This window comes from Capsicum annuum, chromosome 6 (assembly GCF_002878395.1).
Source record: "Capsicum annuum cultivar UCD-10X-F1 chromosome 6, UCD10Xv1.1, whole genome shotgun sequence".
NCBI lineage: Eukaryota > Viridiplantae > Streptophyta > Magnoliopsida > Solanales > Solanaceae > Capsicum > Capsicum annuum.
Window position 1 is genome coordinate 23,907,061 of NC_061116.1, and position 72,089 is coordinate 23,979,149.

The window sequence follows — 72,089 nt, forward strand, 5'->3', positions numbered from 1 at the left end:
AAATAGGAAAGCAGATATGTCATAGAGATAGAATGCTTATAACTTCTTATTACTATTAAATACATTAGTCATTTTTATCTTTTTGTCATTCATATCTATAATTAAAATCAGATATATAAGGAGAATAAGTTTAAGTAAGAATCTAATGATGAAGAAGAGAAAAATAACTATATTGTAATAACACAACATTCTGCCGAAAATTGAGAGCAAATTTTATGTATATATATACAATAAAAATAAAAACAGGAACTAATTATATAGCACAATAACGACAAGAGAAAAAATTAGAGACACAATAAGCAAAAAAATTAATAAGTGAAGATGGACAATATGATTTGGTATTCACTCATTAGTATTGGTAATTATAGAAGATTTAATGTTGATTAACGAGAATATGAAAAGATGTAGGAGGTGAAAAAATTGTAACTCACATGAAATCATAATGTTAATTGAATGTGTGAATTAAAGAAATGATTTTGTAAAATAAATTAATTGAAAAAAATGAGAAAAAATATCCAAAAAAAAAGGAGAAAAAAATGTAAAAGAAGACCATAGAGAGATGTCAGTGCCACATAGGCATATCTCTAATCCTCCTTTGTGTATATATATATATATTGATTACCTTAATATTGATATGTAACTGACCATATTTTTTATTGTCATCTGAAGAGCTGTAACATTGGATCCCTAAGGAAGCAAATCAGTTGATGTTTAGATCGCATAGAGTTTATAAGGATTGAATAATATGTAATTGATTTGAATATGAATGGTTAGTACTTAGTAATATGATTTATGTAGACACAATTTTACTTTATTTAGATCAACAATTTCCTTGATCATGGTTTTATTACTTGAATGAATATTTTATTTAGATGATTATAGCGGGGTGAATAATTATTAAGACAAATTGACATGAATACTTTGTTGTGATATTCATTTTTGTAAAAAGAAGACATTCAACTTATAGGCTCAAAATTGAAAACATAAAATAACTAAATTTATTAATTGAAATCAAACTCAAGAAAGTCGATTCAATTCAAACTTATTTGAATTGAATTTTGATTTTAATTCTTAAATTCGAAAACCGACTAATATCTAGTCTGAACTTCTCTACCACCCACCCCTAGATTTATCTGTAGTTATCTAGTAATGACTTGATTGTGTAAATATATATCTCAATTGTTTTATGGTCTATGCAGTATATATAAAAATATATTTTATAATCATATCACTTGTCTAGGTAATTATAAGTAAATTTCTAAGATAATTATTAATGTCATAATACATAAATGTGTATTTTTTTTTAACTTAGACTCAACTAATATTTATGCGACGCTTAAATATGTATAAAGTTGAATAAATAGGAATGAGCATCCGACACAACATAATACAAATAAGTTCGAGTGTATTTTAATTGCAAATTATTATGCTTTTTTTTTAATCAGTTGTGAGAAAATCTCTCTCTAAATAAGATTCTTTAAAAACTATATTGTGGATTCTATTATGTTATGGTATGAGAAGGAGATTTTCTATTTATAGAATTTCAAAACCTTTCCTCTAAGAAAGAGCTTTTCCAAATATAAAAAAAGTTTTATGTTTTCTTTTTAGAAAAAGTAAAAGTAATTAAGGTATTACTTTTATTTTCCTTCTAAGAAAAATAAACTTAAATTTGGTAAGAAAATCAGAGCAAAAATCCTAACAAATCTTCCATTTTTGGCTTGATTTTCTTGACTTAACCGTCTTCTTCATGTCATATGCATAACTTTGGCTCTTTGCATAATCTTCGTATATCACTGGTGCTTACCATGATTAAAAATTGATATGAGTTGAAAATTAGAGCCCTATGCATTGAAAATAAAAGCATGTGTTAATATTATTGGAGCCTTGTGCATTGAAAGTGAGCACATGTTAAGAGTGGAGCTCATACGTTAAAAGTAAATGCACGAGTTGAAAGGAGGTCAAGTGTTAAAGCAAATATGGGTTGAAAATTGGAGCCCATAAACATGGGTTGAAAATTAATTTTTGGTTTTAAGGATGGATTAACAACAGGATTGTTGAAAATTTGTTTGAAATTTCTTTTCTACATGTAGTTGGACAAAAAAGTCTTCATTATCGCCAAACTGTTGCAGCATGATTTTGAAACCGCTTTGAACTTGTTTAATCTCGTCTCACCACACCATTTGACCATTGAATTTGAACCATACACTACAAGAAAATGTCTATTTAAGACCAACATTTAGGGACGAGCCAATAATTTGGTCGCTAAAAGTATACTTATTAGGACGAGATTAAATTTCGGTCCTTACTATTATACTTTATTGCGAAGGTACAAAATCCGATCCCTAATATTTTTTTTAATTGGTCCCTAATTCTTTGAGCGGGAAAAATAACACCAAAATAAAATATTAAAATTTTAATAATTTATTCTACGGAAAAGGATCAGAAATACCCTTCAAGTATTGAAATTGGGTCAAAAATACCCTTCGTTAACCTATTGGGCCAAAAATAACCTTCAAGTATTGAAAATGGTTCAAAAATACCCCTTCATCCACCTTTATGGCTCAAAAATACCCTTGCAACTAACGGTTTTTAAAAATCATAATTAAAAATTCAAAAAGGGTCAGAAATACCCTTTAAGTATTGAAATTGGTTCAAAAATACCATAAAATCCACCTTTATGACTCAAAAATACCCTTGCAACGAACGATTTTCTAAAATCATAAATAATTTTTTTAAAAAAAATACGTGGCACCTTTCACTTGGTTGAAACTAAATTAATTAAAATATTATATCCAATCCAACCCCAACTCAAACTACCCATTTCAAATCGTATAAAGGTTGCCCCAACGTCAATAATGCTAGGCTTTAATATAGTAGCAAAACGAGACAATATAAATTTTGTGAAAGCATTTTTTAATCCGTGCTTGTGGAGAATATCTATAGTAAATAAAATACCAGTACTTTCAGTAACTTTATTCTTTCATGCAAACGTCAAATCTTGTAACTATTATCCATTCCTTTGTTTCTTTGTTTATCAAAGTATAATGATCAAGCTAATTAATATTTGATGTGAATTTGAATATAAATTTTTTATAATAAAAACTATATATTAAAAATTATGTTCATAAAATAATTGCACTATTAAAAGATTTAATATAATTAATAATTTAAAATATTTTATGTAAATAGTAATTAAAATAAATAAATTAAAACGGAGGATATTTAACATTACTGTTCTATAAATGGTCAAAACCTAACCTTAAAGATGCACATTACTTTTTCTGGGATAGGGAATATAACTATGGAGTACATTCTCTTCCTTTTATAAAGAATCATCGCAATCTACTAGTATAATATTTCAGGTAAGAGTTAAAATAATAGAAAATTGTATAACGAAGAATATAATATATACCAATTCCATACGAGTTAAATGATAATTAATTATTTAAGGCCATTTGTAGAAAAAAAATAGGTAAGAGATTTTGATGTAAAACTTTGATTAATTATGAATCTTGGAGTGTTCTCTTATGCCGACGCTAGAACTATCAAAAAAAGCATCACCTCACCATTACAAGCTTTTAAGGGTGGGTTCGATGCGAACGAAAATGTTCGTTTGACTAAAAGTTTTGAAAAATACTTTTTCTAAAAAACATATTTATTCTAAATTTCAAACTAAGAAAAATAACTTCACTAATCAAAGTAGGGAAAATAACTTACAAAGCTTATACCATTCAAGATCACCCACCCCACCCCAAAGCTTGAGTTGAGGCCGGATTGAATATAATAATTAAATTAATTTAGTTTCAACTAAGTGAAATCTGCCGCGTATGTTAAAAAAATTATTTATGATTTAAGAAAATCGTTAGTTGCAGGGGTATTTTTTAGTCATAAAGGTGGATGGATAGTATTTAAGAAAATCGTTAGTTGGAGGGATATTTTTGAATAGTTTTTTAATAGTTGAAGGATATTTCTGACCCAATAGATTAACGAAGCATATTTTTGACTCGATTTCAATACGTAACCTTTTCCGTTTATTCTATTTCACTAAGGCGCTAATTTCTTCTACTTAGCTTTTAATTAATTAGCATTTGAAAATTAAACTAAGGTAACAAATTAATTATAATTGCTCATCGTTGAATCCTCTCTATAGCAGCCATACGCAACCAACATCGATCGTCGACGACGCCGGCTGGACCAACCAATTGCTGAGGTAAACCTGAATTGGGCTTCTTGTTTCTTACTTTTGGTTCGCACCCTTTTCAAAATACTCAATTTTTCACTGTGGAGTTGCACTATAAAGCTCTTCTTGATTATGTTTAATGGTGGAATTTCAGTATATTACGTTATAGGGTTCTTACTTTTTTTTATTTTTTTATTTTCCCTTATCTTTATTTGTTTCTTGTTATGTTAACCCTTTAGATAATGAGTTTGAACTTGGATTTTGTTATGATTTTGATGGTTGGGTGGGTGACCATTAGGGTTCTTTCGGATATGGGCGTTTCTGATTTTCTTGATTTTTGTTGTTGTTTGATGGGATTGGTCAACCAAACACATGGGTTTACGGAGTTAAAGGGCTTTTTTTTTCCTACTATACTTTTGTGTACTGTTAGTTTTGGGTTCTGTGTTGTTTCATCAAATAACTTGATTGTGTCTAAGATGTGGGGGCAAAGGTAGAGGGAGTGTTGTCTGTGTATATCTGATTCTTTCCGGACCCCATGTATGGGATTACATCGAGTATGTTGTTGTAGACATGTGGTTTAGGTATAACTAAGAGGAAGGATTGCCTAAGTCCATATGAGCAGATCACCAAGTCCATTTCCCAAGCTATGGGACAGGGAATCGAAATCAAAATGAGCGATGTAAAGATATTCCAGTTGAGCCTACTTCAATCCCAAAAGTTAAGTTTGTGACGGAGGGATTGTACAAGTATAATTAAGCAGACCACCAGTCCTTCCCTAACTAATGTGGAACCCGAACCCACTCTATCGGTTATTGTTGTTGTCTAAGATTTGGGTGTGGATAAACTGTCAGAGTTTTAGCACATTATGATCTTGATCCTGTTAACTGTTCCTGTTGTTCGAGCAGGAATGCGCATTTTGCTATAGTGGTTTATGTGTATGAGCAGAATTCCCCGGGGAGAATCTTTTTAAGCAGCTGAAGTGAAAGGGGATCCAACTATGTTCTTAGTATTATTTATATGAGAAGGAATCGGAGACCATCAACCATTTATTTTTGCCTTGTGTAGTGACTTATCAGCTGTGGTAACTATTTTTAACATGAAAGATATCAGAAGAATCATCTTATCAGCTGTGATAACTATTTTTAACATGAAAGATATCAGAAGAATCATGCCAAAGCTTCCTGGAGAATTGGTTGCTTCCTGAAACAACATTGGCAGAAATGTGAGACAGAAGAAATGGTGGAAGACAATTCCCAAATGTATTTGGTGGTCTATATAGAATGAAGGGAATGCAAGATATTTTGGAGAGAAAAGTAGCTCTATTCAGAAAATTAAGATGAGCTGTGTATTTTTATTCAACTTTTGATGTAAAGAAATTTAATAAGAAGCAGACTCACATTATAGTCCTTGTTAGAAAGGATTCACTTTTGTTTTGTTTTTTGAAATGTCATATGGATCCCAGCACATTCTGCTGAGAATATGTAATGTTGTTTCCTTTCTTAAAAAACAAAAAAGGAGTTTCTAGTGAAGTAATTCTTTTAAGAACACTTGCTGATCTTATGTGAATCTTATCCCAGTTTATGGATGCTCCTACACGCACCTGTTGGTATGCTCTTGCAGGGGCTATTCACTCTACAACCTTCTTGTCCGCTTTTGTTGGAATCTTTCAGGTAGTTTATGTTTTTGATGCCTTATACATATGGGAGTCCCTAGGCTCTTTTTTTTATGCTGCTTGTTGACTTGCTTAGCTTTACTGATTAATTTCTCTATCTCAATAAAAGGCTGCCGTATGTGCCCACCAGAAGGTGGAATCAAAGGACCATAAGCTTGTATATTGGGTAGCTGGGGCTCTCTCAGGCCTCTCTGTGTTGCTGGAGAAGAAAGCTAGACGTAGAGAACTTGCGTTGTATGTTCTTCCTTGAGCTGCAGATTCTTTGTGGTATATACTAGTGAACCGTCATTTGCTTCCGGATATCAAGAATGCCGAGGTATATTGTCTCACCTTTCATGCAATTTGGTGCGTTTGCACTGTCGACCACTTATAAAATTTTATCTTACAGTTTATGACTACTAATTGTCTACTTATATAATTAAAGCAAATCGTGGATAAACATTGAAAAAATTAAACTATTTACGGGAAGTTTGTTCCAAACCAAGCATATGACAAGGTAAGATATGGAGTGTTTAACATCCTGAAAGTATATGTTGCATGAAGTCTTCAAAATTGTCGACGGTGGCGTGTCGGATCCCTCCAAAAGTAGTGCATTTTTGAAGGATTTGACATCTATGTGATATCACTTTTGGAGAGTTCGAGCAACACAGCTGAAAGTAATGCTTCATACAGAAAGCCTGATGGGATGATGAAAAGGAGAGAATGTTGGCTGCTTAGGACAATTTTCTTCTTGCAACCTTTGTCTAAATACTTCTCTTTTCAGCCGTGGGTCTATCAGAAACTACCTAAAACTACCTCTCTAGGGTAAGGTCTGCGCACATCTTATCCTCCCGAGACCCCAGTTGTGGGATTACGTTAGGTATGTTGTTGCACTTGAAGATGCATCCCTTTTCGAGTGCAATGACATGCTAGAGCACATTATTATCTTTCTGTTTGACTATTACTTGGTTTCTCTCTTGGGAGAGTAAAAACACCAAGCAGGGTGCAACATGACTAGTATTAACATGGATAAAGTTCTCTGAACATCCATATATGCATTTTATTCATCAAAGAGTTGCTCAGCCTGTTACTCAATGTGGTTCAGTTAACTATTGTTCCTACTTGTTGATTTGGATTGAAGGTTACAGCTCTTTGGCCTTTGGGTAGGAATTGTGTTCGTTTAGTGACCATTCTAATCATTCAGATACATATGTTCGTAATGGACTTTACAAGTAGAGGCAGAGCCTGGATCGAAAAAATTGGTAAAAAGCTGGAAAGTCTGTGTTCCGAAGTTGATGCTAGATCTCAGGTATCATTAGCTGCAGGGGCGGATCCAGGATTTTCAGTGTGTGTGAGGGGGTTCAGTAGTACATATACGGACTAGTCGAAGGGGGTTCAGCCTCTATTATTTATACATAAAAAAAATTTTTACCATGTAAAAATAGTATAATTTTCCGACGAAGGGGGTTCGAACCCCCTAGAATACATGTACATCTGCCACTGATTAGCTGGCCTTCCATATATTTCAAGTGCCATTTTCTTTCTTTGGCTGTTAGCTTGTTACTTCTTTTAGCTTTCCTTTTTCTCGACTTTGTTTTATTTTCTTTGCTTGTTATCAAATTGGAATATTCAGATCGTTTCATGTTGTGGGACATTGCAATTGGTGCTCTCATGCAAATATACACACAGAATAAACTGGCATAAATTTCATCCAAATGACCACCTCTTTGATGTCCCTATTAGTTTTTTTGTTCCTGCTACAATAATGGATCTATGGAAAAGGGTAGACTACAACTATTAATTGTGGTATCATGTAAAAACAGTGAACCTCTAGTTTTTGTTTGAGTTCTGGATATTAAAATTAAGTTTCTGCCAGCTTCGGTGTTCCTTGATATTCTTTTGATTAGTTTGTTAATTGTGTGTTGGAAGGAACACTTTGGTTTTGTCGAAAGCCAATTGCTGATGACGGGTGCAAATCTGAAACAATTTTGTTCAGAGTTTATTCAAGAAATACTCCCTGCATTTTTGTCATATGCCGAGGTGGAGACCAGTAATTTATCTTTAGAATAAAATACAGAAGAACAACATCCAGCTTCTGAGTTGTTGAACATCAGTGTGCAAGAAGATAATAAGGATGAACTTTCCCGTCCAAACTCGTCCTGTCTCGAGCTAGCTGTGGAAAATATGGAAGGAACACATGTTGATTCATCACTTCCGCCACAAGTAGATAAGCCGATGAAGATGTCTGTTGAAGGTAATTTGGAAAAGACACTCTTTTTCTGGTAAAAGTTCAGCAGTAGTTGCTTCTACTGAGGAAACTTTAAAAATGACATTACCATGCCGAATCTTCATCAAGTGCATCATCAGTTGAATCCCTAGAATTTGACCCTTCTATGCAAGAGGGAAAAACTATAGATTTCATGGATCTTGGTTTTAACACTTCGAATGTCCCATCATTAACTTGTTCAACTTACTCTATTGAGTCAAAAGAAGGTGCTATTCCTGGTTTTGACGAAATAAATTCTAATGCAGCACTTCCAGCAGTATCAAATGGTATGTCTTCCCTACTTCCAGCAGTATCAAATGGTATGTTTTCCCTAGTATTTAGACTGGTATATCTTCTTGTTGGTTGTTTTATGATGCTAATTTCCCCTTTACGGTATATTTTTTTCTCCCTCAATTAGCACAGTGTTTCCTCTTTTTGATTAGTAACCTTTTTAGTTTCTTGTCAATTATGTATGGAAATACTTCCTTGGTACCTCTGACTACTTTCCTTTTTTCTTTTTTCTGCTTTTGTGCTGACAATAAAATCTTCTGCAAGTAGTGGGTTAGTTAGAAAGCATTGCTTTGATGGACAAGGTAATTGCTGTATGTGAAACGACTCGTCAAAAATAAAGTTGTATACAGGAAACTACATAGAATTGATAATTGATTTCTGCTGACCAGTAGAATTGATAATTGATTTCTGCTGACCAGACATGACCACCAATACTGCTATATCCTTTTAGTCTGGACTTTACTAATGCTTAATGCTTGTTTGACTCATTTGTAGCCAGTGAAACAATCAACATTCATACTGTCAACAATAGAGTTGTATCTCCTTTTGCTTTTGACTTCGTTTTGGTCTTTTCATTGAATATTGATATATTCTTATTGATTCAATAAGCTTGATGGAAGTGAAATGGGATCTCCTTTTGCTATGTTCTTTATTAGTTCTAGCTCTGTTTTCTTCTAATTTTTGACCCTCCTTTTTAATGTTGTGTGAGGTTAAGTTCTTTCCTTGGTTAAACTGAATAGATCCGCAAAATATCCTTCCTGGTTTCACATGCCTAAGGGAGAAGTGTAAGACTGAGAAATCATTGGCATTTAAATCTTCTTTTCTAATAGATTAACAATGCAGGAGCGTCTGTGGAACATACTGTAAATGAACCAGCCATTGACTCGGTTTCTGAAGTGAAGTTTGATGGAAACTGTGTTCTGGTTGCTAAAGGATGATGTGTTTTCAGGCTTTAAATTCCATGGAGCTCATATCTCTAACAAGGTCTTGCGTGCTTCTTTCCCCTGATTTTATCTTTCTGCACCTGATGTCGCCTTTTCTTTTCTCACTGATCTGTTTGGCTCCTTCGTGTCACCTTCCTTTTATTTTCTTTGTTTGTATGTTAGTCATTTATCTTTGGAGGTTGGGGTTGAGCGTGCTTGTGGCTAACTGGCTAACTGAATATGAAACGTTATAACATTGGACGTGGAGCGTGCTAATTTGTGGTAGCTGATGCTTCGTATCTGGTGTACTGTGTGTATCCTGTATGATTGATGCTTTTATCTTTGACGTGAACACTTTTAGGATGTCATGGAAAATCCACATATAGCAGCGGATGGTTATACATATGAAGGCGATGCAATAAAAGGATGGCTGTACAGTGGACACGATACTTCTCCGATGACAAACCTCAAGCTCGATACCTGTGATTTGATTCCCAATTATGCTCTCTATCGCACAATTCAGGAATGGCAGCAGCAGTCCTGAAACTCATTCAGGTCTATAATGCCTTCTACAAACAAAAACAGCTTCAAAGATGAACTATATATACTGATATAGAAAGTTAGTCATGTCTCGTGGTAGTTCCACCGAGTTAATACTTGGATTTGAGTTATTTGAACTTGTCAGGTAACTATTAATTATTACTACAATACTGAGATGTACAGATTTTATCACTATGTATACTGGATTTAATTCTCGATAGCAATTTTATATAAATTGATGAAATTTATTATTTCGTGATATATATTAGGCTCATTTGTGGTCAATTAGAGACTAAAAATATTGCTCGTCTTTAAATGTTTATCTACGACTCGTCTTTAAAGGTTGATTTAGGACTAGAATATCGCTCGTCTTTAAAAGTTGATCTACGACCAGGATGTTGCTCGTCCTTAAAGGTTGATCTAGGAAAAGAATTTTGCTCGTCACTAAAGAATATTCGGGATGAGAAATACCGTTGCAAAAAGATAATTACGATGAGGTAGTTAGTCTATTTGAGACAAGAAGTACCGTCGCTAAAAGATAATTAGGACAAGGTAGTTAGTCTATTTGGGACGAGATTGCTCGTCGCAAACGAATAATTAAGATCAGGTAGTTAGTCAATTGGGACAAGATATACCGTCGCTAAAAGGCAATTACGATCAGCTTTTTTGCCGTTGCAAAAGGGTTTTAAGGACCGGTTTATTGGATTCGTCGGTAATGACCTTTAGCGACAGAGCCTGTTAGGACGGACACGATCGAATTTTTCTGGTCCTAAAAGACCAATTGGGATAAGATTTGGACTTTTTGGGACCATACTTCCCTTTTTTATAGGCTGTTTTTCTTGTAGAGATAAGCTCTGATACCACTTTTTTTTTTTATCAATTGAGAGAAAATCTCTCTCTAAACAAGACTCTTTAACGACTACATTGTAAATGTTATTGTGTAATGGTATGAGAAGGAAATTTTCTATTTATAGAGTTTCAAAACATTTCCTCTAAGAAAGAGGTTTGCCAAATTTGAAAAAAATTTATATTTTTCTTTTAGAAAAAGTAAAAGTAATTATGGTATTACTTTTATTTTCCTTCTAAGAAAAATAAATTTAAATTTGATAAGAAAATCAGGATAAAAACCCTAACAGTCTGAACTCATCTACCACTCACCTCTAGATTTACCTGTAGTTATTTAGTAATGACTTGATTGTGTAAATATATATCTCAATTATTTACGGTCGATGCAGTATATGTAAAAATATATTTTATAATCATATCACTTGTCTAGGTAATTTTAAGTAAATTTCTAAGATAATTATTAATGTCATAATACATAAACGTGTATTTTTTTAAAACTTGGATTCAACTAATACTTATGCCCTTTATTTTTTTTTGTTTGCAAAAACGACACTTAAATATGTATAAAGTTGAATAAATAGAAATGAACATCCCACACAATATAATACAAATAAGTTCGAGTGTATTTTAATTGCAAATTATTATGGAAGATGCGTGTATATACTTGTTATCTTTATATAAATTTAAGTGCATACTTGTGTACTCCAAAAGAAATAGATGTCCACTAATGCAAATTAAAATGACATATTTATGTATAATGCTATTACTAAGTGATAAGTTACCGGAAAATTGAGCATAGATTTGTAGTCAAAAAACATTTGTCTCTAGCTGAAATTGCTCCTCGTGGGTTCTAACATAAGGTTGGAATTCAAGCTCTTTTAGAGTGGTATCTGAATTGAGTAGAGTCAATTAACTAAACTTCGAAATAAAATTGATTCAATTAATTTAATATCTTATAATTAAAATTAAAATATTTAAAAATTTCTACTATATAGAAAAGCCACTAGGAGGACAACTAAGGGCAATTTAGTCCAAAAGCAAAAGTTTCAGCTTAAAATGGATGCACATTATGCATCAAGAACAGCCAAATGACAAAAAAATCAGCTAACTTTCATATAATTATTGATGTGCCATTTATCACTCCATCAAAATCCCTTCACAATTGTGAAAATATGGACCCTCCTCCTTGCAATCACATTTATTAAAATACTCACCCTTAACATTCAATTTCATTTTACTCTTTTTATTTTATTTTGCTACTTTCAATTAAAGTAGATTAAGAGGTTATTTAGTACGTAGACTAAATTATTTTGTAATTACAATCTTAATTTTTAGATTATTATATCATATGTGAGGTGATATAAAATAATTCAACGATTGATAAAATCACATGGATTATACCAAGATCAAATTTGATTTTAGCTTTATATCATGTTTGATTGATAATATAAATTTATCACGTATCCATGAGATATCCCACCTTACACCTATCAAATGACCCCTAAGAATATTTACTGGAAAAAAAAATATTTCCTCTAATTTAGCGTTTTAACTAGATTAAGCATGGAATGTAAAATGAAATTGTATGATCTTAAATTAAAATTTGTGTAAGATATTAAATATCCTTTAAATTTTAAAATTAATACACAATTAAGACCTTAAATTTATCAAGGTATTTCATTTAGATTCTCAAATTATAAGTCATTTTTTAATTGAACAATTAATAAAAATTTTTTGTGCGTGTTCTCATCATCCATTAGATAGTTAAGTTAACCGGATAAAACTTGTCATCTTTTTTAATTATATACATTCGCGTCAATAAGTCTTAAAATACATAACAATTCAATTTGAGGTTGATATGTAAGATTAAGGAAATAAAATATTTTATATGATTAACTTAACTATCTCATAAACGAATGAAGACATGTGTAAACAAAAGTTTTTTCAAAATTCAAATAAAAAGTGTAAGACTGAAATACTTTATTAAAAGTTGAGGTTGAGCCTATATTTTATGGTGTTGAACGTTCATGCAGAATTTTAAAAAAAATATGCAAAAATAAAAAATAATCATTCTTTAAAAAAGAAAAATAATATACTTGGATGGAATGAAGGGAATAATCTTAAATAAAAATTATATTTTGAAATTTATCTTATTTAAATATTAAAATTTAATTTATATATGTAATTAAAATAAATTTGATTTATTTCAAACTTAACCTAATTAAAATTTGATAGAAAAAAAGTATATTTGGTCCAATTTACATCACTGACAATATAATCATTTAACATTTAAAATTAATCAAATTAAAATTTTATCACTTGAGTAGATTGCTTGAATTTCTCAAATTACCAACTAATTCATTATATTACTATACATTCTTCTATCTCAAGAGGAAAGAGGACAATTTTTTTTTATAATAAATTTTATTTATATTTTTAATAAATTTTATTTATATAATGACAAATTTAAATTTTCGTAGGCTTTGTGTTCATGCATAGTTTATACTTCAAATTTATCATGCAAAAAATTTTCGTCTAATAATTTTTATTTTGAATTAAAAGAATTGTTTATTGATGTTAGAAAAATTATCAATTAAATAATTTTAATTCAATTTTAGTTTTGCAATCAGTCAAGAAAATTTGACAAATATTCATGAAAAATTTCATTATTTCTAGCTACTAAATTTGCTCTTCATGAATACTCGGTCAAAGTGAAATAAAGAGTGTAAAGGAGAAGTAAAAGTAAAAAAAGAAATGAGATAGTCGATAAGACTAAATTTGATATTAGCTTTATATCATGTTTTGGTTGATAATATAAATTTATCACGTATTCATAAAATCACCTTATACCTCCTACAAATGCCACGTAAGAGATCCACCGGAAAAAAAGTATTTCCTTAGTTTTAATTTAGTGTTATAACTAGATTAAGCTTGGAATGCAAAATGAGATTTTATGATCTTAAACTAAAAATTGTGTAAGGTAGTAAATGTCCTTTAAATTTTAATATTAATACATAATAAGCTCCTTAAATTTACTAGGGCATTCCATTTACATTCTCATACTATAATTCTTGTTTCAACCGAACAATTAAACTTCTAATAAATGTTTTAGTTATACACTTTCGGTTCAAATTAATAATTTTTTTTTATATTTCTTCTCATCATCCATTAGGTAGTTAAGTTAACCGCATAAAACATATCTTTTTCAATTATACATATTTGCCTCAATAAGTCTTAAAATTCATAACATTTCAATTTGATGTTGATAAATATAATTAAGAAGATAAAATATTTTATATGATTAACTTAATTATCTAATAGACGAATAAAAATAAGTGTAAAATTTTTTTTTTCAAAATTCGAATCAAATGTGTTAGACTAAATTACTTTATTAGAACTTAAGGTTGAGCCTATATTTTATGGTGTTAAACATGCATGCGGAATTTGGAAAAAAAAATGCAAAAAATAAAAATAGTCATTCTTTTAAAAAGAAAAATAATATACTTGAATGGAATGAGGGAAATGATTTCAAATAGAAATTATATCTAATTTGAAATTCATTTCATTTAAATATTAAAATTTAAATTATATACGTAAACTAAAATAAATTTGATTTATTTTCAAACTTAACGTAATTAAAATTTGATAGAGAAAAGGTGAATTTGGATCCAATTTATATCGCTGATAATATAATCATTTAACATTTAAAATTAATCAAATTAAAATTTTATCACATTGCTTGAGTTTCTCAAATTACCAATTAATTCATTATACTACCATACAGTCTTTTGTCTCAAAACGAGGGAGGACATAAGTTCTTTTATAATAAATTTTATTGATATACTATATTGACAAATTTGAATTTTCATAAGCATTGTATGGATACGTAGTTTATACTTCAAATTTATCGTACGAAGTTTTTTTTTTTTTTTTCTAATGCTTTTTATTTTTATTTTGAATTAAGAAAACTATTTATTGATGTCAGAAAAATTATCAAATAAATAATTTTAATTTGATTTTATGTTTACACCTCAAATACTCATAGAAAATAAAAATTTATTTCAAAATCCCTCATATTAGGCCCGTGCTAAGCACAGACATACTTATCTAGTTATATGAAACAATATACTTTAAATGACAATTTTTCTAAAATTAATATAATAAAATAAATAATCTTAAAACACTTGCCAGAATTTTTGTTATTTAAATATTAAAAAACAAAAGACAAATAGTTTGAGACGAATAACCCAGGTGTTAGAAGAGACCACAATTCTAAAACCTTCAAATTCGTACATAAGGTTTTTTGGTGCCATTTATTCTGGTAGTTGACCCTTATCCATTAAACATGTGATCCAGTTGTTTCTGTAACAGATAATATCTATAACCAAATATCTGTTGAAAATAAATATGCAGAAAGTGATTGAACTTTGAGCATGATAATGATTTTGTCCTTAAAAAAAATCTCACCTATAGTAAAATAACCAAAATAGGGACATTTATATGGATTTATACCAAGATCTTTTAGTTATAAATTAGGCGCAAAGATAAAAGAAACCTTCAATTCAATGGAGTAGAAAAATATAAGTTCTGTTTTATTTTATTCGGCTCATTTAATTTAAGTTACGATGAATGTCTATCAAAATATAATTAAGGTCTATTTTTCGGAAAAAAGTTCAACAACTTTTCCAGGTTTATTTGTTATACTTACCATTCAAGAGAAATGAGACGTATTGTCTTTTCTCTCCTCATTCTTCTTGTTATAGTCTTGTAAGTTCTCTTCTCTCCCCATTTTTGTTGTTCTAGTCTTATTCTTTAGGCAAAATGACTCAATGGACCTATATTCATTTTGTAACTTGATATTTCTAATTACATGTTTGTTATCTGAATCATTGAACTCATTAAAATATAATATTTTAAATATTTTTTTTTAATATGTATAACACACTTGCTGTCACGTCAACTTTCACACCATTTTAAATGTTATATTAAATTCTATATCATTTTTAAAATATCACATAAGAAATTAAATATTAAAAATATAAAAAATTTAAATTTAAAATTAAAAAAAAGGTAAAATTGGCAATTCTTCCTTTGCTTCTTCTTTTTCTTCACTTCATTCATATGAACACACACACTATTCTTTCATCCCTACCACCACGCCAACCCACCTCCAAACACACACACACCATTGTCAAGTTCATAAATATACAAAATTCTCTCGCACACACTATTTTTTTTAGAAAAATATTATTGATGTTCAACACCTTCATTCTGTAACTGCATCACTGTGTGTGTCCAATGAAACCAGATCCAACAGTCACTAAAATATCTTCTTGATGTTCAATATCCATTTTAAAAAACAAAAAAAAAAAGATTAAATCTTTATTGATAAACAATTTTTATGGAGAAAGAAAAATTACTTATACCCAAATCTTGAATTCTTACGAGGAGCATGACTTTACCTTCGAATCACCCAATTTACCCTTTAATTGCTTATACTCAAATCTTGAATTCCTACAATGAGCATGAATTTCTCTTAAAATCTTGCTATTTTCCTTTTTTTTTTGGTCATCTGTGCTTTGTTTATAGTTTGCAGGTGTAACTAAAGCTTTTAGCTTTCTTTATAGAGAAATACATTTACTTATTTTCCTTTCAATTAAGGGAATCCCCACGGGGCATTTTTACTTTAAAGTCTTACACTTTTCTCTTAATGTTTTTTTTTTCTTGTGCGAAGAAGAAAGGTTCCGGGTGGTTGTGGGGTGGGGTTGGGGGTGGAGGGGCAGCGAAGAAGAAAGATTTACGGGATTAGGGTCAAGCATACTTGGGGCTGCCATGCTGCCGCTGGGGGGGGGGGGGTTAATTTTTTTTTTTTAATTATTACGAAATAATTACGAACAAAGCAGGAAAAAAAAATTTAAAGAACACAAACTTAGAGAGAGAAATTAGAGGAGGAAAAAAAACTCAAATTACTCCAACAATGGTGTTGGAAGCAAATGAGGAAGGAGTATGAAAAAGGCTTATTAAGACCGTTGGGGCCCTATTTTTGATGGCCTATGCGCGGTTGGAGGCTGCAATACACGCTCCTATGTGGTCCCAGCCACATAGGATGTCAGGTCAGAAAAAGTATTTAAAATATTACTTTTTAATGGGTTTAAGAATTCGGATGACAAATATGTAAGCAGAGGCGGATCCAGGATTCCTAAGTTCCGGGTGTCAAATTGTCCACGAAGATAAACGGATCAATTTTTTAAAATTTTGAGTTACATTTCGAACTATTTATCTTTTTTTATTTTTATATACAAATTAATCGAATCTGGATATTTAGTTATATTCTCTTTCAAGATATCTGAGATTCAAGATACCTAATTAGTCCAACTTCTTTTTACGAATAAGAGAAATAACTCGAAAACAGAAAGAAAAAAAATAATGTTAAAACATCGAACTTTATATAAACCATCTAATATCATTACTTCAACATATTCATATTTCATTATCTTTATATATTGTTACAGATATATAATTGAGAAGGGTAAAAATTATAGTTTCAATATAGTTATCTTCACTTAGCGTGAACTTTGATGAAAGATTAAATAGATATTTAAATTTAAAAAAACTTTAGCATGATAATAAATCATTTTTTAAAACTTAAATTTTAAAAACAATTTACTATTTATATATATTTTTGTTTGTTCATTGATATGGATCGTAACAAGAGATTGATAGTAATTAACAAAAGAGAAAGTTAAAAAATTAAGAATTAATTAACGCAACAATTTGGATTAGTATAGAATAGAACTAAAAAAGAAAAATCAATGAAAAAACAACGTGCACCAGGAGGGATTCGAACTCGGATCAGCTGGGTGGCAGGAAACTCCCTTTGCCACTAGTGCTATCTAACTGCTTGATCTTAAGGGTGGCAAGCTTAATCTATACCTCATTTCTTCTGTGTATATACATATATATACAAAGTTTCAGTCGAGGTTACCGGGTGTCGTGGCACCCTCACCCATACACATAGATCCGCCCCTGCATGTAAGTAGGAGTATCCACTTTACAAATCGAACCAAGTACAAGGGTCCACCGAATTATTTTGCCTATTCTTTAATAACAAATGTTTCATTTTACTTGTCTATTTAATATGTTATTCTTAATATTAAATAACTATATATAAAACAACCATCAAACTAAAATTTCAAAGCAGTGAATAAGGTTAGTTCAATAAAATACACCTTGAATTTAAGCTTTTTTAAAAGGTGTGTTAGATCAAGAAAGGTCAGGTTCATCTATATATTGAGGGAATGGTTGTGCTTAAACCAATTAAAGTACAACAACAACATCACCTATGTAATCCCACATGTAGAGTGGGAAGGATAGAGCGTATACATACCTTACCCAAGACAAGTTAAAGCACTTGGTATGGGAAACCCACCCTTTTCTCTCATTGTCAGCCTAATCAGTGTGTACCTACAGAATTCAAAATGAGAGTCTAGTATTGTACAGATTGGTTCCAATTTTAGTAGCCTACTAAAATTGTTGAGACTTAAAGACTTCACTTGTCATAGTTCCATGTTATGTCAATGAGAAAGGATAATCGAGAAATCTCTTAGAGCCAATAGTGCACAATTAGAAACTCCATGGATAAAAGGCCCGGCCCTTTATCTTTGTCCACTTAAATACCAGGCTTTTGTTTGCGGCAGAGTTCGAACCATGTCAGTTGGTAACAGTACTACCCTATTGTGAATTATAGCCAGCTATAACCAGGTACCTTACTCAATCCTCTATCCGACATAAGCTTGCGCTGTCCCTCTGCACCATTCCAATTCCCTCCCAATGCTAGCACATTTGCTAGCAATACGTACGTTACAGGATCATTAGGGCAAAGTTCAACAAGCTTCTTCGCAGAAATCACAGCGAGTCCCTTATTACTGTGAAGTTGACAAGCATTAAGTAGACTTTTATAAACCGAAGGTCCTGGCTCTACTGGCATGTTGTTGACGAAGGCCTCTGCTTCATGTAGATGACCAGCACGGCCATACAGGTCGACTATGCAAGCATAATGCTCTAGTTTAGGTGGTGGTAGAGAATTGTCATTTTTCATAAGATCAAAATATTTAAGCCCTTCCTCGAGCAGGCCAGCATGTCTACATGCCGAAAGCACAGCCAGGAATGTGGTTAGATCTGGTTTAATACCACATCTCCTCATTTCTTCAAACATTACAATCACATCCCCACCATAACCATGATGTGCACACCCTGTAAGAAGTGAGTTCCACGATATGAGGTCACGTTCCTCCATGGATGAGAATATTTTCTCAGCCTCGTCAAGTCTTCCACATCTCGTATACATGGAAAGAAGCCCGTTTTGTATGACAACTTCGGAAGAACATCCTGTTTTCAACACTAGGCAATGGATCAGTATTCCCTCCTCCAGGCCTGAAATGCTCCCTATTGCTTTCAAAATGCTCGCAAAAGTATAGTGATCAACAGTAAAACCAGCCCCCCTCATTCTTGAAAAGCAGGAGAACGCTTCTCCGCCAACTCCTAAATTAGAGAAACCGGAAATAACTGCATTCCACGATATTTCATCCCATTTCACAATGTCAGAGCACAACTTATGGAAATCCATTAAGCTACAACCACACTCCGAGTAAGCAGACAACAGCGATACAACCAAGTAATGGTTGGTCTTAAAACATTGCTGTATTACATGACTGTGCACCTGCTCACAACTACTCAAGTAATCTGAACAAGAGAACGAGCTCAACAAACTCGTATACGTAACACAATTAGCTCTAACTCCCAACTTCAACATTTCCTTGAATAAAACCAAACCTTGAAAAGGGCATCGATTTTGTGCATAACCAGTAATCATTGAGGTCCAAGTAATAACATTCCTTTCATACATTCGATCGAAAACTCTCCTCGAATTCTCAAGATCAAGACATTTCGAATACATATCAATCAAAACAGTCCCTACAACAATATTCAAAGAAAAACCAACTTTCCAGCAAAAACCATGCAACTGAGCACCAACTCCACATGCTTCTAACTGAGTACAACCAACCAATGCAGCCGAAACGCTCGCTGGGGTCGGCCCAATCCCCTCTCTTAGCATTTCAAGAAACAAATAAATTGCCTTTTCAGCGTAATGGGTGTCCAAATAACAAGAAATCAAAGCATTCCGTGATACAACATTTCTTTCGGGCATTTCATCGAACACTTGCTCTGCTAATATTACACTACCACATTTTCCATACATATCAATAAGAGAAGTGTTTATAAATACATTTGAATCAAACCCCATTTTGATAATTTGACAATGGGTTTGAATTCCAACTGAAAAAGAACCCAATTTTGCACACGTGGAGATGATTTGATTGAGGCTAAATTGGTCATGTAAAAGACCATTTTGATGTAACTGAGGTAAGGTGTCTAAATTAATGTTGTAGTTGTCTTTGATGTGGCATAGGTTAGTACAGTAACCAAGATCTTTTTTTGGGTAGCTGAGGATGTAATAGACTAGGTTTGATAATTTTAGTTTTCTTAAAATCATTTTATGTCAATCATCTCTCTTTGAGAGGTTGTCCTTAAATAACACTCCATTCTTTAAAAACAATGACCTACCTTCTTTTAATTCGTTTAAAAAAAATAATTTTTTTTTATAATATTTTAATTTCAATTTTCTACATGACATATTTAAAATTACAAGATTAAAGGATATTTTGATACATTTGACATAACTTTAATATAAGGCCACAAGATTCAAAACTCTTCTTTATTTTCTTAAATTTTTTACCAAATCAAAATAGGTCATTCTTTTTTAAACGAAGGAAGTAAATGGTACTTTTGACATGGTACCTAAACAATTGGGAAGTGTTCAAGTTTTTCCTTTTAAAAAAAATTACTTCCTCCGTTTAAAGAAAAATGACCTACTTTAATTTGACACAAAATTTACGAAAATAAAGAAGATTTAAATCTTGTGGCCTTAAATTAAAGTTGTATTAAATATACCAAAATACTCTTTAATCTTGTGGTCCTAAACATGTTATGTGGAAAGTCGAAACTAAAATATTGTCAAAAATGGAAAGAAATCATTCTTTTGAAACGAACATAAAAGAAAAGTAGGTCATTCTTTTTAAAATGGAGGGAGCGAACATTTTGAAACTTGACATACTTCAGGATAACTGGTTTTCCCTTGAGATTATCTTCAGATAAAACGACTATGTCACTTGGAGGGTAATATCATTAACATTACTAAATCCCATGTGCTCCTTGTTAGAAAACAGTTTCACAGTTTTAGGACCTTCCTCCTCAGGTCCTTTGATAACAATTGAATGCAATTTGATGACTTGATTAAAAGGTATGTAAATCAATAGCTGCTCATCTGCATCATTCACTAGGTTCAAGCCCTCATCTTCTCTGTAACCCTGTTTGAGGGCATTGGAGATAGTGTGGCTGCCGTTTTGATTAAGGCATTCCACACCAGACCGGTCCACGAAGTCCAACAAATCAACTTGTCCTTTGGGAATAGCAGAAGCAGACATATTATATTATTTTGTAAATTCACACGTATGTGGTGGTGAGGTTGGACTCCAGGAGGCTTGTAAGAGGGATAGTTTTAAGTATTTTGGGTCTATGATCCAGAGGGGAATGGTGAGATTGATGACGATGTCACTAATCGTATTGGAACAGGTTGGATGAAGTGGATACTCACCTCGGGAGTGTTGTGTGATAAGAAGGCGCCCCTTAAGCTTAAAAGATAAATTCTATAGAGTGGCAGTCCGTGGCCATATTGTATGGAGCGGAGTGTTGGACAGTCAAGTACTCCCATATCCAAAAGTTGAGGGTGGCGAAAATAAGGATGATGAGTTGGATGTGTGGGCTTACCAGAGGGGACAAGGTTAGGAATGAGATTATCCGAGAGTAGATGGGAGCGGCTTTGGTGGAGGACAAGATGCGAGAAGGAAGACTGAGATGATTTGGGCATGTGATGAGGAGGGACGCGGGTGCCTCAGTTTATAGGTGTGAGAGACTAGCGTTGGATGGCTTCAGGAGGAGTAGAGATAGTCCGAAGAAATACTAGAGGGAGGTGATCAGACATGACATGAAGCAGCTGCAGCTTACTGAGGACATGACCCTAGATAGGAAGGTGTGGAGGTCGCGAATAAGGGTAGAAGGCTAGCGGGCTAGTACTATTAGGACTGTGCGCATATGTGCCTATGGTTTGTGAGTGTTAGTTACTTTTACACGGCTGTCCCTTACATAATTTATCAGTTCCTATTTTCTTATTGCGTGTTGCCTTATATCTCGTAGTGCGTATTTCTCTGATTTATGTTTTATTATTCCTTACGCATTATCTCTGTTATTTCTATTTCTGTTATGTCATCCATCCCATGTTACTATTCTTTATCTTGAACCGGGGGTCTATCAGAAACAATCTCTTTATTTTTTTTGGAGGTAGCGATATGAACTACGTACATCTTACCCCCAAACCCCACTTTGTGGAAATACATCGAGTCTGTTGTTGTTGTTGTTGAAGTGCTATAGTGCATTATTGACAATGAATTGCTTTGGTGTAACCAGGGGCTGGAATCAAAGAAAGATTGTACCTGACGTTCGGTCTCTCATTTTCAATAGGGAAAGGGGTAAATATACCCTGCAACTCTGCGATTTAGAAAATATATACTCCTTGTTAATAAAGTGGTGCATATATACTCTTATCGTCTAACAAATGATGTATGTATGCTCTTTTCATTAACATATCTATATTTGTTGAATTAAAAACATTCTAAAATTAGTTCTTTAATTCCAAAAATGTCATATGGCTTTAAATAATTCATTCACTCATTTTTTTCTCCTCAGGATCAAACACTTAAAAAAAACTCAATGTCTACTCTATTGAATCATAAAATGGGGTTGAATTAGGTCTGACTAAAACAGGGATTGAATTCTTTTTTTCAGTTGCTTCTGGTCTATAGGGATTAAAAATGGGTAGTTAACTTTTTGAAGTTAGTTAAGATTTTTGAAATTAAAAAAATAATTTTAGAATTCTTTTTAATTTTAGTTAATGGAAAGATAAATATATACTATTTATTAGACGATAAGGATATATCTGCACCATTTCATAGACAAATATGAGAATATTTTCTCCACTTTTTAAGCAAAGGATATATATTCTTTAAATTGCAAATTTAAGGGGTATATTTGCCGTTTATCCCTTTCCAATACAATAGGTGTTAATTAGTACTGCAACTCAGTTGAACATCGTGATTAATGAGTGAGTAGGTGGGTTACGTGAATCTCTTCAGCAGTGAAAAGTAATGGGACAATTGAGGCAATGAAAAACAGTGTTTCAATAGAAGAATTTTCAAAGCCATCAATTACACCACTGTCACACTTGTACCAAAGGTACAACACCCTTCTTCCATATAAGAATATAGGCTTATAGCTTGTTGTACAATGATAGGTTGATCTCTAAAGTACTGACTACAAGGCTCCAAATTTTCGTGGATATCCTCATAGATTTTGATCAGGCTGCTTTAGTATCTGCTAGGGAAACTATAGATTATATATTATTTAGTGATGCACTGGTTAAGGGGTATGGGAGAAAGGTTATATCTCCTCGATGTATGCTTAAAATAGATATGCAGAAAACATATGACTCTTATAAAGAATAAGAGTTTTGTGAACTGGGTCATGATCTGTCAGTATTGTTTCTTATTCTATTGTTATCAATGGTCATCATACCGATCCATTTTGTTCTAAAAAAGGTCTGTGACAGGGTGACCCCCTATTTCCTCTCTTCTTTGTCTTGGCCATGGAATACCTGAGCAGATCCTTAAAGCTCATGAGGTGTCGACCCTAGTTCAATTTTCATCCAAAATGTAGTAGGTTGAACCTGGTCCAATTGGATTTTATTAATGACCTCCTCTTATTTGTAGAAGAGAAGTACAATCAGTCCGATTACTCTATGACAAGTGCCTCTGGTCTCATTGCAAATCCTTTCAAAAGCTCTATTTATTATGCTGGTTTGTCACCTTAGGTCTAACAAGAATTCAGAGTGTCTTGGATTTCAATATGGGTGGTCTTCTTTTCTGATACCTAGGTGTCCCTTTGAGTTCTAAAAGAATGTCTATTGTCCCAGAGCCAACCAATCCTCAGAAGAATTACATTCTTGACTATTAGATTTCTATCCTATGCAGGTAGGGACCCAACTTATCAAATCTATATTGTTTTTGATTCAAGTATTTTGAGCCCAAATATTTGTCTTGCCTAAGAGAGTGGTAAAAGTAATTGAAGCTACATGCAAAAACTTCTTATGGATATGTGAAACTGACATGTCTAAGAAAACACTACTAGTTTGGGATAGGGTATGCTATCCCAAATCAACTGGAGACCTGAGCATTCTTGATATTTCTTATTGGAATAAGGCAGTGATAACAAAACACCTCTGGAACATTTACATAAATAGAATAAACTATGGATAAAATGAATTAACTGGTACTATGGAGGAAAAAAAGAACTGCGGGAAGAAATGCCAAAGTCGGCATCATAGGCCACTCAGAAGATTTTACAAGTTATATACTTTGTTAGAGCACTATATGTATCAGCAATGTATAAAATATTCCACTGTTCTTCTATGTCAGGTTACGAGGCCATTATCAAAAGGTACCATGGAGAAAATTCACCTGTAATGACTTGGGATTTCCTAGATAGATCTTTATATTGTAACTAGCGACCCATAAGAGACTTACTACTCGAGATAGATTACATAAATGGAATATCTCAGCAAGTCTGGTCTGTCCTCTTTGTGAGCAGGTAAATGCGAGTATTGCAGACTTATTCATTGAATGTGATATGTCAGCATACATATGAAGGATGCTAATGCAATTCTTGAGTATCAACAGAGGCCCTATGCTGTGGAATGCAAAACTGCTGAGAAATATGCAAGGGGAAAAAGTTCAAGAGATTAAGTATATAAAATGATGCTTGTCGAGGCTGTGTACTACATTTGGAGGGAGAGGAATATGCAAATATTCTAGCAGAAAAAATAACAACCAAAGATCCTGATAAGAAATATCATCCAAGAGATTCACTTTAGAGCTAGCAGCAAGACCAGAATAGTAAGATGGTTGGAAAATTTTAGTACTTATCCAGTGTAATGCCTTCTGAGCAACTGTATCTAGGCTCGGTTTTAAGCTTGAACTGATTACTGGGTCGATTGTCTAGTAGCTTGTTCACCGGTTGTACTTCAATTCTCACTTTTAGTAATACAATTATTTACCATAAACACACGCACACACAAATATATATAGGGTTGATTTTAAAATCCTAAACTCTCCCTTTCTTCTTCATCATTATTTCTCAACCATTTTTCTTCATTTCTTTTTCTCTATTGCATATTTCTCTCTCTCTCTCTCTCTCTTTTTTTTTTTTTTTTCATTTCTTAACATCCTTATTTATTTATTCTTCATTTTCTTCTTATATAAAGCTAATTCAATTTATTCGTATGTTGTCCCCTTTTCCATTTTCTAGGAAGAAATGGAGAATTTTTTTAGCAATCACCTTTGTATTGCTCGGACGACTAAAAGTTCAATGTGACAAAATCATCTGTACTAACAAAATTGAGAAGTCTTAAATAAAAATAAATTATTATTTTAATCTTATTGTATCAACAAAAATAACTGTAATACCCCAGAAAATTTTTCGTCAAAATTTTGTGCGTAAACGTATTGGATCCTATCTTCGAGAATGATTTATAATTTTTCTGTGTGTCATTTGGTGGATTTCGACCCACCATTTCGTAGAGCATCGAATAAGCTTTCCAACGATATGTGGATCACCCAAAACGGACACTCGAGCGATGAGTTACGACCATTCCGATCGAACTGTGAACAGTAAAATATGCAGGAAAAAAAAATACTGCAGCCAGGCAATTTATTTTGGTCAACTTCAAACGATCATAACTCCTTGTACATAATGAACTGTGTGAGCTGCTTTATATCAATGGAAATCCCTGAGAGTCTTCTTTCTAATAAAATTGGTTTCATCCAATTTGGACATCGGAGTAAAAAGTTATGGCCAATTTACTTCAGCCTATCGGATAAATCACTGAAGGACAGATTCGGGTTTTATTTGTTTCTTAGGGGCATTTGGGTCTTTCACCACTCTTTTAAACCTTTATAAATACCCCATTCAGCTGAGAACTTATATTATTTTCCTCTCATTTCTCTTATATGTATGTGTGTATATATATATATATCTATATCTATATCTATATCAAGTTAGGGTTAGGGTTTTGAATTGGTGGAAATTAATTGGAGGCTTTGATTCAAGAATTCCTTCCGTCAATCTCTTCCGGCCACGAAATCTAAGGTATGCAAGTGTTTATCTATGGACTCCTTTCGTCCATAGAGTCCACGAATCCCTTTTTAAAAGTTCAAGTGTTATATATATATATATATATATATATATATATATATATATATATTAGATTTTGATGATGTATATATACATATATGTTGATTGATATTTGATGGTTGAGATATATATGAGGATTATGTATGTTACTTGATATATATATATATATGATGATGATTATGCATGTTGGTTGATATATATATGTGTGTGGTGATGGTGTATGTTGGTTGATACATGCATGTGATGGTTATGTGTGTTAGATGAGATATATGGGGTGGCAGAAAACTTGAGAATTTGACGAATTCACCAATGCCTAAAAGTGCATGTAAGGTGTTTGTGGAATTGTCTAAGAGGCTATAAATTTTCGTTCTTAGGATATAATAGTTCTAAATGACTAGACTACTTTCTATGTATACGTTCAACATGAAATCCATGTTATTGTCTAAAATTGGAGATGTTGTGTGGAAGGCTTATGATATGGTTATAAGTGCGGACGAGGGATTTAGTTGGTGGAATTAAGATGAATGATGGTGTTGTAGCACATGTAATTGTTCATACTGACCTATGCCTAAATTGTACATGCAAGGTAATTGTAGAAATGCCTAGTTGAAGAAGAATGAATCGTATGACCCCTTGTGATCGAAGTGATGATTTTATACTATACTTGCATGCTACGTGTTTACTATGATGCTTGAGGGAAATGGTAAGGCCATTAGGCCACGCTAAGTGTGAAATGTCTAATTATGGGTCGAATTGCATATATCAATATCTTAAAGGAAAGAACCTTGAGAAGTGAACCACAATGTGTTGAATGTATGTTATTTGTGTGTATCCCGATTGGATGAACTATGTTATGTTGTATTCTTCCTTAACCATATGCATCCTTGTTGAATGATCTACGATGTAATGGCATGAGATCCCAATACTTGTATATGAATATGATCTTCAAATGATTGGTGTGAGGTGTTAATGAATGCATGGTGCATGATGGCCTGTGGGCATGTGAGTATGCATTGTTGTATACTACGTATTACTTATGTTATTGATAGCTGGGGGTACGTATGTCCGAAATAGTCTGCTGGTCTAGAGCTAAGTCATTTCCGCGATAATCTTAGTCGTGCTACGGTCGATGAATTTTCGATGATTTGAGAACTTAACATGAATTCCGTGAGAACTTAGTATGTGTGATTTTGAACAAGAATATCTTTTCATTCTTGTGCCCAAAGAATTGATTTTATCATTGAAATGTCATGATTTTGTAAAGTGGGTAAATACCCAAGATATTTTAATGACGAATTATGAGGTTATGAAAAATATAAATTTGTTTAAGCTTTGATGTACATGATTACTTTATTATTCCCAAGTTATGATTTGATATGGTGAGTTTCATATTTCTACCATGAGTTGATATTTCAAGTGTTTTCAAGATATGAGTTATGGAACTTTGAATCGTCCAATATTGGTATACATAATAACCTTATTATCTTGTTTTCTTGAATTGAGATTTTATGCCATAAATTGCATACCAATACTATGAAATTATTTTTTTGAGGATTCTTGATATAAGAGCCATGATTTGAGTTACATTACGACATACAAAATCTTACTATGATTTGAAGATCTTAAATGCTTTTCAAAAGCTATTGTCATGATTTGAATATTGAAATGAAAGAATGATCATTTGAGAATATTGATTTGTATCCGCAGAGTCGGGATGATTTATATTGATTTTAAGCTCGCAGAGATGAAATGCTGTGTTATTGATACCATGTTGATGTTGAGGACAATTAAAATATTTTGAGCTAAAATGTGTTGAGTTAGGAATCCACAAATTGATATGATTTGATAAATGAGAGAGATTTGATTTGGTTTTTATGATAGACCCTTGTGATATTGTGGTGGATTTCCTAACGCGTTCTGAGCTAGTCGGGGAGTATTACTTAGCACCGGGAGGAAAATTTGGTATTTTCCCAAACCTAGGTGCCACCGTAGGGTTGTTGATGATGATATTGTTGGCCAGAGAGCCGAATTGTGATTATGAAAGCTTTAAGGTTGTACTCCCTGGCAAGAGTACAACACTCCTGCCAATGGGAGTGCTCTCCCTAGGAGGGCAAACGTTGGTATTCCACGCGGCTCACGTGGGGTTGTCGGTTATAGAAAACTCCCCTGTCCATAAGAGTATGTTTCTTGAAACTATCGAGTCGCTCCGAGTCTTGAGTTGATGAGTTTAGTTGTCTATGATGAGTCATGAGAATTTATGATGAATATTGATGATTTTATGATGATTTATGGGATTTTACTTATGTTTTCCTCTCTATAATATTATGAGAAGTATGGATAATGAAATTCAAGCCATGTGAGTCTTCACTTTCCGTAAGCATGTTTTACGGAATCAAAGATATTATTCAAATTATTGCGTGCACCCCCACATATTCAGTTGCTTATGGGGAGTCATGGTGAGTTATGTAACTACTTCCCACGGTTTCTGTGTCAGTATAAATCTTCAGGAGTCAGGGGTGTGAGTGTATTCGATTGATCAGTGTTGGTATCCTGTGATTCAGTAATGCAGTACCCCAGTACAGTAGTGAGTTCCGAGAACAGTAAAGTGGTATTCGAGCTGTGGTATCTGGAGTCGTTATAATTGTTATAGTGGTTGTGAACTGTGCATTCATATATATGTACTCGTTCGTTATTCTCATGATTATTCTGTTGATTAAATGTTCATGCGTAAGCCCTTGCATTTAGCCTTCCCTTCTTGCATACTCAGTACATCTTAGTACTGACGCATTCGAGCTCTGATGTTCTTTTATTTTGGGGCATCATAGGTTCAGAGGATTGAAACTTGGAGCATCTTAGAAGTCACTTGTATAGCAGCAGTGGGTGCAACAGTGAGTCCTCATCATTCGAGGATGTTGTTATTACAGTATTTGATTTTAGTAGACGGAGTTAGTTGGGGGAATTTTCCCCTCAACTTCACAGTTTAGGTAGTGTAGAGGCCTTTCAGACAGATGTATTAGTGTGTGGTTTAAGGTATTGTATATGTGTAGATGTTTGAACCTTATGGCAAGTGTTAGCTAGTTTTCGCATGTATTTTATTATATTATACAGTGAATAGGTACAGATATCAGAAAAAGGGTTAGCTTGTGGTCCTTCAGGATCATAAGTAACGTGCGGTGTTCCGGTTCTCGGGAATCGGGGCGTTACAATAACTTATTTTTCTAAGAACTTATTGTTTCAATTCATTTCTCCAGCAATTCAGGGGAAGAAATGGGAAAAAAAATTTCCACATAAATTCTTAATTTTCTAACTTTTTGCAACAGTGGAAATACTTTTTCACACAAAAATTCACGTGATAATTTTTTTAAGGTCAAACACATTTTTTTAAGGTCAAACACATTACCACACCCTTAAAATTCTCATAAACTTCCAGTTTGGTACATTAATTAGTCCTTGTTCACTTTAAACAGCTAAACTACAATTTGGCACTTGTCGTACCAAATTTTCAACATTTCAGACGTGTGATTACCAACTATTTTCTATGTAGATTAACTAAAAAATTAAATCATGCCGACTCATTTTAATTGTCCACGTCATTATATGTACACCCAAACAAATTAAGGAGAAAAAGTATTGGCCAAAACATGACAAACTGACAAATTAATCAATGACATGTGCATTTTTATCCAATTAATTAAATAATGAATTTGACCACTCAATTTTTTTTTTAGGTTGGAGCACCTCCCACAATCTTTTTCCCATACTATTCTCTTCGACAGAAACTGTCGGAAAATAGGCATATGGAGTGGAAGCAGACCATAATCATATTGCTACAAGAATTATAGACAACCAACATAAATACATTGTTCACGCAAAGGATGTTTAAAATTAATGAATACCTCTTAAAGCGTGAGCAGATATTTCAAAGCGAATCCGTCTTTGAATTGCGGTCTTCTACAGTGATCCCAAATCATAGTCGAACTCTCTCAATACTTGAGTGGGAAAGTACTGAATAGAAAAATTAATTCTTAGGCTAGGAGAATTCCTATTTATGGATATACTCTCCCAATCGAAGGAGGAAAGAAAAACACACACCTATTTCTACTTAAATAAGAAAAGACAGTGACTTCTTATTTTCCCATAGAAAATAAGATTTTGAGTTTTGCTTTAATGTGGGCACTGTAGGAACCACAAAATTAATTACCGAGGCTCCTTGTTATGAAAATCATTTAAAATACTAATTTGAATTATTCTTACCGTAATAAATCACAAATCATTCCATTAAAAATTCGTAATTACACTTCTCTATTTTTATTTTAAAATTTCTCATTTAATATTTATGTAATTTCCCATGTTAAGATTATAGATACTAATCAATAAATTAAATTAATGAAAAATTTAATATTATGATTAATTTTCTTTTGTTATGAAACAATAAAGAATAAAGAAGAAGAATAAATAGAGAGAAGATGAGAGAGTTCTTTATTTCTCTTGAGGGATGAGAGGTCATAAGATTAAGAATACAATGAACAAAATCTCTCTATTTATAGGGGAAAATACTCCTAGTTTCTGACTAAAAGACAGAAACTTCAAATCCTGATAGATATCAACTAGATCTTGATAGATCTTATCTATATTCTTGATAGACATTCACTATAATGTAAATATATTTATTACACTCCCCCTTAAATGTCTAATTGATATGTAATGTGCCTCGTTAAAATCTTACTAGAAAAAATCCAGTGAAAAAAATTTAGTGAAAGAAAAAGAGTACACATCTCTAATAATACGCATTTCGGCTGCCTCATTAAAACCTTACAAGGAAAACCCATTGGGATAAAAAGTTGAAAGGGAAACAGAGTATAGCGCGTATTTGCTCCCCCTGAAGAGAACATCAATGAAATTTTGCATCCCGATCTTGTGCACCATTGTAACGCCCCAAATCTGGTACCCGAAATGCTACACGGTGCTCATGACCCTAAAGGACCACAAGCTAACCCATGACTGATATCTGTACCTGAACACTGCATAATATACTGTATAAATGCAGAAATAATCTCTGAATAATATGGTATCATAATACCAAAACAAAACCTGAAATAAATTGTCTGAACATGATAGTCTGAAAAGCTCTAACGGACTGAACTGTCTAAATAAGGAGTTAATGGGACATGTCCCCAACTAACTCCAATTACTAAAATAAATTAATTAATGAGATAATAAAGTAATGACCATCTCCCCGAAGGATGAGGACTTACTGCTAACTCTGACTGCTGAGACTGGAATGCTACTGATGTTTTGGAGCTCGTGCTTCTGAACCTATGGTATAAAATACCATATCGTAAATGTGTCAGTACATTTGAATGTACTGGTATGCATATGAGGTAGGCTAAATGCAAAAGGGTTCACATGCATGAACTATACTAACTGACTGCATAACATGAACGTGAGAATACATGCATGAATACATAATAACTGTAACTGAGTTCATGATAACATGATTAATGAGTCTGATTACTGATAACATGAGATACTGATATTTGTATGACTAAAATAACTGATGCTGAGCGACTGTATCTGACAGTCTAGGTTTTGATGGAACCGAGTTCTGTACTATTCTGAGTTGACTGTATCTAACATTTCTGAATCCTATAGAACTATCTGAGTTCTATTACTGAGACTGAATGACTGTATATGACAGTCTTGATTCAGCACTAAAACTGTGGGAAGTAGTCATCTAACCGACATGCCCCAAATAATGCATTATAGCTGAGTTGGGGTCCAATCTGTAACCCCAATTGTAAGGGTGTCAATACTACGCCACTGGTAAGGACAAGCTATAGGTGCCCTCATCTGACAGTGTCCCCAAAAGAGAATGGTGGGACCCTTATCTGACAGTATTTATCCACCTTATCAACCCTCATCTGACAGTGTTGATGTCTCAACCTATGTTGGCTACATAGTTCTGGAACGCAACGATGACTTCTAAGAATCACACCCTCATCTGACAGTGTGTGTTCCCATCCTTGGGTTCACTCGGTGCTAATTCCTACTCCCATATGAATAGACACTGAACATGGATTACTGAACTGAACTGGACTGAATTAACTGAGTTCCGCTGACTGACGAAATACTACTGAGATTACTGTATTTCTGAGATTACTGAGTTTACTGAGTTTTCTTGAGTCAAACTGACTGAATTTCTATGAACATGGCTCGAATGAGAGTATCTTGAAAACATGACACTAGCTCTAGGCACACAACTAATTATCAGGTACAAGTACCCCCAGGACTCGATAGCATGAAACTGACAAAGCATGACTTTTTTGAATACATGACCAATATCGACAATCCATAATATAATAAGATAGGTATTTCATGAAGTACATGTGCTAAAGCACCACAATGGCTACACATATATCCATAATTCATTGACTAAGACATTTCATCAAACACTTAACATGTATGAACTTGTACATGAATGGAGATTTCATATTAACATACCAGTATGGAACTTTTCCTTCACATAGGCATTTAATCAAACACATGGGAAGCATGCTTTGGTTATACAATCATCAACACATCTAATAATCATGGATACATCCATCAACGTGTAAATTTAAGGGTTTATCATGATTATTATGCAAATCATCACATTCTAGGGTCAATCATTGGAATATGTCATTTCAAACATTAATCAAAACCCCACAACATCATGAACATTTATAAATACACAAATCTTGGATTTTGAAAAGAGATTCTTGAGCTTCATGGGTGAAAAGGACCCATGAATCAACACATGGCATACCTGGGTTGTGAGTTTCTTGAAGTTCCTGGACTTGAAAAACTTGGAATCTCTTAGTTTCTTGAAGAATGATTTGGATCTTGTTCTTGGGGATTATCTTTAAGAGAAAACCCTAATTTGATGTTGTAGATTGATAAAGAACTTATGAGCCTTAGTCTGATATAATTAGGGATGAGCCTTGATTTGATATAATTAGGGGTTAAAACGGGTGGAAAAAAACCTAAATACTCTTTTAAAAATAACTTTAAAATAACTGAATGAACTATGCGATGGTGGGTGCGACGGTCCATCGCTGGGTCGACGGGACCGTTGGTCCTGACCGTCGCACCTAGGCAGAATAGGGGTTTACTGCCTCTGCTGCGACGGCTTGGGCGACGGTCCATCACTAGCTCGACGGTCCATCGGACTGAGCTGTTTCCCTTTGGTAGAATGTGGTCTCACTGTCTCTGCTATAACAGTTTGGGCGACGGTCCATCGCTAGCTCAATGGTCCATCAGCCCTCATCGTCGCACTTGGGCAGTTTTGACTGCTTTCTGTAAAATGGTCATAACTTTCTACCTCGATACCGGATTTTGATGAAATTTATATCGTTGGAAAGCTAATTCAATTTCCCACATGACAAAAAATGAAAATCTTAAAAATTCCATGTGTACAAAAGTGGATTCATCTTTCAAAGTAAGTTTCTAACATCTTTGGGACGATTTCAAGCTAGGTAGAAGTACGGGGTATTACAACCATATTCTTGAAAGTTGTAATTGGAGGAGACTTGGTGAATAAATTAGCTACATTGTCACTTGAACGAATCTATTGAACATTAATTTCACCATTCTTAAAAACTTTGATGAAGTGTGCTTTGTTCTTTCTCCTTTTATGAATCCTCCCTTAAGATGTGCTATGAGTGCTGCATTATCTCTGTATAAAAATATGGTTATATTGTCATATTCTCGAATGAGATGTATCATAGACCTCAACCATACACATTCTCAGCTTGCTTCATGAATAACTGTTATCTCAGCATGATTCGATGAAGTGGCTACGATAGACTGCTTTGTATATCTCTAAGATATAGCAGTATCACCACATATGAACACATAGCCTGTTTTAGACCAAGCTTTATACGGGTCAAATAAGTACGCAACATCAGCATGACCAATAAGATTGGGACTGCAATCTTTAGAATAAAATAAAATCATGTGTTTAATCTCATTTCGATGTCTCCCAATAGGATCAAAACTATATCTTTCTAACAAATTAACTAAAAAGACTATATTAGACCTTGTAGTATTGCAAGATACATTAGTACACCAATTGAAGTAATATATGGTACTTCAGGACCAATCCAATTCGGTATGTTTCGCATTTCAGCAAATAATCTTATTGCTTTTGAAAACTCTCCAAGAGTTTCAATGATTTTCAAACCATCAATTCATCCCTCATAAGGATAATAAACAAGTTTTTCAGAAACTTCATATGCTTTAGGCATTTTGAATCCTTTAGGAATTTTCATATGGATTTTTGTCAAGTGTCAATATAAATATGTGTGACATTTTCAAGTGTCTGGACTGCAATCAAATAAGTGTTATGCTTATCAAGATGCATCCTTTTATTTCACTTGATAAATATTTCTACGTCAGCATGCTTAAATAAACGTAGAATTCGGATCCTTATAATCTTTCACAATATTGCGCCAATACTTTATCAAAGATATTGATGATATATCATTTCGTATCAATTCACAGTTTGACATAACATTTTGAGATCTCATCACTTCATTATTTTCAGGTACCAAAACCTCTCATAAGGTTTCATGAAGTGTTATGTCGTAGGCTCTACAAGAGCACATTGCCTTTTTATTATGCTTATTTGCTCCTTATTTTTCAAGGATTATTTCATTTGGAACCAATTAGTCTACCACGCTTCATACATGCATAGACTTTTTCCTTTAAGAACGAAAAATAGGAGCACTTGTAGCTTCAATATGATATTAAATTTGAGTTAACGGATGCTTCCGACATTTGACTTGAATCATCTTTTGAATAAGGATCTGATGATAATTCCTAACATATTTCATAGGTACTTATAATCTCCCCCTTATGTTAGAAAAACTAACATTCATTCTCCATCTTTTTTGAGGAATCCATCTTTTTACATCATGGTATATTCATTAATCGTATACCGCACATCAAAATTATTAGATGGAATAGTTGGTTCCTGACCTTGAGCCAATTGAGAAGGAAGAAATAATCATAATTTATTGGTCTAATGCATACAAGTGTTATTGTATGTAACATATCATATTTCAGACCAACATATGAAGCTTTGTTTTCATCAGTAATGGTTTAATTATCTAGGAAGGCATTCAATGCTAAACCATCATCATTAAGATGAATTATCTTGATTACACAATCTAAAAATTATGCTCAATTTATATTGAACAAGTAACTTTATGAATGTCAAACGTAGGTTGACAATGAATGTACATGTGATCATCTTATTGATGCATTTTTTCAACATATCACATGATAGGTGAATGGGACCTTATTCACCTTTTATACTTTTCAGATTTTAAGGGATCAAATCCCAATATTAGTTGGTCCAACCAACTTGTCATGAGAACAAGCGACATAAACAATTCTTGAATAATCTTCAATTTCTTCAACAAATGTCAAATACTCAATATGCATATTTTCGGAATGTAGCAATCGTTCATGTCAATTTATGAACTTTTATACTAGTAAGCTCTAAGTTTACCATGACATATGTAATACCCCATACTTTTTCCTAGCTAATTTCGTCCCAAGAATGTCTAGTATTAGCTTCTAAATTGAACGATGGTTATTCCATGAGTAATTTTTAAGATTTTCACTTTTTTTCATATGGGAAATTTAATAAGCTTTCCATAAATATAAAATTTGCCCAAATCTGATAACCGGGTCAGAAGTTACGACTATTTCAAGTTTCCATCGTAAAACAACGCCATATTGATCAGTGGCACATCGCACCACAAGATAAAATGACAATTGTCCTTTTTCAGTGTCTCAGTACGATTTTCTCTGCATCGCGCCAAAGTTCCAGGTTGTAAAAGAAGGGGCAACACAATGACTCCGCATCGCGCCATCCTTTAGTTTTCCTATTGTCAAATTTTAGTGACACGGCCCGATAGTGCAGTGTCACGCTAGGGGTTCAATTCGAAATTTTTTTACTGAAATTAAATGACGCATCCAGGGTTAAATAGGTCAACTTCCCACCCCTATTTAAGCCCTTTAACATGTGATTTATCCATTCTTCACCCAAAATATACTAGTTTCTCTCAAGAACAACCTAGGGATTTTCATAGAAGATTCAGAATCAAGAATTTCCTCTGTCAATCTTCTCAAAATCACGAACCAAGGTATGTGTAGTGTTCATTCATTAACTCATTTCATCCATGAATCCCAAGAATCTCTTTTCTAAGTTTTAGTTTATAGATTTCTCTATGAATTTCATGTTGGGTTCGTTTTATTTATGTTGAGAATGATCAATTAAATTCAAATCCATGTTGGGTGATCAATTTTATGTGGAATTGATTTGTATAGATATTTATTCATGTGAACCTATGAATAAACTATAGATGATGAAATTAGAGATGAATCATAATGATTAATTATTGTAAAATGTTGTCTGCATGTGCTATGCCTACCATGTGTTTGATTAAATGCCTAGATGAAGGAACAATGCCCAACTAGTATGATATTAAGTTATGCCTATCACATATTTTGATGGAATGCTTCTATAAATATATTATGGAGTATGATGTTAATTATATGTTCAAGTAAGTTATGCTTGGTCAGTTTTCCTTCCATTGAGTCCTGGGGGTACTTGTACTCGAAATATTAGCTGTGTACCTAGAGCCATGTCATGTTTTCACGATACTCTCAATCAAGCTATGAATCCTTAGACTTCAGATAGTCTTATGACTCAAAAAATCTCCATGATCTCATAAACTCAGTCAGTTTTCAGATATCAGTAATATTCTGTCAGTCAATGAAATTCAATAACTCAATCCATGTTCAATTTAGTAAATCATGTTCAGTGTCTATTCAGATGGGAGTAGAAATTAGCATCGAGCGAACCCAAGGATGGGAACTTACCTGTTATATGAGGGTGTGATTCTTAGAAACAATCCTTGCGTTTCAGAACTATGTAGCCAGCATAGGTTGAGACATCATAGCCTACTATATGAGGGTAGATGAGGTGGCTTAACTTGCTATATGAGGGTTCTCACCGTTCTCATTAGAGTTACCTGTTATATTAGGGTCACTCATATGTTGTCCTTACCAGTGGCGCGGTATTGACACCTTTCTAATTAGGGCATAAATTGGACCCCAATTCAGCTATAATGCATCATTTGGGGCATGTCAGTTAGATGACTACCTCCCACAATCTCAGTATCAGTCTCAGTAAAAGAACTCAGATAGTTCATCAGAATCCAGAACTGTTAGATACAGTCAACTCAAATATAGAACGAAACTCAGATAGTTCCACCAGATTCATGACTGTCAGATACAGTCACTTATGTTATCAGTTATAGCAATTATCAGTATGTCATGTTATCAGTATTCGGATTCAGTACTCATGTTATCACAATTTCAGATATAGTTACTATGTATGCTTGCATGTATTCTCACGTTCATACTAGTCAGTTAGCAGTATTGTTCATGCATATGAACCCCATGCATTCAGCCTACGCTATATGCATACCAACACATTCAAAGTACTGGCGCATTTACGCTATGGTGTCTTATACCATAGGTTTAGAGACACGATCTCCAGATCAACAGTAGATTCCAGTTTCAGCAGTCAGAGTTAGAAGTGAGTCCTCATTATTCGAGGACATGATCATTTCTCTATTATCTCATTAATTAGTTTATTAGTTGGAGTTAGTTGGGGACATGTCCTATCAACTCCTTACTCAGACAGTTCAGTCAGTTAGAGGCTTTCTAAACTATGATGTTTCAGATTTCAGTAATTTCAGTTTTGTTTTGGGTATTTCATACCCCATTTAGATGTTATGTTTTACTTCAGTTATGTGAACCTTATGGCCTTTCAGTTCATGTTTTAGCATTATTTAGTATATTATGCAGTATACAGGTACAAATATCAGTCATGGGTTAGCTTGTGGTCCTTCGGGGTCATGAGCATCGTGCAGCATTCCAGGTACCAGATTCGGGGCATTACAACATGTGCCATTTTGCTTTAGTAAATTTCAGATTTACTATCACATGAATAAATTTCAGATTTACTACTTTAGAAGTAGATTTCAAAATAACTCTTCTTAGTCATTTTGCCTCTTTCGGAGGTGAGTTGTGATACCATCACAATCCATTGCATGTTTACATTAATAAGCTTCCCATTTCCCAGGAATAGAATATAATCGTACCTTAAGCCTATCAAGTTTTGATAGCTTATAACCTCTTTCACGATATTGCTACTTCAGGAGCAAATCGAGGCATACATATAATGTAGAGAACTTTTCTCCAACATATCTTTAATTATAATCACAATAAGTGCGTGAAAAATATCATCACTTGTCTTCTTTCAGACATATATTCAATGAACAAGTTTCTTGACTTTTCATCAAAAACATATTATTTTGTCTTAGCCATCATTTTATCATTAATATCAATATGGTGCATTGAGATTCAAACTCAGTGTCTTATCCATATAAAGGCGTCTTAGGCATAAATCGATGGGACTTAAACTCAATATTTTACTATCATGATGCATCGGGACTTTAACCCAATGTCTTTTGAAATTTAAATCCGTCATCTTACTCTCAGTCTATAATATAATAAGGCAAAAAATTATTCAAAAGCTACTCAGTAAATAAAAGTTCAAAATCTTTATTTTACTAAAGGAAAAATATATCAAGATGTTCTGAAATTGAGATCAATCATTCTTAGTTGATAAGTCAAGACTGTAACATAATTTTTTTTTATTTTTAGCAAAACTTGCACTTATTGTCAATGATAACTTTTCCTATATTATACTATACTATAACTTTATTTCTAGGGTGAACAAATTATAAAGATGAACATAAAGATGAAAATAGAAATTCGTGAAAAAAAATACAAAATGTCTCATGGCCTTATGTTGCATGGTGACATATAGATTACTTCAATTCGCCACACCCTAGTGACCGATTCCTACAAAATTTGGCATATAATCAATAAAATTAAAATCTCAACATTACCTGATTTATCAGCAAATAATTTCAATGTTACCTAATTTATCAGCAAATGACTAATAGCCCATCTAGTCAGAAAGTTAGAGCATCGTGCTAATAACGTGTTATGAAATAATAAAGAATAAAGAAGAAGAATAAATAGTGAGAAGATGAGAGAGTTCTTTATTTCTTCTAAGGGATGAGAGGTCATAAGATTGAGAATACAATGAACAAAACTCCTCTATTTATAGGGAAAAATACTCCTAATTTCCGACTAAAAGACATATACTTCAAATCCTGATAGATATCAACTAGATCTTGATAGATCTTATTAGATCTTGATAGATCTTATCTATATTCTTGATAGATATTCACTATAATCTAAATACATTTATAATATCTTTAGAGTAATGCTTAACTTATTTTATATACCGTATTCATAAATTCACCAGCCGAGTTTACACATGAAAACTTATAACCTTCCCATAAAGGCGTATCATCAATCTCTATGCCGAGACATGGATTTTCCATCAACTAAATTATTATTTCACCAATATATATTATTATTATCCAATCTATCAGGAATATTGACCCATCTCAAAATCTCACCTTTTAATAAATCAAAACAATAAATGATATATACAGATCATAATAGTTGTACCAAGATTGAGAATATAAGCACATTCAATAATTTAAAGAATATATTTTTATCAGTCCATCTAAAATAACTATTTCTACTCGGTTATGTTCAATACATATAAAATGCACTTGCACGAGAAGTTAGAAATATACCATTTCCATAACCAAGATAAATTATATTTAATCTCGTGCTATAATCATTCTGATGGGTTGTTCAAACTTTCTTCCATGATTGTGAACTATAACTTTAACTTATAAGAACCAATGATTTAATCTTTTATGTATAAGTTAAATTCTATACTCGAAATTATATAATATATAAGTTTTTTTTTGTAACAACTGTAAATTCACTACCACAACCATCAAAAGCAGTACAAATAAAGAGCACCTAATTTTGAAAACAGAATATAGGTTTCTAACAGAGCAATCACTAACTACACAATAAGATGCTGAACAAAATTCCTACACGTCTGTACTCTTTTGGACTCCATGATTAAGTGTAACCTTCACTTATTCTTTTTTAATTTGTGTAGCTACTTCATCTATATGTCTAACTTTGCCTTTGAACTTCGTCCAATTTCTTGCTCTCCATGTATGATTCCAAACTGCACGACATATTATTGATATAATCTTTTTTTTAGTTGTTTCCGGTGCTTTATCTTAATACTTTCTAGTACGTGTTTGATGCTTTCAGTGGGCATAGTAACTGCAGTCCACTGTTGTATGTCATGCCATACTGCCTTTATCCAGGCACAAGCCCCAACTAAGTGTGCATTTTTCTTCCTAATTTGCATTGAACATAAACAACAATATGTTTTCTCCACCCTGATATGCAGTCTCATCATTCTTTGATGAGTAAGCACTCTACTTTGCATAGCTAGCCAGACCATAAATCGATGTCTTGGAAGGACAATAGAATTCCCTGCCAGATTAGTAGTTTTTAGCTTTGCTCTTTGACCAACTAGTGTCAGATAACTTCCAGTAATTGAGTAATGTCCATCATGTGTAAGAATATATCTACCTTAAATGAACCAACTGTTTTATCCCTTTTTGAATTTTATTTTAAAGGAAATAATTCTAATCCTTTTAAAACTATTTCGAAAGATTCAAGAAAATTTCAAAGTAGTTTTGACAAAATTTATAGAGTCGCCACTTGATTTTTATCGAAAACATCCAGAAAAAAACTTAAAGAGATTTCAAAGATTTAATAAAATACAAATAAATCTTTGAAATTAAAGAAACTGAGTAAGAGTTCAATTAACGCCCTAAGAAGGTTTTTACGACACTTAGGAGCGTCCGTTTTAAGACGGTTCACCAAAGACTTATTTTTTGACTAACTTAAAAAAAGGTGACTAACTTTGCAAAAAGGATTAAATTTTAAATATTAAAATTATTTATCTACACATCTAAAAATGACATTTATATATTCAAACGAGAAATAGTCTACTTTAATTTAGAAAAAAAGTTACAATATCTTTTACTTAATCCGATATTAATTTTGAAGAAAATTACAAAATGTTCCGAAACCTTACGAAATATCTTGCCTAAGAAAATATCTTACTTAATCACGAGAAAATTAAAATTTTGAGAAAACAATCAACCTTACGAAATATCTTGCCTAAGAAACTATCTTACTTAATCACGAGAAAATCAAAATTTTGAGAAAACAATCAAGGAATATGTCAATTGAGAAACAATCAAGGAATATGTCAATTGAGAAATTTCTACGTAGTTCATGATTATTTCTAGAGAAATTGTGAAATATTTACTTGAATAAAAAAAATCTATCTAAACTAGATTACATACTTGAATTTAAAAAGAAGATAAAGTTGATTTCTATGGAAAGTAAAAATTATATAATTATTATTATTATTATTATTATTATTATTATTATTATTATTATCATAAAAATGGTCATTTTGTTATAAATAACACGTTTGAAAAAAAATCAAGTAAGTATCATGTTAAAAAATGTTTTATCAATTATGGGAAGTTAGAATTTATGAGAAAAGAATTAACTTCTTGAATTTGAAGAAAATTACTTTTTTTTTTTTTAACGCAAGTGAACCATTAGTCATATGAAGAAAAAAATGTCATTTTTTGGACTAAAGCACTCATTTTTTTTCTTTTATGAAATATGGAGGGAAAATTATATAGTAAACGAGGGATTAAAGATAAATGGCATGACAATGACGTGGGAAACCACTAGGTTAATTAAGTAAAATTAGTGCTAATACAAATAGTCAAGTATACAAGTTGCAATTCATAAGAGAATAAAGGATTAAAGTTAGAGTTGGGCTACTTGTTGGACCATTAGTGAGCTACCCAGCCTTTGGGTTTCTCATTTTATGGACTTTAGGTCCATTCTCCTGCAGTGTATACCATATGTATACCAGTTGTATTTTCCTGCAATTTTATGCATATACGGTGTATACGTGACGGTAGTTAAGTCACATACACACAAAATTAGTCTTACCCCTGTATAATCATCATCCTTTCCTTATATTCACCATATATCACATGTATATCAGTCTCTATGGCATGTATATCACTGTATACTGGTGCAAAATAGTCATTTTAGGAATTTTCCTTGAGGTATTGATTCGATGTTGGGTTGGACTAAACGAGGATGCGAGGAAAGAGTCCAAAAGGACTCAAACAAGGGAGTTACAGTGTAAAAAAATGAGATGAGGATTAGTATCTATACAATTAACCGAAAGAAGAAAAACGAAATCAATGCACCCTTGTTCACCATGAGATACCAATTCATGATACGTAATTATAACTCAAATCAAGACTTTTGTTCACATAAGCATGGAACTCTAATTTAAGTAAGAGGTGATTAAAAGTGCTGCACTTTCACTAAATAAAGCCATTGGCCCATCCTTGAAAATAAAAATAAAAAAAAGAACAAGTGTAGGGTCTAGAAATTTTTGACTTTTTGCATGAGTGCTTTGGCCAACTACTTGGGAAGGTCCAGGGGAGCAAATGCTGGACCCATAAGTTTTAATTTAAAGAAAATAAAGGGGGTTTAAATGAATTCACAATTTGTATCTGAATCTGTAAGAACATAACATTATTTGGTTCAACCTTGTCAATGTTTATATATGTAAATAGTTTATATATGTAAATAGTTTTGTTGTTAACTTGCGCAGCTAATATGCAACAGCTGATATGCAACTACACACAACTAAACTTAAACTAATATGGTATAAAGATTAAAAGATGGACATCACGTTACAACCAACACCATCACATGGTTCATACAAAATTTAACCAAAACAAAACAGAATCAAGCAAGTCCTTATGCAGTACAAGTATGACAGACAACCGAAAAAAAAACATATGATAACAGATAGTGTCTAGGTAGAACAACTTAAAATGATGAATGAGTAATAGATCTTAACTCTTTTGAATTTTCCTTTTTTCTCTTGTACTTTCTGCTCTTCTATTATATATATATAGTCACAGTTTCAAAGCTATTTGTAAGACCCCACAAAATTCCTAGCTTAATTCAGTCCTTTAAGCTTGTTAAGGAGTCTCAAACTTAGAAAATTCTAGCTAAGTATTCAGACTTAGTTTATTTTAAGCCTTTGAAAGTTGGCAATCTCACTTCGTGATCTTAAAGTCCTTTAAATGTCTATATTTTAGTTAATTCATAATCAGGAGGGTCAATAGGTGTTCTCGGATAAGTTTTGGATTTTTTGGACTTCGTTTGAAGCTCCTTTGGAATCCCAAAACAGTGTACCAACGCGATCTTGGCGCCCCGCGTGGCCTATCGCATTGGTTAATATTTTCCCTAACTACCAGCGTCAAATTCCAGTGAGTCGGCGCGATCTTGACGTGACGTGTTGGATATCACGTCAGTGCCATCAATGTGCCGCGTCGACCTACGCGTCGACAATCTAGTTTTTACTCATTAAAAGACAATGTTCTTAGGGGTATTTGGGTCTTTTTTTTCCCGACTCTCAGCCTCCAAAACACGAAATTTAATACCCTAGGAAACAAATAAACCCATTCTTACTCAATTTCTCTCAAGAAAAAGTCTTAGGATTTTTAAATTTCAAATCAGAACTCAAAATTCCACCATTAATTTTCAGAAATTCTTCGACAAGGTATGTAAAGTGTTCATTCAAGGGTCTCTTCCACCCTTGGAGTTCAAGAAACTTCTTTTAAAAACATAAAATGGTGATGTCATGTGGTGAGTTTGGATGTAATCATGTTGATGTTGTGGTATGTATTTCAAGTTGAAATCTTTAATGCATTTCTTGATATTATGGTGGCATATAAGTTGAACTTTGATTCTCTTATGTAGAAACCCCTGAATTATGAATTAATATGGTAGTCATGATGTATTAGCATTGTTGTTCATGCCCAAGTATAAAGCTATGCCTTTTAAGTGTTTGATGGAATGTTCATGAGATTAGTTTAATGAAATTATGACATGTTAGAATGCATTCCTATTTATGTGCAAGTTCACGACTTTTAAGTGTTTGATAAAATGCCTCATAAATTGTATTGTGAGTTGTTGACTATTGTCAAGTATTCAAGAATTTTCATGTCTTATTATTTTCATACTATCAAGTCCTGGGGGTATTTAATACCCAACAATTTAGCTGTGTGCCTAGAGCCAATGTCAGTTATAGAGAAGTCTCAATCATGTCACGATCAATAGTACTTAGTTCATTTACAGAACTCAGGAAAACTCAGTAAACTCAGATTAATTCAGTTAATTAGTACAATCAATAACAGATCAGTCCAGCCTAGTTTGAACTAGGAAATCAGTTCAGTGTCTATTCAGTTGGGATTAGGATTCAGCATCGAGTAAACCCAAGGATGGGGACTCATCTTCCAATAGAGGGTGTGATCCTTAGAAGCAGTCCTTACATTCTAGAACTACGTAGCCAACGTAGGTTAAGACATCAAAACCTGCTAGTTGAGGGTCGATGAGGTAGCTTAACCTGTCAGTTGAGGGTCCCACCATTCTCATTAGAGTACGTGACAGGTGAGGGTAACTCTCAGCTTGTCTTTACCCGTGGCACGATACTGACACCCTTCCAACTAGGGTTACAAGTTGGACCCCAAATCTATTCAGAAAAGGGGCATGTCGGTTAGATGATTACCTCCCACAATCTCTGTCTCAATCTTCATTAAAGAACTTAGATAGTTCTACAGATTTCAGGACTATCAAATACAGTCACTCAGCTTAGTATGGAACTCAACTAGTTCCATAAAAAACAGGACTGTCATTCACAGTCACTTAGTAAGTAGTATATCAGTTATTAGTTATATTAGTTATTTGTAATCCATGTTATCAGTAAACTCAATATTCAGAATCTTTACAACTTTAGTTATAGTTATTTATTCATGTATGTATTCTCACACAGTCATGTTCATGTTATTCAGTCAGTTATAGTTCATGCATATGAACCCTTGCATTCAGCCTTACCTCACTTTGCATACCAGTACATTCACACGTATTGACACATACTTTTTTTGCACTATGGTGTTTTATACCATAGGTTCAGACGTACGGGTCCCAGAGCAGTTTTAATGGTTCATACATTCAGCCAGCAGTAGTAGACTAGCAGCGAGTCCTCATTATTCAAAGATAATATTTTATTTCATTATCTCATTAGATTCAACATTTCAGTAGATGGAGTTAGTTGGGGGATTATCCCATCAACTCTTTATTTAGACAGTTTAGTTTAGAGGCTTTCAGACTAGATGTTCAGACAGTATTCAGTATTTTAGATTCTGATGTTTTATCAGACTTTATCATTTTATTTTCATCAGTATTATAGTTTTGAATCTTATGGTATTTCAGCCCATTATTTCGCATTATACCATATTATTATTCAGTTATTGCAGAAGGTACCAGTCATGGGTTAGCTTGTGGTCCTTTAGAATTATGAGCATTGTGTAGTATCTGGGTTATAGACTCGGGGTGTTACACTATTGGTAAAATAGTTTCCAACAAAAGTTTGGTCACCCACAAAGGCACAGAAGACGCACAACGCAAAGTTCTTTAACTAGGGCTTGATTAAATACTCAGGGTTCATACATATAGCACGTCAATTTTGCTTACACATAGCATTAGGGTTCACTACTTATATATAAGCAAAATTAGGGGGGAGGATATTAAAGGTTTTGAAAAGGTGGATTTGAAACCCGAATTGATTGATTTTGTGAACAACTTCAGGTCCATAGTAAGACAAGAAGATATTCAAGGTCCTGTGTCCTTGAATTTGAGAAAAAGAAAGAGAGAAATTGATTTCCTTCTCAAAATGGTGAATCCTAACCTAAATATGCTAAAAACATCAGTGTTTCGACCACAAATGGTTGTACCGAGAGGGTAAGATTGTAAAATTGAGGGGGAAACAGCTAGTTTTACCAATTTGATGATATTATTGTTGTTAGGTTGCTGTTTTCACTAGTTCCATTTAAGCTATTGGTGGTTGTACGTGTTGAAATTGCTGTTGTACACGTTGAATAGAGTAGTTGTTATTTTTTTTATTGCAACATTGAAGATGTTATTGACGTTGAAATGGGTCTTTGCTGGCTGTTTTGTTGTGTTGAAAAAATGGGGGAAAAGGGGAAAAACTGGGCCTGGTAATGGGCTGAGTGTATTGGTATTATTGTTAGGCCGCTGTTAGGGTTTTTGGGCTTATTGTTGTTGTAATGTTGGTTTAGTTTGAAAAAAGGAAAAAATGGATGGGGCCATGTATTGGGCCTGATGAGGCTGAAATGGAGTAAAGGGGAATGGATGGGTCAATTTTATTTATAATTTAGTTAAATTGACAAGTCCATTGGCCAATTGCATAGTAATTGTGGCCAAATAAATTTCAATTATGATCGAATCCAATAAAATGACTACATTAAATCAAAATTCAAAGCACATTGACAACTAATTTAATCCTAAGCTTCTTAATTTAATAAAATCAAATAAATATTTTTTCAAAATAAATTATTTTTGAGACTAAATTATATTTAAATTGAAATTTTAACCATTTGAATCAATTTTCAAGATAACCCTTGATTAAAATATAATTTTTGTAAAAATAATTATTTAAGTAACGGAATTACACGATCTCGTATGTATGGATACAAAAACATATAATCGCCGCATAAAATGAACAAATTATCTAGATAAATATTTTGAAAGAATTTTTATCTGGACAAAATAAATGTTGTAATTTTATTTAAAAACGAAGAGCTCAGGGTTAAATGTAGTCGCGGAGGGCAAAAAATTAGGTGTCAAAAACTGCCCCCTCCCTTTGGATAGGGTGGATGCAAGTAACCCTGGGTAAAGGGAGTTTGACGTTCCTAACTTTTATTCGACCACAAATTCATTTCTGAAAGAGGTTGGTTTCGCACGAGTTTCATGGAGTTGTGGCCGAACTCCGGTATCGGGTTTCTTACATATCTCAGGTTACATGAGAACTTAGACCACTTGTAGTTGATAATATTTGATTTTAAGCATGATTTTCAAACAATTCATAAACTATCCCAATTTTTAAAATTTAGTGAAACCAGAAAGCTGAGAAATAAGCGGATTAGGGGGGGAGGTTGGAATGCAGTCGAGATTTTCACATAGATATCAGCCTACATATCCCTGAGACTTAAAGAATTAGGCTGCTTGTAGTTTGACTCGATCAGTGGAAAAGGTAGTCCTTTATGATAAGACGACCTTTGGCTTAGGATGGACTCAAACAATTGAGCTAAGGACTAGAGGCTCGTGATTAGCTCAATTACAAAATATGGGGCCCTTACATATGTAAATATGAGCTATACAGACATAATTCTCAAAGCTCTAGGTGTACTCCACCCGTATTTGAAGAAAAAGAAAAGTTACTTTTGGCGTGAATTTAGAAATACTTCGAAAGTAAAACTGAAACAAAAATTCCAAGAACACCTACATGCCTTCTGATAGGGATGTGCTTTGATAGTGGTGGAAGTCGTCTTTTAGCTCGCTTCTAAAGAGTTTGATATTCCTCTTCGAACTATGTCCCAGTTCGCTGCTAAGAAAAAGTTTCATGTTGTGCTGCGTCCTTTTTGGAGTCGGCCACACCTGTGATTTTGGTTTGAGATTTTCATCCTTTTCAAATGCTTTTGACAACATATCAAACAATTTTTTAGTGATAAACATAATTCACTAAGGGATTATAGTCTTTTACTATATCTCCGCGTGAGTTGCTACCTGAAAAAGATGGCATCCTTTCATGTACCTATTTGGGGGGTGAAAACTCTTGCGACAACTGACACAACTACTTTATTGGTTGTTGGATAAAATAGTTGTTTTGACTATTGAAAATTTCTTCAAGGTGGGTTGGCCCTCTGGGGAACCGATGACACTCTATATAAAACGGTTCCTGAAACTGTATAGACCTATGCTAATGTGGTAACCCTTTTTGTCACCTATAATGCTTGTCGTATATGCAATAATAACCCCTTTACCTATCTACAATTGTCCTTTACATATGACCTTGGTTAAGTTTTGCGCATCTTTCGTATCGATACGACCTATAGATTTTCCTTGAATTGTCAATCTTTGGGTAATCTTGCATATTATTTGATGTTGGATATGAGGCGACTTACAAATATCCTTTGAGTTGCTAGCTTCTGAGTAATCCTGCACATTATCCGACCTTGGATAAGAGATGACTTACAAATATCCCTTAAATTTCTAGCTATCAGGTATTTCTGCACATTATCCAATCTTGGATACAATATTACTTACAGCTATCTCTTAAATTAGTGGTCTTTGGGTAATCCTGCGCATAATCAATATTGGATATGACGCGGCTTATCGAGAAACCTTAGACCTATCAATTTGATAATCTTGCATATTTTTTTGATAAGGATTTAGTTGTAACTTACGGATAACCTTCAAACTATCGATCTTCAGGTAACCTTGCACACTATCTGATTAAAATGTTGTTGCGGCTTATGGATGGCCCATGGGTTGTCAACTCGTGGATAATCTTGCACACCATCCTATTTCAAATAATGTGACTTATAGATGACCCTTGGATTGTCAATTATCAAAAAATCTAGTACGTCATACATTTTCAAATAGCGACTTATAAACATCCTTCAGATCATATGTTTCTCAAGATCTAATAGTGAATGCCACTAAATCTTTGGCGATTGATGTACTTGATGCTGATAAATATCTCTTAATGCCAGACCGCTTTTCCTTTGAGTGATTTAATCATATATGGATGCTTGAAATATCCTTCAACGCCAGACTCTTTTGTCTTTGCATTATTATCATATATATATATATATATAAATGCTTCAGAATATCCTTCAACAATAGACTCATTCGCCTTTGTGTGATTAACGGATATAGAAGACTTTGAATCAATTATAGGAATCAAATGCAATATAGAGATGCCCTTGGATTGTTGTCTCTTTGAAACTAGTCAGAGAAGGCGATATAGTTTTCAGGATACGACCCTTTCGATATGGTCCTCTTGGCATGGCCTTTTGGTATGGCCCTTATGGCATGCCCCTTTCGGTGGGCCCTCTCGGTATGGCCTCTCGATATGACCTTCTTAGTATGGTCTCTCAGTATGGACCTTTCGGCATGGACCCTCGGTATGTCCCTCTCTGTATGGCCCTTTCGGCATGGACCTCTCGGCATAGCCCTTTTGGTATGATATGATACAATAGGAAGATGAAGAGGAATACAAATAACCATGCAGTGATTGTAGAAAACATCACCTTGACCATTCCACTAGCATGTTGGATCTTCTGCATGTACCATTTCGAACATCCATCCTTGATTTGCTAGGGATATGATTAAGTCATCATTACTTTCCACGTTTGATGATACCTGCAACCATATAAAACCTGTTAGTTTTGGGAAACTCAATTGTTTTTTAGATCCTGACCATCCTGGTACTTTCTAATCGGCCTTGGGATGTTTGGCTTTCTTTTATTCCTTTAAACCAAAGGAATATGGTGCATAATCGATGCTTTTGTTGGTTTTCATAAGCTTCAGTATAGCTTGAATACACAGAAAATTTGTTTATTTTTGGTAAAATTGATCCGTGTTGTCTTCCTCGATCTTCAGCTCCTGCATCGCCATCATCGAGTTCTCATCTTATTCATGTGCTTGTTGACTTTTGACTCCTCCTTTGACTCTCTGGGTTGGTGGGTGTAAGGCAAAATCATAGCATAAATTAATTTAAAATAAGTACTTTTACAAATAATTGAATTTTCAAAAATCTTTTATAAGATTGGGAGGAGTCTCTGTCAAATAGGCCATGTCATATACGAGCTTTAATGAACATTCTTGGCTCGAGGCGTTGAGCCTTTGTAGATGAAGGTCCATGAGGTCGACTCTACTCTTTCGATACCGAAATCTTTGTTGTTATCTTTGAACTCATTAGTACAGTATGGAGGAAATTTTGAGGTTTTCCTCAAAATTTTTGCCCCAGATTTGGCTTGCGAGAGGATGATCTTCTTCTTTTGAATTTTTGAGATTCCTTCTCAAAAATTCTGACATCCATTTCTTGGGGTGATATGACCAAGACTTTGTGGTGCCTACATATCCCGTTGAATAGAAATCAGATCAAACATAGTTTCCATAACATAAAGGAGAATAAAATATAGTTAATGGGGTAACCAAAGCCGATAAAGGATGCCTACGTATCCCATCCTTGGGAATTTAGGTCATCAAACAATTCAAAATAATATAAATAAAGTTTCCTAAGGGGTTGATCGAAGTCGGCATAGGTCACCTACGGATCCTCCTTTGCGAAATTCAGGTCAAATGTAGTTCATACATAGAAGGAATGGGAATTTTCTCGTAAAGGTTTGACCAAAGCTGATACAGGCCGCCTACATATCCTTTTTTTGGGAATTCCGGTCAAACATAGTTCGTACATAAAAGTAATAGGGATTTTAAAGCTACTACAGAGCATAAAAATGATTAAAGATGAGGAAGAAATTACAAGGAAATGAGCACAAAGAAATACCACACCAGACATGGTATCTCTTTACTTCATCGAAATTGATTGGCTTGGGCCACCTTTGGCCATCCATCTCAGACAAAATCAAGGATCCTCTTAATAACACTTCGCAGACTACATACGACCCTTGCCAATTTAGAGCGAACTTCCCCTTATAATCCTCTTGGTGAGGGAATATGCATTTGAGCACCAATTGTCTGACTTCAAACGTATGAGTTACTACTCTTTTGTTGAAAGCAAGAATCATTCGTTGTTGATATAATCGACCATGGCATACAATGCTCATCCTTTTTTTATCGATCATCATAAGTTGTTCATTATGGGAGCGGACCCATTATTCATTACTCAATCTCGCTTTTTGGATGATCCTTAAAGATAGTATCTTGACCTCGGTGGGCATTACTACTTCTGTACCATAGATAAACACGTAAGGAGTTGCCCTAGTTGAAGTTTATGCTGATATGTGATATCCCAGTAAGGCATAAGGCAATATATCTTTCCATGATCGGTGACTATTAACCATCTTCCTTAAGATCTTCTTGATGTTCTTGTTTGCAGCTTTTACTGCTCCATTCATCTGAGGAAAATATACGGTTGAGTTTCGATGAGTGATCTTGAACTGTTCACATATCTTTTTCATCAAATGACTATTCAAATTTGTTCCATTATTCTTGATGATTGACTCGAGTACCTCGAATCGGCAAATCAAGTTGTTCTTAACAAAGTCTACTACCATCTTCTTGGTTACCGCCTTGTATGATGCAGCTTCTACCCACTTGGTAAAGTAATTGATAGCAACTAAATTGAATTTGTGTCCATTAGAAGCTGGTGGCTCAATTGGGACGATGACATCCATTCCCCAAGCTACAAACGCCCTGGGCGAGCTCATAACATTAAGTTCGTGTGGGGGTACCCGAATCATCCCATGTATCTGGCACTTATTGCATTTTTGCACAAACTTGCTACAGTCACTTTCCATTATCATCCAGAAGTAGCCGGCTCTCAGGATCTTCTTTTCTAGGGTGAACTCGTTCATATGAGGTCCACATATTTTGGCTTGAATTTCAAGTAATTTTATAGCTTCAATAGAATCTACACCTCGCAAAAATCCCAAATTTGGGGTCCTCCTGTAAAGGAATTCCCCATTTAAAAATAAATTATTGGCCATCCGATGGATTGTTTTCTTTTGATTGATGCTTGCATCTTCAGGATACGCCCTAGCTTCTAAATACCTCTTGATATTGAAGTACCATGGCTTTCTGTCCGGTTCTGCCTCAACTTGTGCATAATGTGCAGGTTGCTCCTTCACACTTATTTCCAATGGATCGATGTAACTTTGATCCGGATGTTAAATCATAGATGATATAGTGTCCAAAGCATCGACAAACTCATTTTGTATTCTTGGAGCATGCTTGAATTCCACTTTCTTGAATATTCTACATAACTTTTGTACCAATTCCATATATGGCATGATTTAGGGTTCTTTACGACCCATTCACCCCGAACCTAGTTAACTAATAGATCAGAATCTCCAATGACTAGTAGCTCCCAAACATTCATATCAATAGACAATCTGAGAATACAAGAATCGTATTCAACTATAGTATTGGTGCAAGGGAAGTGCAGTTTGGCAGTAACCGAATAATGTTAACCAGTTTCTGATATTAAGACTGCCGAACTGTTGAAGTTAACTGCCCCATCGAAGAACAATCTCTAACCTAGGTATATTTTGACAATGTTTTCCCCTATGAACAATAGCTCTTCATCTGGGAAATAAGTTTGGAGTAGCTCATACTATTTATCAACTGGATTCTCCACTAGATGATCCATTAGGGACTGCTTTGATCATTTTTTGAGTCACGTATACCATGTCAAACTCACTCATAGCATTTGTCATTTGGCCAGTTTCCCCGTGGTCATGGCTTTTTGGAATATATACTTCAGAAGATCTATTCTAGAGATGAGATAAGTTGTATATGACGTCAGGTAATGCCTCAGCTTCTGGGCAACCAAAGTCAATGCACAACTCGTCCTTTCCAATAGTGTGTAATGAGCCTCATATGGCGTGAACTTATTACTCAAGTAATAAATTACTCTTTTTCTGTTTCCTGTTTCATCATGATGCCCTAAGACACATCCAAATGCATTATCTGTGATAGATAAATACAACAACATGAGGCTTCCTTATCTTGGAGGAACTAGTACTGGTGGACTAAATAGATAATCCTTGATCCAATCAAAAACCCATAGGCATTATTCAGTCCATTTATTTGTAGCATCTTTTTTTAACATCTTGAGGATTGGTTCACAAATAACTGTTGACTAAGCTATGAAATTGCTGATGTAATTCAATCTCCCTATCAAACTCATGATTTTTTTCTTCATCTTCGGAGGAGGCAGTTCTTGGATTGCATTAATTTTTGAGGGGTCGAGCTCAATGCCCCTTTTGATAACTATGAAACCCAATATTTTTTAGGATGGTACCCTAAAAGCACACTTGACAGGATTTAGCTTCAAATTATATTTCTGCAATCAATCAAAGAACTTTCTCAAATGGGCCAAATAGTCCAAAATCTTGCGATATTTGATGATCACATCATCCACATACACTTTAATCTCTTTATGAATCATATCATAAAATATAGTTATCATGGCTCTCATATACATAACACCAACATTCTTGAGACCGAAGGGCATCACCCTATAGTGATAAAGTCTATTTTTTCTGAATCTTCTTCATCCATCAGTATTTAATGATACCCGGAAAAGCAGTCCATGAATGATTGTATTTCATGCCTCGAACAGTTATCGATGAGAATGTGGATATTGGGCAATGGAAAATATATTTTGGACTAGCTTTATTTAAGTCTCTGTAACCGACACAAATCTTGACCTTTCCATCTTTCTTCGGTACTGGAACAATATTGACTAGCCATGTTGGATACTTCGTGACTTCAACCACATTGGCTTAGATCTGCTTAGTGATTTATTCCTTAATTTTTAGACTTAGATCTGGCTTGAATTTCCACAACTTTTGCTTCACAGAATTGAACCCCAGATCAATTAGCAACTTATGTGATATAATATCTATACTCTATCCTGGCATGTCATCATAGGACCAAGCAAATGTATCTTTAAGCATCTCGATGGGTTCTCTTTTTTGTGCCTTTATAAGATGAACACTGATTCTGGTTTCTTTGACTTAGTCATCATCATCCAGAGTAAAAACCTCAGCCTCCTCTAAGTTGGACTTTTCTCGATCCTTAAAGTCTTTGAGTTCTCTGTTAATCGGTCTGGGGCCATCGTTTCTTCATCATAGTCCTCCCATTCATCATCACTTGCCTCAATTCATTTATTTAGTTCTTGACATGACATGACATTGGCAGGTTTTAAGTTATTATTTACTAAAATCATAAACGATATAAGTTAGATTATAGCGATCGAATAGTGTAGTAAAAATAAGTTAAAATATCTTAGCGATAAGGGAGGCTTCCTTTGAAATTTAAAATATTACAAACATTGGCTATGATCTGCACCAGTGCGGGACTAGGCCTTTTGGGAAACATAAAAAGTGAAAATGAGGTAAATAAAACTTAAAGGGTGGGTCTCGAGCTTCATTCAGACTAACACCGATTTTTCAAAATTTAAATTTCATCCTTTCATCTACCACATAAATCGGGGAGTCATGATTGGAGTGGAAGTCCAGTTTGACAGCTTCTCCCCTAGTTCATCTTTCTTAATCTCGGTTTTCTTAGGGAAATCCTCCATAATAGCACCACGCTCTTCAAATAAGTTACCTATTTCATCCTCGAGATCATCACTTATAGGCTTCACAGATACAGGAAATGACTGGTAGAGTAGAGGTAACCTCTTTGCCGATTCTGGGCCTTCTTTCTTCATATCACTTTTACCTTCCTTACTTGGCACATAGCCAATCCCATATTTTAATAGCTTCTCTAGAATTACAACAGGCTCAATAATCCTATCCAAATTCTTTCCTAAGCCGTGCTCGAGATTAAAACCTCTCCTCAACATAATAGTGGCCAACATCTTCTAAATCGAAGGCATTGGCTCATAAGGGGTTAGGTCTTTCTCAGCTTCATTCATGATCTCCACTGTATAAAAGTCACTCCCTTTTAATACTTCTTTAGTCACAGAAACACAACTATTAGGGTTACTCAGATGACTTCCTTCACTATGGATGACCACTTCATTATTTTTCCACACGAATTTCACCAATTAGTGTAATGTTGAAAAATAGCCCCCGCTATATGAATCCAAGGCCTTCTAAAAATAGATTATAACTTTTGGAAATATCCACCACCTGATACTCAACTAAGAATGTTGCAAGCCTTTTTTGAAGATGCAACTTGACTTCCCCAATGGTGTTTCTCTGGCCCCATCAAAAACTCTTACATTTACCATATTCTAACGTATTTTTCCTATATCATAGTTCAACTAAGTCAGAACATATAATGGATAGATATTTAGACTTGATCCATCATCAATTAATACCCTATTAATGATCTTATCTTGGAATTTGACAGTGATATACAATGCCTTGTTATGCATTACTCCTTCAAAGGGTAACTCATCTCCACCAAAGCTAATGTGATGGGCTCTCATTAGTTTACAGATCATGGCCACCAAATTTTAAGTATTGGAGCCTATTGGCACATAGTCTTCTTTAAGAACTTTCAGCAGAGCTTGTCTATGATATTAAGGACTCAAATGAAATGCTCAAATAAAAATTTGAGCATGGGTCTTCTCTAAATATTTTATAATAGAGTACTCCTTCGGCTGCATTCTTATCCAAAATTCTCCGGCTTTCCCTTCAGTGATTGACATTTTGTAAGCACTCTTCTTGTATGCATCATTGGCAAGCTCCTCTAGAGTGTAGCATCTCCCTGATCTAGTTATTCCTTGGGCGGTAGCAACTTCCACCACAAATTATTCTCTAGTGGGAACTAAGAAAATGGGTTGATGAGGTGCGATGAATGCAACAAACTTGGGCTTCTCGATAACACTTAAGACGACCACTGTCTTTTATATATCTTTAACCTTATCCATCACTTCTGGGCTAGCCTGTATTATAGACTTGCTCACTATCCACTCATCATCTATTTTTATCATATTGATGATTTCCCCTTCATGGTTTGGGAGTGGGTTGGTGGTAATATTTGCCGGCACCGTTTGAAAGAAAATCTCCTTCTGATCAATCAAATCTTGAATCTTGTGCTTTAAATTAATACAGTCCTTAGTTATGTGTCTAACACCCTCTGAATAATATGCACAATATTGGTCATCATGGAAGAATTGGGAATTGGTATTGGTGGGATTCGGTGGGATAGGTTGGTTGAGATTTGCTTTATTTAGCCTTTCAAATAGTTGAGTTCTAGTTTCAGCCAAAGCAGTGAAACTTCTGGTGACTTTCTTTTCATTATTCAGACGAGGAAGATTTTGGTAAGCATGGGGAGGAACTTGATGGTAATTCTAGTTAACTAGGGCTTTTTGGTAGGCTTTGAATTGTAGGGGTCGAGCTTGGTAATTGGGATGATAATTTGGACATGGAGCTGGGTAATTTGGTTGATTGGTAGAGATACTTAGTTGTGAAACTTGAGGGATAGGTTGGGCGTAGAACACAAGTTGAGAATTTTATAGAGCTGAGGGGTATATAGACGGTGATGTGATTTTCCCAAAATTAGGACCAAAAGATTTCTTTGACTTCGGGTTTGGACTAAAGGATACGAAGGACACATCTCTTCTCTTTTTCTTTGAGAATCCTGAATACCCAGGTTGGGCAGAGGTCTTGTTGATTTTTCCTATCCTGAGTCCTTCTTCAATTGTTTTACCAATCTTAACCAAGTCAGCAAAGGTAGCATGAACTGTCGATATCATTTTATCATAAAACTCTTTTCACGAATCGAGGCTACCCCCCTAGTTAAGAAACGGTGCTTATGGTCACAAGTGACCACAAGCTAACCCATGAGCTGGTACCTATTGTAAGCACAGGATATAATAACACTGATATAGAGTATGTAGAAAATAAACTAATAAAATACTATAAAATTGGATACTAAAACTTAAAATACTAAAATGTCTGAAACATCTGATAATAACTGATAATACTGAAATGACTGGTCGTGTAACACCCCGTATTCAAGTACATGTATTGGCGTATTCAAGTACGTGTATTGGTCTTATTTATATGGAATTAATTTTTTATTTTATTTATACCGGAATTTGCCCGTCGATGGTTCCATACGAAGGTTATTGAATAAGCTTTCCAACGATATAAAGATTTCCAAAAACGGATAAGTTTCGGATATAATCGAGCACGTTCGAAACTATAAAACGGTGGCCGGGATGCTGTGAACAGTAAATGTGCAGGAAAATTTCCTGCACACAAACTACTGAGGCCTGCCAGTTTTTTGGGTCAACTTTGAACGATCATAACTCCCTCAATATAATGAATTGGGAGGGATACCGCATATCAAAAGAAATATCTTTGAGTCTTCTTTCCAATGCAGTTGGTTTCATCCAAATCCAACATCTGAGTAAGGAGTTATACTCGTTTTACTTCAGCCTCTCAAAACAGATTTTTAGGGTCAACTTCAAACGATCATAACTCCTTGTACAGGACGAACTAGGTGGACTAATTTATATGAAATGAAATTCCTTTGAATTATCTTTCCAACGATACCAATTTAACCCAAATCCGATATCGGAGCAAAGAGTTATGGCCGATTTACTTTAGCCTGTCAAAACAGTCCACCATGGACAGATTCGGATTTACTTAAATTTTTAAGGGCAATATGGTCATTTTCCATCACCTCATGGACGAAAATTGGTCATTATATACATATAATTAGTCTCATATCCATCAATTATCATCAAATTATTGAAAATAAGAAACCCTAGCCTAATTTCAACTCCAAATATCTTGTGATTCAAGCGTAGAAAATCCAAATTGATTCCGTAGTTGTGTTCACCATCTCAAGGGCTTCGAGAAGCACCCGTTATTTGTGCCAACAGGACTTCGAAATCAAAAGGGCCATTTTATGGTAAGGATGTAAATTATGTTGGTGTTATTTATATGGATATGTATATATATATATGCATGTGAGCATAAGAAGTATGTTATTTGATTGTTGTTGAAAGATGATTGGGAAATGATGTTGGATTATGTTGAATGGTGAAGGAATTTGGTGTGATGATGTGGTATTGAAATGATGATTATATATATATATACACATAAACCTATTGTTCAAGTTGATTTTTGGAATGTTTTGCAAATATTGGTAGTATGGAATTATGGAAGAGAATTGTGGTGTTGGGTTGCTAATACTAGATGCCAAACATTTCATTGTAGATAAGTGATTTGTAAAGGCGGGAAGTTTTGTTGGATTGGTATCCGAATCTACAACGAGGTATGTAAAGCATACTCTAACAATGTTCTTTGGCATGAAAACACCAATGTTCCATCAAGTAAGATTCCGAGGTTGTCCAAAAACATGTATTGTTCTACGTTACCAACGAAGTTGTTTCCATTCTATAAAGTGTCAAAATGTTTCATTGATATACCAAAAGGCTCCTATTTCATTGTTGTGATATTGATGATTCTGAAACACATTGTTGATGTACCAATGAGTCTTTATTACATCGTTATTGTATAGAAGGTCTATTACTTGGTTCCTATTGATGTATCATTGTTTCAAAGTATCAAAAATGTGGTGGCGACCGAAATAACAATCTCAAAGATTAATTGAACTAAGTGATGGAAGTTCTCTCTTATCGGGTGGTATCCCAGGGGCATAAGCCTAGCATGGGTCGATCCCTATTTATGTGTTTATGGGTGGTATCCCAGGGGCATAAGCCTAGCATGGGTCGATCCCAGTTGATATGTACTGGAGGCAGCCTAATGGTCACAGTACAGTACAGTAATGATTACAAAGACGATAAGAACGAAGGTAAAGTGATTGAATAAATACAATGTACAGGTTGTCACAAGTTCTAGTAAGTGTGGTCCACTCCTATTACGACTTATTCACTTGTTTCTGATTTCTATATTGAGCTCCTATATCATATGTGATTATTTACAGCTTTACATACTCAGTACATATTTCGTACTGACGTCGCTCACGGGGGACCTGCATTTCATGCTGTAGGCACAGGTACCTCAGCTCATACACCGCACAAGTAGGAGCCAGGTCATACAGCTATTGTTGGTGAGCTCCAGTTTGCTTCGGAGCTTTCCGAGTCGGTTCCTTATGTTTTGTTATTGTACATGAGTCATGTGTGGGCGGGGGTTTGTCCCGACCCTAGTTATGTCATGTATATCCTAGAGGCTTTGTAGACATAAGGAAGGGTAAAGTCATGGAAGTTTATATAGTGATGTTATATCTGTATATGTGGTGGCCCCGACGGCCAAGTATTATATATATATATATTTGCGCGTGTTGTGCTGATACAGGTAATTAGATCCTTCTATATGCAACGAAGTGCTGTCCAATTTTTGGTGACATGTAAGTGAAAGTACAGGTATTTGAACGGGTTCTCCCGGGCCTTCTCGGCTTCGGGTGCCAGTCCGGCCCGATGGGATTTTGGGGCCTGACAGGCCGGCTGTCTAACTAAATGTCTAATCATCTGAAAGCCTCTAACTAAGGAGTTGATGAGACAGGATCCGAACTAACTCCGACTGATTGATCATAATAAAATACTGAAATAACTGAATAAGAGATAATATATCCTCTATGGATGAGGACTCATCACTACTTCAGCTGGGTAGCACTAGGCTATCTAACTCCGATCAGAAAACTGAGCCTCTGAACCTATGATATAAGACATCATAGATTAAGGAAGAGTATGCGGCCAATACTTTGAATGTACTGGTATATGAGATGAGGACTGGATAAAAATACATGAGATAGCTGAGCATGAATGCATGAACATAAAATATTTGAGACTGCAAGATCAACTGAATGACTGAAATCTGTATAATTGATTAATTGAGATTTTGTACACTTGATCAAGCAAACCTGAATTGATTTCTACTGAATACTGAACTGAGACTGTGGGAGGTATCATGTAACCTACATGCCTAATCTGAGCTAATCGGAGTCCAACCTATAACCCAGTTAGAAGGGTGTTAGTACCGTGCCACGGGTACTAACACATGGCTGATGATGTGGATCCACAAGGCTGATGTCCCAAAGGACTAAGGAGTCACCCTCTACTGGCAGGTGCTTTCATTGGATATGTGTCAACCCTCAGCTGGCTGGTGGACATCTCAAACCTATGCTGGATATGTAGTTCTCGAACTTAGGGACTGCTACTAAAGGTCACACTCTCTATTGGCAGGTGAGCCCCAATCCCTAAATTTTCTCGGTGCTAAATCCTACTCCCAACTGAATTGACAGTGATACTGAACTGAGATAAGTTTAACTGTACACCATAACTAAGGTATTTATCCAAAATCAATAATGCATGACATGAGAATTTCAACACTCAAAATATGATATGACTCATTCCACTTGAAGACAATCATAACCGTAACTTGTAATTGAATTGGCAAGAGATTCATGGAGTTAGTTCAACTTGAACATGTAGAAACTCATAATTTAAACCAAAGAGGATTCTTGGACTCCATTTGTGAAAGGAATCCATGGATGAACATCCTACATACCTCACTACATGAATTCTTGAAGATTTCTTGAGAATTTCTTAAACTTGAAGCTTAAATTCGTTGATTTCTTATGAAAGAGTTAGGGTTTGTTCTTGGGCTGAAAGATAGTTTTCTTGAGAGAATTTATGAGTAAAAGGGCAAATAATGATCCTTGGGGACCCCAATTTCGTGTTATGAATGAATTGGGTGAAGGGAATTGACCTAAATACCCTTGAAAAGTTAAGAAACAAAATTGAGCGGAATAGGTAGGGGGCATCGTGGACCTTGGAGCGGCGGACTACCCTGGGCGCCGCCCGCCTTAGAGTGACTATATGAAATAGGTTAAAATTGACTAGGAAATTCAGGTACCTCCAATTTAGGAAAAAGAGTTATACTGGCTGAATGTATTTTCTTTAAGATTTTTCTAGTCTAAAAAAATTCCAATACTGCATCAGTTACATCTTGCCCCATTGTTGACGAAGCTGCCTTATAAAAACCATTTTCATATCTATCTGGTCCCAGACTTTTATTGCTATCAATCTGGAACATATCTTTTTTAACATATGTAGCATCAAATTTCAATATTATCTCCTGTTGAAGTGCTTCATCAAGTACAGGGCCATGAGCAATAATCTCCTCTACTGTTGAAGTCTTAGTAGCTGTACTACTACTAAGGAAATCCTCATAATAATTCACAAATAACTTTGTTATAGTTGCACGGTCTGATTGCCATTGTCCAGTATTATCTTTCAATTGGGTAGTAGCTTGCTTTATATTCTTATGTGTGATTACTGAGTAGAAGTGCCTATTATTGTCGTCTCCAAAACTTATCCATGTTGCCTTACTCCTCTGCTGCAAGAAAACCTAAGCAAAGTAGAAATATCTTCTGTATTTTTAATATGCTATTCCTACTTTCTACTGATATTCTAAGTCTGTAGGATTGGTTTGCAGAATCTTCTATGTTAGCTTCAAAGCCTTCCTATCGTCATTTGCTCTACTAACAATATTAGGAAATCCTTGAGAGTGCAGTCTTGTCAAGTCCCCTTTTAATAATTTTAACTTCTTAACCACTTTATACATAAGACAACCTTCTACATTGATGTTCCATCCTTTATTTACTATAACTTGAAACTACATGTGACATGTCCACATATTGTAGAACTAAAAAGATTTTTTCAACTTGTTCCAAGCAATTAGTATGATCTTGGAAGCACAATGGTCACTAATACTTTCTGGTAAAAGTAGAGCCTTATAAACAGGCATTATATTTAACCAAGTATTATTGATAAAAATCGAGACAATTTTGGAGATTATTCTATGATTATCATGCTTATCATTCCATGTGTACCTGGTACCTTGTGTAGGATATTCAATCAAACCATAATCCTCAAGACATATCTGAAGATCAATTACTTCTAACAAAATTACTGCATTACCATCAATTTTATCCTCAGCCTTGAGCACTAAGTTAAAATCACCTAATACCACCCATGGTTCAGAACACCTCCAACTATATAGAACTTGATTATCCAATAAGTCCTTTTTGTCTTCTTTTGCATTGAATGTATATACATATGTGATCTCAAAACCCAACTGTAATGGAATAAACATGAAATCACATATAATGTGTTGAGCAGATTTACTAAGTAGGGTTAGCTTATAAAAATCAGACCTCTAATGACATAAATCCTCCTATTGTAATGACAATCTATATTAGTGACATAATTCCACCTGCAAGCATGGATGTTTCCACCTACTCAATTCTATTACTCTTTGTTTTTGTTTCAAGCGAGCTAATCAATCTAAATTCTTCATTATAGTAAAGAAGTTTGACCTCTTTTTCCTTATTAGGAGCATTTAGCCCCCCTTCCTCCATATTCCAATTGAGGATGTTAACTATTCTCAAGGATAGAAATGTTATAGCCTCTCATATTTCTACTATTTGTACCAATCTCTTTTTTTTTTTGTAGAATTTGGAATGAATTTGAACTCTCAACCTTCAAATTTAGCCTATTTAGTACTTTTATTGGATATTTTCCTATTCTCATAGGTATTTCCAACCTGCAACTATACGAGTGGTGGATTTATCCTTTTGAGCTATCCTATCTGCTTGCTTCTTATCACCATTTTGGTTGTTCACCTTTTTCTATTCATCCTTACCAGTCTATTTTATGCCATAGAGGAACCAATATGTTGCTGGTAATTATGCTCTTGCCTTTGTTATGCTTGTACATGCCTATCTATCTAAGTGGTACATATGTACCATAGGTTGCCTCCTTGTAGGTACCAGAAGACTTCCAAAATTAGCTTCTTTGAATATCAATTCTCCGACACTTACATTGGTACCTACGCCATTGTAGGTGGTATCTATGGGTATAGGAGACCCCTCATAACTAGCAGACAACACTCCAACCTTCCAATTCTCTGAAATTTCTTCTCCGAGACCTATGACAAGCCACTTACAGGCCGTAGGTGGGACCTACGTCACATAAGTGGCATCATAAGTGATGCTTTTCTGTAATCTTAAATTTTTTTCATTTTCATCTCCAAAACCTAGTTCCCTGTAAAATAGGCACAAAAACACATCATATCTATCAAAACTAAATCTAAGTACTTGCATATTTTTTAATTTTAAGCATAGAAAGTGCCATAAAACCATGGCACATCAGCACCCTCAACTTAGACTATTTGAATGTCCCCTAGAAAAAAAAAAATAAAACAAAACACAACATGATGTTTAACCAAGAGAAACCTAAGATACCTGTGATAGTCAATCCCAATTTCAATTAAAAAACATAACCCCTTCCTATGTTTAATCTTTTTAAAATCAACTGAGTGAATCAGTGCAGCCCAATAATGTAATACAAGGGAATCAAGCTATGGCATTGTATTAGCAACACATAATCAAGCATATATACAAATTATACAACCCGATAGATAAACAACGAGCAACACAACACATGCACCCACAACAAAAAGTCCCTCTTACTTAGTAGAATAATGTATGTTAATGTTGGGACGATAAAAAGACACTCATACTCTCAAAAGAAGTTCCATAATATGTACAAAATACAGTAAGCTTGCCTTTATTTTCTTTACCCTATTTTTTTGGACAGTCGGGCTAGGATCACTATAAGACTTTACTCGACTTGTAATGTAGGCTTGGGGGCTGGTATGGTACATTTAGAAATTTAGTGACCAAGCTTCCTTCGCACTATAAATATTTTTGGAGTCCACTTATCAACCAACTTTTCTTTTATTTTGCCCTTATTTCTCCATTTTCTTTTTATTTGCTTATTTAGGTTAGGTGCAATTTCTTTTATTCTTTCTATTCTTTTTTTAACTTTTTCTTATTTTTATTTTTATATTTTTTTCTTTTCTTTTTATATCACACCAAACCTTACTTTCTTTTCTCTTATTTACACCCCTGTTCATGCCCACTTCTAGTCATGCACCCTTATGATAGCCACCCTCAATATAGGTGATTTGTCAAAGTTGAGTTGCACAATATCGAAGGAGGACTAGGGTTAAAATAGGTTCATTGTAACTAAAATGGGAAGGTGAAAGGTGAAAACAAAGAAAATAGGCTATATAGGCTCAAACAGGGATCAAGGGATATTTAGTCATATTTGGAAGGTCTTTTAGGCTAAAAGTGGACTAATTCAAGAACGTCCTGTGATACTTTCCTAACCGACTATCCCACAGTCTAGGCAAGACTAATCGGGCAAGTTTTGAATTCAACAAACAAAGAGAACTAAGTAAGTATCTCACACACATGGCACAAGATTGTATCACAAAATACTTCCTATCTGGTTCATGTAAATGCTAGCCATAATTATTATGTCCCTAAACCTAAGGCCATGACTAGATTCACAGTGGTAACATCTATATACGCATCACACAGTTCACAAAATACATCAACTACCTTTAGGTACTTATTTTCTTCCTAGTTAAATAAAAACAATCACAAAACAAAACAAAATACAATACAAAACTAGACATGTCAGTTCTAATATTATAGTGCAGACGAGGGAAAAAACACGACACCAAAAACCCACGGCGGCTATGGTACAGCCCAACTAAAAGATAATGCGCTATACCCAGTGCGTGACCATAATATAAAGCAAGGGAATGAGGACATACCTAGGATGCACTAGGCGTCTGTCTTATAGTCGTCCCCATCTGGGAATATCTCAACTGGCGAATGCAGTGGTGGTGGTGGGGCGTGACTAAAAAATGCAACTGCTGCTATCTCATGAGGTCTGTCTGCATTCGCCACTGTGGACTCCCTAGAATAGAGAGTAGCCTTTTTAAAGGCCTGATTAATTAAAATGGATGGGTCCTACAACTTTTAATCTCTATCTCTCTTGGTCCCAACCACCGAGATCGTCTCCTCCTCCGCAAATAAATCAAAGCATCTCAGGTTTCACGGAGCCATTGAATGAGTAATTAAAGGTATAACTGAATGAATGGCTAGAATCTGGCTCTCAGTAAAAGATCCTACCTCCACTTGTAGTGTGGCCACCTCCTCTTGAATCTCACTTAGATCAAGAGCATGCATATCCTTGAATCGAACCGATACCTGCCCCTCAAAAGTATTGATCTGGGTGTGCAAATCACTAGTGAACTCCAACATCTCAGCCCAAATCACAACCTATATCAAAGTCTCAAAACTCTCTACCACCATCCAGACTCAAGGCCGGATCTATGCATATAATAAAGCTAGATCAGACTCAATATCAGTAAGGCGCACAGTAGTCACATCTTGTCTCACCACTAGGCTCTGTAAAAAATTATATGGTATGGCTATAAAATCCTGTAGCTATAGTTATGGCAATGAGGTGAGGGTACATAGTAGATGCCTCAACTAGCTCAAAAGTGAAGACCGATGCTACAGTAGAAGTAGCTAGGGCCCACTTTCTCTGTAGCAACCTCGGGTACATCTCTATTCTAAACTGTATCAATATTAAAACCCACATAAATATCTATGACTGACCTATCAATATGCTCTTCCAGAGCTGGAGCCTCTCAAAATTGGTAGGTATTATAGTCAGAGGTGTCTGAGATCTCTGTACAAGGAACGAGTTTGTTAGATCCTTAATCATTATAGCATGTTCAATCCTCATCACCTTAAGTCTCCTATCATTATTCAGAATGTCAGGCATACCTGCCTCATTACATAACCTCTATATCTATCACGGAAAGGGAAGAGTGGTCATGTCCCTAAATGCTTGCTCGTGCATCTCATATTTGAGGAGTTCTGCAAAGTCGACCTCATATCCTGCAATTAAACTCACAACTAGTAAAGATATATCCCATTACAAAAGGTTATTCGATGCATTTGCACATAATCAGAAGTGTACTACTATCCACTAAAACTTGGCAGTGAAATATAACACTGCCTTCTTAATCTCTCCCTTATCCTCAATCTAGGAGGAATCTCACCCAAGTTTGAAATCTGGTTGGTGATCTATCTCACCAAACCCAACCTCTGCTATCTAGAATCAACATCTTTCATGGCACATCTATCTCACGCCAATCTTAATCAAAAGTCACACTATACTGTAAATGCTGGAGCTACATAGTCAGGTCCAAAAAGAACTCAGTGGATGGTTGTCGCTAAAATATCAACCTGAAATCCTCTTATTAAAGTATGCTTTAAATGAGGCTGCTCTGTGCCTCTAACTCCTCTAGGTGTAACTAAAGCAACTGTGGCGACCTAGGAATCATAGAACTTCCTGATCAAGGCCTGACTGTAAATCCCTGGGGCCGAGCGATCCACCCTAACTAGTATCACTCAAAAAAGGACTACAGGTCTAGTTCCCCTGCTAGCACTAATAACTCAAACCTCCTCTTAGCCTGAATAGTCCTCTTAGGTCGACTCTCCTCAATAATAAAGTTATCCCACTCATAAATTATCTGCATCTCCTCTACATACCACCTTAGGTTTATCTCAACTATAGGTACTACCGAGATATATGTAGAGTTTGGTGTAGGGCTAGTTGGTGGTGGAATAAAAGGCCGAGGATCCTGTGTAAGAAGCTCTGTTTCAGGTACTGAAGAAGATGAAACCTGAAGTGGAACATAATATGTACCCTCTTTAAACTGGGGGTACTGCTGACTCACTCATTGAGGTCGACTTATCCTCTGACCCCTCCTCAGACTAGGGGTCCTCTGTGTCTTCCTATTTACCCAAACCATAAATTGATTTAGACTCAACCTCCTATTCAGTCCCCATTTTTTCTTCCTCAGATCTATCCTCAAAAGTATGCTCTCCCTTTTCTGACTAGGAAGAGTGTGGTGGTGAAGTGCTGGATGAATTCAACCTCGACCTAGGAACTAGCCTAGGTATGAAAATCTGGGCTCCGTCTTGTGCAGATGTGAGATGAATGACTGGCTGAGTCTGTATGGGGGAAGGATAAGTACCTTGGATACCCAAAGTGGCTACAACGGCGGCTGCAACTGCAACCTGTTTTGGTCTCCCAGTTCGTGGAGCCTTTGGTTTGTCTGGGGCAATCGAGTACACCTCCATTGAGCCACTGTGCTTAGGGGAGTTATCTCGAAGCCTCGACTGTACTCCTTTCTTCATAATTTCTTGGGTGCCAGAGTACTTGAAAAATCAGTTGTTAGTGCTTGAAGGAGAAAAATAAAATGAAAAATTTGAAACAAAATATGAAATTTTAGGGTGAGGAACTTACAAGGGCCATCTACGGGTTATAGGTGCCCTTTATGGCACATAAAGTGGCCTTCATATGTGCCATACAAATCCCTGAAGTTTTAGGGCTTCAAATCTTACACCTACAGTCATTTACGGTCCGTAAGTGCTACTTACGTGACTCGTAGGTACCATCATAGGTACCCTTCTGAGGGTAGTTTGAAGTTTCCAAATTTTACATCCTCTTACAGTGTATTTAGCCCATTCAAATCTAATTTTTCACACAACGACATTTATCAAGTTCACAAACACAAGTTAGGCACACAAATATTGGGTTTTCATCAACCTTTTAAACTTCTACTTATATCTGGAGCATGATCACATATTAATTATTCAAGAATAAAGCACTAGTTTCAACTTTTAGATTATTCTAATCTCTTACAAATAATATTTTTGAGTTTTCCATAATTTTCAAGCATATTCAAGTACTAACTCACTTTTCTTTGTTAACTTCACAATAAAATACTAGTAGGAGCCAAAAAATTTACCTTGATTGCGAGATATAGAAGTAGAAAATTGATGAAATAAAAAAAACCCTACCCTTTGAATGTTCTTAAGAGTGCACATGATGGACTAAGGAGGGAGTTTTGCCTTTTATAGAATCAAAGAGGAAGTTAGAGAGTTTAAATTTGGGTAGAAGCTATAAATGCTGAGAATATGAGGCATAGGAATTAGATTTTGGGTTTTTAAAAGTGTGGGTAGGCTGGTCCGAGTCGGATCCACTTGGGTCCATCCTAGATTTTTAAAATTTGGACCCAAAAAATTTCTATCACTTATGGCACCACTTATGGCCCGAAACTTGCAGAAAAATTTTTGTTCCTCTGAACTTTTTGTTCTGACACTTATGACACCACTTACGACATCGAAAGTGGTACTTAGAACCCCCTTAAGTGGGTTCATAGGTAAAAGTTCAGAGACCCCAAAATTCTCAAATTTTTCACTCTGACAGTTATTGCATCACTTACCTGGCCTACGTGGGACTTATGACCCCCATAAGTTGGTTAATAAGTCCTCTTACTTGGAATTTTTGGAATTTTTCAATGTTTTACCATGTTTCAGGTAGTTCCTTATGTTATACACCTACAAAAAGATAATAATGTGAACATTAAAATAGTGCGTTACCTCCTACCCAATGCTTGATTTAATGTTGCAGCATGACATGTCTATGTTGGTAACTCAAACTTCACCAACAAGCCCATGAATTGCCTCCTATGAAGTGCTTGATTTAATATCATGGCATGACTCGGTTGTCTTGGCTACTCAGACTTCGCCAAGCCTTACATCAACAACCACTTTTACCTCATCAGTGTTACCCAATAGTACTTGACACGCTGCCCATTCACCTTGAACGGGGTTTCACCATCTTGTTTTAGCTCAATAGCACCATGTGAAAACACCCTAAGCATGGTGAATGGTCCATACCACCTAGATTTTAACTTGCTAAGAAACAAGCGAAGTCTTGAATTATATAGCTAGAACATATCACTGGACTCAAACACGCTCTTCTCGATATTCTTGTCATGATACAACATCATATTTTCATTGTCTAGAGCAGAATTCTCATAAGCACGAAGCCTAAATTTATCTAACTCACTCACCTTACTCATCCTCAACTTAGTTGTATCATGTCACTCCAAATTAAGTTTTTTCAATGCCCATAATGCCTTATGCTTAAGTTTAACTGGTAAGTGGCATGACTTGCCGTACACGAGCTGATATGGAGAGGCATATATGGGGTCATAAAAGCTTTCCAGTAGGCCCACAAAGCATCATCTAACTTCCTTGGCCAGTCAGTCTTGTTGGCATTTACAATCTTTGCCAATATGGACTTGATCTCCTGATTGGAGACCTCAACCTGCCCACTCGTCTGAGGATAGTAAGGTGTTGCTTCCTTATGCTTCACACTATATTTTTAAAGTAAATCATCAAAAAGAAGATTGTAGAAGTGAGACCTACCATCACTAATAATCGCAAATGAAGTGCCAAACAGAGAAAAAATATTCTTTTTCAAGAACGCAGTGGCACTTCAACCCTTATTTTTGGAAAGCACAATCACATTCACCCACTTTGAAACATAGCCGAATTCCACTAGAATGTACTTCATCCCATAGGAGCTCACAAATGGACCCATGAAATCAATTTCCTATACATCAAATAGCTCTAACTCCAAGAAAGGTGTCATGGGGAGTTCATGTTTTTATGAGATATTACCTTATCTCTGACACTAGTCATAGGCTTGAGCAAAGTCATGAGCATCCTTGTATATAGTTAGCCAATAATACCCACACTGTAGAATTTTGTGGATTATGCAGGCACCACCATGATGACCCCCAACCGACAATGAATGGCAAGCCTCAAGGATGCTCATCATCTCTACCTAGGAATAAATCTATGAATAAAGCCATCCACACAAATCTGAAAGAGATGAGGCTTATCCTAACAAAAATTTCCCACCTCATGCATGGCCCTCTTAGATTACTGGAATGAAAAATCTTTAGAAACAAGATCACTTTCCAAAAAGTTAGCAAAATCATCGAACTAGGGATTAAGTTTTGAGATGCTGGAAAGCCCCGCTCATTTGGAAAAGTATCATTTATTTCAAGCTTATCCCCTAATTTCTGCATTGCCTCCTCCTTAAGGCAAGATAATTGATCAGTAACCTGGTTCTCAGTGCCCTTTCGATCTTTTACCTCAAAGTCAAATTCTTGCAACAAAGAGGACCCAATGTATAAACCTCGATTTTGATTCTTTATTCGGTATTAGATACCTCAAAGATGCATGATCTATGCGAACTATGACTTTGGTCCCTATCAAATAGGACCAAAATTTCTCAAAGGCAAAAACCACCACAAATAACCCTGGTCAATGAATGTATAGTTTTTCTGTGTGGTGTTTGACGCCTTGATGATATAATAGATCGGGTGAAGGATTTTCTCAGTTATTTGGACTAGGACAACACCCAAGGCCACTACACTAGCATCACACATAACATGAAATGATAAAGACCAATCAGTGGACACAATAATGGGAGCTGAGACCAACCGCTCTTAAGGCACTCAAAGGCCTTGATACATGCATCATCAAATGGAAATTTCACCTCCTTATCTAAAAGATTACATGGAGGATTAGCAATTTTAGAAAAGTCCTTGATAAACATACTATAAAAGCCAACATGACCCAAAAAGCTTTGGATACCTTTAACTAAGACCGGAGGTGGCAATTTTTCTATCACTTACATCTTTGTTATATCCACCTCAATACCCTTCTTTGAGAGTTTATGATTGAGAACAATACCTTTCTTCACCATAAAAATGGTACTTCTCTCAATTCAGCACCAGATTGCACTCCTCACATCTTTGGGGTGTGTTGGCCAAATGGGCTAAACAATCATCAAAGGAGTCCCCAACAACCAAAAAGTCATCCATGAAAACCTCTATAGTGTCCTCCACCATGTCAAAAAATATCGATAACATACACCACTGAAAGGTGGCAGAAGCATTGCATAGTCCGAACAACATCCTCTTGAATACAAAAGTCATATAAGGGCAAGTAAAATTCATCTTTTTGATCCTCGAGAGCAATATAAATCTGATTGTATCCCAAGTACCCATCAAGAAAATAGTAGCAACCTCTGTCCACTAGTCCGTTAAGCATCTGATCCATGAATGACATAGAAAACTGATCTTTTTAAGTCCAAGTATTTAACTTTTTGTGATCCATGCATACTCTCCATCCAGTAACCAATCTCATGGGCACCAATTTATTAATCTCATTAGGGAACACAGTGACCCCACCCTGCTTAGGTATATATTAAACCAAGCTAACCCACTTACTATTCTAAATAGGATAAACCACTCCAGCATCTAAAAGCTTGATGGTCTTTTTCTTTACTATCTCCTATATAGGAGGATCAAACTGATGTTGGTGCTCGATGCTGGGTCTACATTCTGGTTTAAGCTATATCTTATGCGTGTCTGCAATAGTCCATTTGATAGCCCTCTTGAACCTCTACAACACTGAGATCAATGCTTCAACTTGTGTCTCTAATAAATCAACAATAATTAATGATCGATCAGGTATTATTGGCCCCCAATAATTCATAACGCAAGTGAGATGAAAGGGCCTTTAATTCTAAGACCAGTGACTTCTCAAAAGATAGTCAAGTTGGAGGAGTGGTTCTATTCTTCAGATCAAGATCTAGCTTCTTCGAAGCATAATTATAAGAACCTCTACCGTACAACGCGCTCACCATCTCATCATACTTATCGATGCCATTGATGTTAAAGTTCATGATAACCACTGCTAATGCCTTAAACCCATATTTTTTTTAATGGGCACAGTCACAGAATTATTTTCAACAGTATCAATCATGGATACCTCTCTCATATAATTCGACTACCATATAGACTATCACACATTAAAAGTAACTTGCTCATTAAGTTTGAACTTTATCTGCCCCATCTCCATGTCAATCAAGGCCCTACCAGTAGCTAGGAAAGTCCTTCCCAAGAAATAGGGACTTTGAAGTCTACCTCAGGATCAATGATTACGAAATTAGTTGGAAATAAGAAGGATGCAATATTCACCAAAATATCACACAAAATACCAACCAATTTCTTCACAGTCTGGGCAATCATCAATAACCTCATGGATATAGGTTTGGGTGCCCCCAACCAAAAAAACTTGTATACTACCAACGACATCAGATTGATACTATCTTCCAAATTACATAGAGCTTAAAGGAAATTGAAGGACCCAATGGTACATGGAATAGTAAATGTTAGGGTCATCCTTCTTCTCAACCAAAGATTAGAAAGTAACGACACTACACTAGTGAACATTATCAGTGAGCTCAAACCAACCATCTGCTATCTAGTAGCCAAATTCTTTATGAACTTAGAGTATCCAAGCATTTTCTCTAATGCTTCTATAAGAGGAATATTAACAGACAGTTCCTTCAACATC

At 34.7% G+C, this 72,089-nt stretch overlaps 1 protein-coding gene, 2 long non-coding RNA genes and 1 pseudogene across 11 annotated transcripts; 2 read left to right on the plus strand and 2 right to left on the minus strand.

The window, feature by feature from the left end:
* The first annotated feature begins 3,683 nt into the window (after positions 1 to 3,683).
* On the plus strand, positions 3,684 to 10,112 carry LOC124899675. 7 transcript variants are annotated; one of them, XR_007056970.1, is made up of 7 exons: positions 4,042 to 4,210; positions 5,758 to 5,850; positions 5,962 to 6,168; positions 7,761 to 8,085; positions 8,364 to 8,417; positions 9,232 to 9,372; positions 9,673 to 10,112. It is a non-coding gene; the product is annotated as an uncharacterized LOC124899675 (long non-coding RNA). The 7 variants fall into 7 exon arrangements; XR_007056972.1 differs by having other exon boundaries at positions 4,043 to 4,210; positions 8,364 to 8,384; XR_007056968.1 differs by having other exon boundaries at positions 4,007 to 4,210; positions 9,232 to 10,112.
* Positions 10,113 to 17,447: 7,335 nt separating this feature from the next.
* On the minus strand, positions 17,448 to 20,744 carry LOC107873493 (putative pentatricopeptide repeat-containing protein At3g15130). Of its 2 annotated transcripts, XR_007056975.1 has the most exons (2): positions 18,085 to 20,302; positions 17,448 to 17,723 (listed from the first exon to the last, which is right to left on the minus strand). XR_007056975.1 is itself a non-coding variant. In XM_047414676.1 (1 exon), exon 1 carries the CDS (start codon positions 20,248 to 20,250, stop codon positions 18,439 to 18,441), a length of 1,812 nt encoding a protein of 603 aa, XP_047270632.1. In that variant the 5' UTR covers positions 20,251 to 20,744; the 3' UTR covers positions 17,956 to 18,438. The 2 variants fall into 2 exon arrangements, 1 of the variants encoding a protein (XP_047270632.1); XM_047414676.1 differs by lacking the exon at positions 17,448 to 17,723 and having other exon boundaries at positions 17,956 to 20,744.
* A 12-nt stretch (positions 20,745 to 20,756) lies between these two features.
* LOC107874424 lies at positions 20,757 to 21,996 on the minus strand (annotated as a pseudogene).
* Positions 21,997 to 22,353: 357 nt separating this feature from the next.
* LOC124899676 lies at positions 22,354 to 25,033 on the plus strand. 2 transcript variants are annotated; one of them, XR_007056977.1, is made up of 2 exons: positions 22,354 to 23,105; positions 24,344 to 25,033. It is a non-coding gene; the product is annotated as an uncharacterized LOC124899676 (long non-coding RNA). The 2 variants fall into 2 exon arrangements; XR_007056976.1 differs by having other exon boundaries at positions 24,516 to 25,033.
* The last annotated feature ends 47,056 nt before the right edge of the window (positions 25,034 to 72,089 follow it).

What these genes read in the sequence shown, in the direction of transcription:
- LOC107873493 (XM_047414676.1), bottom strand. Translation starts at nt 20,250, where the DNA reads ATGATTTTAAGAAAACTAAAATTATCAAACCTAGTCTATTACATCCTC.